The following is a 72,089-nucleotide window of genomic DNA, read 5'->3' as shown; positions in this document are numbered from 1 at the left end:
GAAGATATGCCAAAGCTCTTCGAAATATTTCTTAATCATTCATATGAATATTTATCAGAGGCTGGAAGGGTGCAACTATTATTTTTTATTCCTTTAAAGCTAACAGTGAAATAAATTTATTTATTTTTTTCAAAATTCATGTAGCAGGTAAGAATATAAATGAAATTTCTTAACTTTCCATCCTAAGTTTTGTCTGCAACAGTGCTGATAAAGCAGGTTCCTGCACCCTCCACCCTCACCCTATTCTGTTCACCTAACTCTCCATTTATCTCTCATCATGTTGTCTTCAAAGAATCGAGACTTAATGCAGAATGGCATATGAGACATCTGAAGTCAGCCGCTCTCAAAGAACCAACTGATGACCCTTGTTTACTCCTCCATGACTTTCCTTTTTTCTCTCCTCTTGATTCTTGCCTATGACCCTATAAGCAGCACTTCCCAGAGGTTAATGTACAAGGCTACTTGAAGGATTTGGTAAGGTTTGGGCAAAAAAATCAGATTCCTAGGTCTTACCCCACAAATTTCTATTTGGTAATTCTGAAGCAGGGCCTAAACATCTGAATTATTTTCCAACTTTTAGGTTCCGGGGTACATGTGCAGGACATGCAGGTTTGTTACATAGGTAAACGTGTTCCATGGTGGCTTGCCGCTCAGATCATCCAATCACCTAGGAATCAAGCTCAGCATCCATTAGCTATTCTTCCTGATGGTCTTCCTCCTCCTACCCCCAACTCCGACAGGCCCCAGTGTGTGTTTCCCCCACAATGTGTCCATTTGTTCTCATCTTTCAGCTCCCATGTTTAAGTGAGAACACGTGGTATTTGGTTTTCTGTTCCTGTGATACTTTGCTGAGGATAAAGGCTTCCAGCTTCATTTACGTCCTTGTAAAGGACATGATCTGGTCCATTTTTAGGGCTACATAGTATTCCATGGTATATATGTACCAGATTTTATTTATCCAGTCTATCATTGATGGGCATTTACATTGATTCCATGTCTTTGCAATTGTGAATAGTGCTGCAATGAACATGGTCTGCATGTATATTTACAATAGAATAATTTATATTCTGTTGGGTATATACCTGGTAATGGGATTGCTGGGTCAAATGGTATTTCTGCCTCTAGGTCTTTGAGGAATCACCACACTGTCTTCCATAATGGTTGAAGTAGTTTACACTACCATCAACAGTGTAGAAGTGTTCTTTTTTTGGGCCTCAGGCAGTGTGGCTCACACCTGTAATCCCAGCACTTTGGGAAGCCGAGGCGGGTGGATCACGAGGTCAGGAGATCGAGACCATCCTGGCAAACACGGTGAAACCCTGTCTCTACTAAGAATACAAAAAAATTAGCCGGACATGGTGGTGGGTGCCTGTAGTCCCAGCTACTCGGGAGGCTGAGGCAGAAGGATGGCATGAACTCGGCGGGGGTGGTGTTTGCAGTGAGCGGAGATCGTGCCACTGCACTCCAGCCTGGGTGAAAGAGCCAGACTCCATCTCAACAACAAAAAAAGAAGTGTTCCTTTTTCTCCACAACCTTGGAGCATCTGTTGTTTTTTGACTTTTTAATAATAGTCATTCTAACTGGTGTAAGATAGTATCTCATTGTGGTTTTCATGGCATTTCTCTAATGATCATTATGTTGAACTTTTTTTCATAAGTTTTTTGACTGCATGCATGTCTTCTTTTTTTTTTTTTCATTATAGAGTCCTTAATTTTTTTTATTATTATTATTATACTTCATGTTCTAGGGTACATGTGCACAACATGCAGGGTGTATACATGCATATGTATACATGTGCCATGTTGGTGTGCTGCACCCATAAACTCGTCATTTACATTAGGTATATATCCTAATGCTATCCCTCCCCTATCCTCCCTCCCCACAACAGGCCCCAGTGTGTGATGTTCCCCACCCTGTGCCCAAGTGTTCTCATTGTTCAATTCCCACCTATGAGTGAGAACATGCAGTGTTTGGTTTTCTGTTCTTGCGATTGTTTGGTGAGAACGATGGTTTCCAGCTGCATCCATATCCCTACAAAAGACATGAATTCATCCTTTTTTAAGGCTGCATAAGGCCGGGCGCGGTGGCTCAAGCCTGTAATCCCAGCACTTTGGGAGGCCGAGACGGGCGGATCACAGGGTCAGGAGATCGAGACCATCCTGGCGAACACAGTGAAACCCCGTCTCTGCTAAAAATACAAAAAACTAGCCGGGCGAGGTGGCGGGCGCCTGTGGTCCCAGCTACTCCGGAGGCTGAGGTAGGAGAATGGCGTGAACCCGGGAGGCGGAGCTTGCAGTGAGCTGAGATCCGGCCACTGCACTCCAGCCTGGGCTACAGAGCAAGACTCCGTCTCAAAAAAAAAAAAAAAAAAAAAAGGCTGCATAGTATTCCATGGTGTATATGTGCCACATTTTCTCAATCTAGTCTGTCATTGATGGACATTTGGGTTGGTTCCATGTCTTTGTTATTGTGAATAGTGCTGCAATAAACATATGTGTGCATATGTCTTTATAGCAGCATGATTTATAATCCTTTGGGTGTATACCCAGTAATGGGATGGCTGGGTCAAATGGTATTTCTAGTTCTAGATCCTTGAGGAATCACCACACTGTCTTCCACAATGGTTGAACTAGTTTACAGTCCCACCAACAGTGTAAAAGTGTTCCTATTTCTCCACATCCACTCCAGCACCTATTGTTTCCTGACTTTTTAATGATTGCCATTCTAACTGGTGTGAGGTGGTATCTCATTGTGGTTTTGATTTGCATTTCTCTGATGGCCAGTGATGACGAGCATTTATTCATGTGTCTGTTGGCTGCATAAATGTCTTCTTTTGAGAAGTGTCTGTTCATATCATTTGCCCACATTTTGATGGGGCTGTTTCTTTCCTGTAAATTTGTTTGAGTTCTTTGTAGGTTCTGGATATTAGCCCTTTGTCAGATGAGTAGATTGCAAATATTTTCTCCCATTCTGTAGGTTGTCTGTTCACTCTGATGGCAGTTTCTTTTGCTGTGCAGAAGCTCTTTAGTTTAATTAGATCCCATTTGTCTATTTTGGCTTTTGTTGCCATTGCTTTTGGTGTTTTAGACATGAAGTCTTTGCCCATGCCTATGTCCTGGTATTGCTTTAGGTTTTCTTCTAGGGTTTTTATGGTTTTAGGTCTAACATTTAAGTCTCTAATCCATCTTGAATTAATTTTTGTATAAGGTGTAAGGAAGGGATCCAGTCTCAGTTTTCTCCATATGGCTAGCCAGTTTTCCCAGCACCATTTATTAAATAGGGAATCCTTTCCCCATTTCTTGTATTTGTCAGGTTTGTCAAAGATCAGATGGTTGTAGATGTGTGGTATTATTTCTGAGGGCTCTGTTCTGTTCCATTGGTCTATATCTCTGTTTTGGTACTAGTACCATGCTGTTTTGGTTGCTGCAGCCTTGTAGTATAGTTTGAAGTCAGGTAGCATGATGCCTCCAGCTTTGTTCTTTTGGCTTAGGATTCGTCGTGGCAATGCGGGCTCTTTTTTGGTTCCATATGAACTTTAAAGTAGTTTTTTCCAATTCTGTGAAGAAAGTCATTGGTAGCTTGATGGGGATGGCATTGAATCTATAAATTACCTTGGGCAGTATGGCCATTTTCACGATATTGAGTCTTCCTATCCATGAGAATAGAATGTTCTTCCATTTGTTTGTGTCCTCTTTTATTTCACTGAGCAGTGGTTTGTAGTTCTCCTTGAAGATATCCTTCACTTCTCTTGTTAGCTGTATTCCTAGGTATTTTATTCTTTTTGTGGCAGTTGTGAATGAGAGTTTATTCATGGTTTGGTTCTGTGCTTGACTGTTGTTGGTGTATAGAAATGCTAGCAGTTTTCGGACATTGATTTTGTATCCTGAGACTTTTCTGAAGTTGCTTATCACCGTAAGAAGCTTTGGGGCTGAGTTATAGGGTTTTTTTTAGATATGGGATCATGTCATGTGCAAACAAAGTTTGACTTCCTCCTTCCTATTTGAATACACTTTATTTATTTCTCTTGCCTCATTGCACTGGCCATAACTTCCAATACTACGCTGCATAGGAGAGGAGAGAGAGGGTATCCTTGTCTTGTGCCTGTTTTCAAGGGGAATAATTCCAGCTTTTGCCCATTCAGTAAGAGTATCTGCATTTTTCAAAAAACACAACAGCTACTCCTTATGCTTATGATCTACAGAAAACCTGCTGAAGAAAATCAGCAGCAGTTGTGTTGTTTATTCATTTGGCCACCAGTAGGTGTCTGAAGTTTTCGCAAGCTTCAACAAATTTTGTCACTAAAGCATCCACCTATGTATAGGGACAGCTTCATTAAAAAAAAAAATCACCACTCATTAATTCAGTATTGTTTTTGATAACTTGTAAGCATTTACAATTAATGTAGATTTGTTTCAGTTTTTGTTTTAAACCACTTCATTGACGTATGATTGACATGTAAAAAGTTGTACATATTTAGCATATACAACTTGATAAGTCTGGGAATAAGTATACATCCATGACCCATCATCATCTTCAAGGTTATAAATATTCATCGCCTCCCAAAGTTTCTTCCCACTCCTATTTATTTATTTATTTATTTATTTTAATTTGTGTGTGCTTGTGTGTTAGAAAGAATTAACATAAGATCTACTATCTTAGTAAATTTAACAACAAAATAGTATTGCTACTTGTGGTCACTATGCTGTATAGATATCCAGAACTTATCTTGAATAACTGAAACAGTTAGAAACTGTTAGTTAATGTTCTGAAAGGCATAAGTTCTTTAATTATTTTATTTTATCCAGCTGTCAATACAACCAATACAGACAAAATGGATTCAACTTTTGAATTTTTATGTAATTTTTCTTATTCTACCACTTTGATTACATGTGTAAAAATGTTTCCAAAGAGTGCAAAAAATAACAATATACTTTAAGTGATTTTGGCAAGATGACTAAACATCCAATAATTTTTTTAAAGTAAATTTTAATAGTTCAAATATAAAGATGAAATTTGTATTATGTTACTTTTCAATCTGACTACCATATAGTCCTAGATTACCTCCAAGAAGCCTCTTTCCAGTTGAAAATGATGATAGAAATGTGATGTTTTGCATCAGACACCTGACTGAAGTGTCTCTACTCATCAGACTTCTCAGATTCAACCTGCAGGTGGTCCTGCATTTATTTTAGATGTCTGCTGTATTTCTCCATTTTAAATCTCTTTCAAGTAAAACAACTTAAAGGAATATCAGGAAGCAATTTATGGGAGATTATGTCTTTATTTTAATCAACATAGAGAATGAACTCAACGACTGTAATACATCATCTGGATTCAGCTACATTCTGTGTGTTCGCATTTTAGATGAAAGACTAAAATTTTCCGCGGTTCATTAAGTGTGGTATGATTTCCTTTCTTAATTAAATTTGAATCCACATAAATTATTATTTTTCACATTGAGTACTATTCTTCACTCCAGTTCAAGACATACTACTTCATGTTTCTATCTCACAATTATGTGCCATCAGAAAGTATTTTCTATGCTTCTCAAAATCTTTATAAATTTGACTACCTTTACGCTTTACAAAAATAAAATGAAACCTATATTCTTCTAACTATCTGTGTCAGGGCTGAAGCAGTATAGATGTAATTGCTGATTGTTAAGATGAGGAAACCAGTATGCTTATACTTATGTCCCCCAATTTTTAGCTGTATAATTGACATGTTTGAACAACATAACTTTTTAATATTATTTAACTTTTCTTTCAAAACTTTTAATATTAATTCCCTTGTTTTACACAAAATTATAACGATTTTTGAAATTATTTATTTAAATATTTAAATGATCACAGCCATAAATGACCCAGTTCTTATTAGTTCAAACTGATTTTTCTATTTTAATAGAAATAAAAGTCCATTGTTAAAAGAAAGTCTAGCTAAAATTGTAACAAGAAAATAAAAGTTCCTGTAACTCCTGATAAAAATATCTTTGTTTTTCTTTTCACATATTTTTATACCTATATATAAAAAGTTTTATACAGCTACCTGTAGCATTTCACTCTCCTTGCTGTTACGTAGTCTGCTTTCCACTTAACAATGAATCATGAGTATCTCTCCATATCACTATACTGTACATCTTTACATTTCAAATGTATGTGTTTATATGTATATTTGTGTCACATTTCAGGTTGAAGCATCATATGAAACTATAGAAATGTATCCTTCAATATATAACCAATTTTTATGAACATTTAGATTGGTTCACATATTATTGTTATTATTAGCAATACTGTGATTAATATCCTTATTTTTATGTAGGGGTTCAGTTAGTTCCTGTAGATCTATTTCTGTAGGAAAAAAATGCTCAATAGAAAGTATTCACTTTAAATTTTGATATATGATTCTTATTTGCAAATGGTTGAAATAAAGGTGTATGAGTTTCTTTTTCTACATTCTTGATGTTGTATGATATTATAAGTGTTTTTATTTTATTGTTGTTAACCTAAAAACAATGTTTAAAAAACATGTTTTAATTTGTCTTTCACTCAGTATGCTGGAAGGTTAACTAGGACCGCTACCTAATTTGCAGGACTGAGTGCAAAAAGAAAATCCAGGGCTCTTTGTTCAAAAATTGTTAAGGATTTCAAGACTGTGACAGCAGAATATCAAACCAAGTATGGGGCCATTATCAACTACGGTCCTGCGTGACTCCATAGGTTGGACACTCATAAAGCTAACCCTTTAGCTTTTTAAATACATATTAGCCTTCTGACTTTGATTTCTAGCTACTGTTTATGACTGGATTTCAACATTTAAAAAAATTAAGTGGGTGAAAATGGTTTTCATCCAGTTAAAATGAGTTTAGTATATCTTTGAATTGATTTATTGTGAAATTACTGTATAGTCCTACATCTGAATTATAGAAACACTTATTGAATTTTATTTATATATTAATGATTTTTTTGATTTTACATATAAATATTTAATGTATTTACATTTTTTTCTTGAGGCCAGATCTTAACTGAATTTTATTTTCCCTAAACTAGTTATCCAATAGGCCTAACATCTTTTATCTTATAATCTACAAGATCCCCTGTGATTAGAAATGCCATAGTTTTCACATGCCCATGGAAATATAAGAATCAGGCTGGGCGCGGTGGCTCAAACCTGTAATCCCAGCACTTTGGGAGGCCGAGACGGGTGGATCACGAGGTCAGGAGATCGAGACCATTCTGGTCTACACGGTGAAACGTCTCTACTAAAAAATACAAAAAAAAAAAAAAAACTAGCCGGGCGAGATGGCGGGCGCCTGTAGTCCCAGCTACTCGGGAGGCTGAGGCAGGAGAATGGCGGGAACCCGGGAGGCGGAGCTGGCAGTGAGCCGAGATCGGGCCACTGCACTCCAGCCTGGGCGACAGAGCGAGACTCCGTCTCAAAAAAAAAAAAAAAAAAAAAAAAAGAAATATAACTATCATAACTATCAATTTCTTGCTTTTCTATGCAATTTCATTGATCCAACTTACTGATCTTTCCCCCCAAACCGTCCTATTTTAATTATTGTAGCTCTGTGATTCTACTCATTCTTCTGATTTTTTTTTCTAGTATTTTCTTACTATTTAATTTTCTAACATGATTTTAAATTGTTTCAAGTTGTGAAATGGAGCTCTTGGGACTTTGATTTAAAAAACAATGACCATGTTTATCCAGGTGGATAAATGGATGTCTTTAAACTAACTTTTTATAACTAAAATCAAGGTATAAGCCTTCATTTATCTGTGTACTTTTTCAGGTACCTTGGTAGAGTATAGATTTCTTTATATAGATCCTGCACATTCTTATTTTTATTCTGTTTTTTAGATTTGACCTCTTCAAGGGAAAAAAATCTGTAAATTTTGTGTATACATTTTGTGACTGCTCACCATGCTGTTTGTTTCTCCAGCTCTACTTTGTGACTTTCCCTACCCTGCTCTGTGCCACGGGAAGAAGTCCTCTGTGAACTGAATTAATCGAGTGCCCTTGTATTCTGATTTCCAGTTGGGTTCCGTCAATAAAAAACAGCAAGACAAAATTGGAGGGTGAAAGAGAGTGAGGTTAGGTGAAAGTCTTGATTAGTCCAAAGGAAAGGATTTTTTTCTAGCATTTTTTTAGCCCAGAGAGGATACTATTTGCAATTTGCAAAGAAAATAACTTATGTGCTACGCGAATTTCATAGAATTCTTCTAAGTCTTCTATTTATTATGCTTTATTTTATCACTCACGTAGAATGAAGTTGAAGGGGATGGAAGAGTATAACGGTTTATTATCTGCTTAGTTGTTTAGCTGCCTAAGGAGAGTAAGACCTATTATTTCAGACTATCAAGCACCAGGATTTTTATTTTTTAAATTACTTCATCAGATACTATATTCACCACTTGTTGCAAGAACTTGTAATATAAATTGTTCTTCCATTTTATGGAAAATTTGCCACATTGTTGAAGAGACAAAAATAATAATAACAGCACGATGTTGGTATTCTCTTTGTTGCATGGGTACCTATTTCCTCTGTACTTGTACCTTTTTACCTGTAGGTCTTTATTCATGGATTTTGGTCTAAGCAATTTTGGTTCACCCTTTTATCCAAGTCTTACATGTCCCTTTATCTTATAAAAAACCCCTACTGTTAGACCACCACCAGACCAGAGAAGCATAACAAAATATTTTCCTATGGGTAGTTTCCTGTCTAGCCGCCACTCATACGGTCTGACATCCATAGTTGCTTGCTTTGACAGGTGGTGGGGAATGAAGTCTCACTTATAATATGCATCTGCAGCCCAAATCCCATAAAAGTTAGCAATATTAAAGAGTGTTTTGTAGAATTTGAACTCAGTATTTTGTTCATCACTTCATCTTATATCTTTTGCTGCAAGAGTCCTTGTGAATTTTTTTGACAGCATAAGACAGGCACATTTAAAAAATTTTTGTTTCTCAAGGAAGATTTTTTTGAGACCAATCTTTAGAGAGTTGTGTTCTACTACTTTAATTAGAAAAATCAATTTCTTTTTGTATTTTCATCTTTGTTTCTCCTTCTTGAATGAAGAAAGGTCATTTATGGCCTGGTATTTGTTCAAACAGCACATGGGAGAATACCTTTTTGATGTCTTCATTGTACATCTGAAATACACACACACACACACACACACACACACATGTGTATGTATATACATACAATATTCCAAATATATTTTTTGGAACATCCCTCTAATGTTTTAAACTGGAAAGGCAATTAGTGTAAGTTTTAATAATCCAGCATTCTAAAAAGAATTAAAAGGAGGGTAGGGCATGAGCAGATTTAGTGGAACAATTTAATCTGTGTATGATTTCCTCTCTGTTGTTTATAAGGTGCTGTACTAGGGACCAGTTCTCTAAATCTCCTTTTCCATTTGGTCCAGCCTTCATTCCAGGAATACCATGGTATTCAATTGCCTTTTCAAGGTTAGTGCTCAAGTTTTAGGAAGAATCAGTAGATCAGAGAAAAGTTAACACATGCTGATTTCCCTTTTGAATAGCTTACTTTCTACATCTTCTGTGCAGATAATTCCAAAAGCTGCTTATCAGAGAAAGTAAGGGTTGGGCTTGCTCTGTGCTGTGTTTGCCATTGCCTTCGTTCCTCTCTACTGAAAATTATGAAGCACCAGAATTTCCTGTATTTACTTCTGTAATGTCACACTACTCTTCGGAAGAACCAGTGCATCTTTCCTTGATTTGTTTTAAAGTCAATTACTCCAAGTTCAAAGTAGACTGATTAGCCTTGGCTCCTACACCATGTAGGCTCACTATTTTCATGTTCCTTTAGACATTTTAGCTTTTAATTACCAGGTAATTAAGAGCATTAGGTAGTCAAAGTGTTTAGGTATGTCAGTGTTTAATACATTTACTTGTCTGGAAGTCATTGTCAACAGCTTCTTCTTCTCAAACATTAATTCTTACTAATTTTTAACTGCCCAGAGTCCTTTTATTGGCCTAGAATCTTTAACGGAGTTTTCACTCACTTGATTTCAGGTGTACTGCGCTTTAGGCTAAAAATTGACATAGGTATTTCCAAATGTTTCACCATTACCTGTCTTCCCTTTTAATCCATATTTTCTATATCTTATTTCATCTAGTTTTATGACTTCAACTCTCTCTACTTTGTGGATGGCTCTCAGATCTCACTCTCTAGTTTTGTACTTCCCATAAGCTCTGGTTTATCCATGCAAATGATTTCCTGCTCTTGCTTGAATATTCTGGCAATACCTTTAGTCAAAGCCATACGCCCAATATTGAGATCATCATCTTCTACCTTCCCAAATGTCTACCTGTTCATTCAGATGTTCATTTGTTCATTTATTCATTGTTGTATTTATCAAATACCTCCTTTGTATCAGGTCCTTTTGCTGGGGGTAATCAGTGGAAGAGGTAGATAAGGTAATTCTCCCAAGGAAGTTTGCACACAATTAAGAGACACACATGCATATAAGTAAGCTGAAAAATATGATGCAATATGATAAGGCCAAGATACAATGAGTTTGGGGTAGGATGAAAGAACAAAATGGGGAACCTAGTCTTAACTTGGGTGTCAGAAAAATTTCTTAAAAGGAATAATGTCTAAGTTGAGTACTAAAGCTTAAATAGTAATTGGTCATGTAAAGGAGAGAAGCAAAGAACAGTACTATTGGTGTAAGAACAAACATGGCACACAAGCAAGTCAAGGAACAGAAAATTGTTCATGACAGCGAAAGTGAAGGGAGTATGGAGTAATGAGTTTTGTCAGTGAAAGAGTAATCATCAGCCAAATCCATAAGGGTTCCATATGTTGTGTTATAGAATTTGGACTTTATCCTGAGAGACAGAGAAAGTACTGGAAGGTTATAAGGACAGGAATCACATGATCAATCTGATTTTTAGAACGATCATTCTGACTGCAGTGTGGAGGTCATATTGAAAGGCCAAAGGCAGGTGAAAGATCAATCAGAATGAGAGATCTTAAATGAAAGCTAATAAAACATTTCATTGGAATGGTGACATTAGAAATACAGAAAAGTTGAAGTAAAATATATTTTGAAAGATTTGTATTTTCTCTGATGAGGGCCTGAGGGGAAAAAAGAGGCCAAAAATTATAGTTTGATCTATAAGATGCATAAGGATACTTTCCACTGAGATATGGACCAGAAGAGGACAAAGTGGTTATTGAAGTCATGAAAATGAAAACAGACTTTCCACAATGAGTATGTATCATATGAGAGAGCGCCCAGTCAGAAGACGGTCTATTTAAGGTCTAGACCAAGAAAGAGAAGTCTACAGAGGAATTGTGGGAGAAACAATATTAGGACTCAATGTAATATGTTTAGAACATGTGGGTGTGCACAGAGGATTGAGTGCAGTAAGCACTTTACATGGATGCCAAATGTCAAATTGGAGAATGTGAGGTCAAGGAAACTAGAGGGAGAAAATGTTCAAGATAGATGGAGCTGAGTAGAGAGCTGAATATAGCCAAGATATCAAGTATGGTATAGACTAAAAATATATTGAGTGCAAGGAAATCACTGCAGACCTTGTGAAAAGCAATTCCTGAGGAGTGTTGGGGGCAGTAACAGGTGTACAGTAGGTTTGAGAAGTCAGAGAAGGTGAGAAAATGTTTCCCATACCTTGCCAGCAACTCCATTAGTCTATGTATCTAGAATGAAAAATATAGAGTCACCTTTGTTTCTTTTCTCTCATTTGTCTTCTGCTGCTCATTCTAATTGCACAATGACTCTTGGTTCTCTCTGGCTTCTCCTCGCCATTACCTATAAAAGAGCCACTCTTGCTCAGTCCTGTGTTGATACTCTCACACTACTACTCCACTCTTGTTTATAGAAAATCATACCATAATTAGTTATTATTTAATACCCAGTATAAATGGTACCTGTGTGACTAATCGCCCCCCACAATAACTTTTCTCTGAACTCTTATTAAACTTCATTGGAACCCTTTGAAATAACACTTATGACGTTTTGCTTTCAGTGAAGCCATCTACATGCATGTCTTATCCCCCTTCATAGACTGTTAACTTCATGAGGAAAGAAGTCTTATTTATTTCTATATTGTACATATTTCCTAAAACAGAACATCTAAGTACATATTTTGGTTCTGCACAATTTTGGCCTATTGGACCTTGAGCAAGTCTTATCTAGGTCCTCTAAATATTTTTCCTTCCAAAATGTGGTAATTTTTTTTTTTTTTTTTTTGAGGCGGAGTCTCGCTCTGTCGCCCGGGCTGGAGTGCAGTGGCCTGATCTAAGCTCACTGCTAGCTCCGCCTCCCGGGTTTACGCCATTCTCCTGCCTCAGCCTCCCGAGTAGCTGGGACTACAGGCGTCCGGCACCTCGCCGGGCTAGTTTTTGTATTTTTAGTAGAGACGGGGTTTCACCGTGTTAGCCAGGATGGTGTCGATCTCTTGACCTCGTGATCCGCCCGTCTCGGCCTCCCAAAGTGCTAGGATTACAGGCTTGAGCCACCACGCCCGGCTAATGTGGTAATTTTCTATGCTGCCTACTTAATATTAAAGATTGTTTTCAGAATTTATGAAAGTAATGTAATTGAAAATGTTCTGAAAGTGATAAAATATAAAAGAAACTATTTTTATATTTTTACTATGACTGCAAGAGTTAGTAGTAGCAGTACTGTTATGATTATTATGTACTGAGAATTGCCACTCTAGACATGCAGCAATTCGGTCAATCAATACTTTAAAGGTTAATTTCTTCAATTTAGAGCATAACACCTACAGTGAAGTCTGCGATTTACTTTGATGAATAATTCATGGAACATATATTTTACTTAGAGATTGTTTCTTTCCCTAGGTGTTTATACTAGAAAATAAAAAACTGAATTTGATCAAGTGCCTGAGCCTAATTGATAAATTATTTTTTTACCTTTTAAAGTGCAACATTAATGTGTGCTTGTTGTACAAATATAAGTCATTCTTAAATGTATATGTATAAACTGAAATCCGGCTGGGTGCAGTGGCTCACGCCTGTAATCCTAGCACTTTGGGAGGCCGAGGCGGTGGATCACCAGGTCAGATCGAGACCATCCTCACTAACACGGTGAAACCCCACCTCTACTAAAAATACAAAAAAAAAAAAAAAAAAAATTACCTGGGCGTGGTTGCGGGCACCTGTAGTCCCAGCTACTCGGGAGGCTGAGGCAAGAGAATGGTGTGAACCCAGGAGTCGGAGCTTGCAGTGAGTCGAGATCAGGCCACTGCACTCCAGCCTGGACGACCGAGTGAGACTCCCTCTCAAAAAAAAAAACTGAAATCCACTTTCAATAAAAAACTTTGTTGGGAGCAACCCCGCCCCCCCAACAATCTGGCCATAAACAATCTCTGCAGCACTGTGATGTGTTCACGATGGCCCTAATGCCCAAGCTGGAAGGCTGTGGGTTTACCAGAATGAGGGCAAGGAACACCTGGCCCGCCCAGGGTGGAAAACCGCTTGAAAGTATTCTTAAGCCACAAACAACAGCGTGAGCGATTTATGCTTTAAGGGCATGTTCCTGCTGCAATTAACTAGCCCAACCTATTCATTTAATTCGGCCCATCCCTTCGTTTCCCGTAAGGAATACTTTCAGTTAATTTAATATCTATAGAAACAATGCTAATAGCTGGTTTGCTGTTAACAAATATATATATATGGGTAAATCTCTGTTCAGGGCTCTCAGTTCTGAAGGCTGTGAGACCCCTGATTTCCCACCTCACACCTCTATATTTCTGTGTGTGTGTCTTTAATTCCTCTAGTGCTGCTGGGTTAGGGCCTCCCCACCCGAGCTGGTCTTGGCAAGCGGTGTCCATTCGTGGGGCTTGAATCCGGTTGAAGTGTCGCCGGAGCGACGGTTGGAACGGAAATCTAGCTGGAGGACACCTGAGTACTGTTAAAGCAATCCCCATGGTGAGTAAGAAGGGGAGCTCGGAATCATCAGGGTAACAATGGGACAGGTTTGGGGTTTGCTTCATTTCCCCTTGGAAATTTTTCACACTGATAATGAAGAGGAACAAGAGTGTAGCAAAGTAACAGAAGAGGTTACAGAACATGTATATTTGCCAGCTAAAGCTAAAGTGGCAAAGGAAGGAAAGGTTCATCCCTACCCTTCTGCACTCCCTCATTATTATTTTGAAGAAAATGACCCCCTAGATCTTTCTTTTCTGGAGGACACTGGGTGAAAAGTAGTTGCCCCAGTGACTGTTCAAGCAGCGCCTCGAGCAACTGCTCTTAGTTCTATTCAGGCAGGAATTCAGCAAGCTAGACTAGAGGGTTATTTAGAGGCTTGGCAGTTCCCTGTTAGAATACACCCCCCAGATCAAGAGGGAAATATTACAGCTACATTTGAGTCTTTTCCTTTTAAATTACTCAAAGATTTAAAACAAGCAATAAATCAGTACAGACCAGGTTCTCCTTTTATAATGGAACTGTTAAAGAATGTTACTGTTTCTAGTCGGATGATTCCTACTGACTGGGATGCCCTTACTGGAGCTTGTCTAACTCCTGCTCAGTTCTTACAATTTAAAACTTGGTGGGCAGATGAAGCTTCCATTCAGGCTGTTCACAATACCCAGGCCCAACCTCAAATTAACATAACTGCAGACCAACTTTTGGGGGTTGGCGGCTGAGCTGGTTTAGACGCACAACTGGTCATGCAGGATGATGCCATAGAACAGCTTAGAGGAGTGTGCATTAGAGCTTGGGAAAAAAAATCACTTCAGGTGGAGAACAATACCCTTCCTTTAGTGCTATAAAACAGGACTGGACCCAGTTAGGAAAAAAGAACGTACTTGTTTAGGAAGATTGCTTTGCAGAACAGGCAGAGGTGCTGCACAACGATTCCTATGGAATCATTATTAATTGGTCCCCTAAGGGGATGTTTAGCTTAAATTGCACCTCTTAGTCTGCATGCCACCTCACAATATGTTCAAATGATCTGAACAAAATGGTCAGATGGTAGAAATAATAACAAGTACAGCAAAAGTTCCTATTATCTGGAACCATGGCGGCATAGTGGCACCTCAACCTCAAATGATATGGCCTGCTGTAGGAGCTGTCAGGCCTCTGAGCCCAAGCCAAGCCATTGCATCCCCTGTGATTTGCATGTATATACGCCCAGATGGCCTGAAGTAACTGAAGAATCACAAAAGAAATGAAAATGCCCTGCCCCGCCTCAACTGATGACACTCCACCACAAAAGAAGTGAAAATGGCCAATCCTTGCCTTAAGTACTGACATTACCTTGTGAAAGTCCTTTTCCTGGCTCATCCTGGCTCAAAAAGCTCCCCGACTGAGCACCTTGTGACCCCCACTCCTGCCCGCCAGAGAACAAACCCGCTTTGACTGTAATTTTCCTTTACCTACCCAAATCCTATAAAATGGCCCAACCCTTATCTCCCTTTGCTGACTCTCTTTTCTGACTCAGCCTGCCTGCACCCAGGTGGTTAAAAAGCTTTATTGCTCACACAAAGCCTGTTTGCTGGTCTCTTCACACGGACGTGCATGACAGGAGCTAAACATCAGGGTTTGTGGAAACTATTAAATGCTCTTAGTAAGATCAAAATTTGGGAAAGAATAAAAAAGCATATACAAGGACACTCTACAAACTTGTTTTTGGATATAGCAAAATTAAAAAAACAAGTATTTAAAGCATCCCAGGTACACCTGACCTTAATGCCAGGAACTGGAGTGCTTAAAGGAGCGGCAGATAAATTAGCATTTATTTAAATGGATAAAAACACTTGGAAGCTCTGTGATTTCAATAATGACTGTACTTTTAGTCTATGTTGTTTGTCTTTGCATAGTCTGAAGATGCAGATCCCGACTTCTGCGAGAAGTAGCTCACTGTGACAAAGCTGCCCTTGCTTTTATCTTTTTGCCAATCAGAGAAAGGAGACGTGTTGGGAGCAAGCCCCCCAAAATCTGGCCATAAACTGGCCCCAAAACTGGCCATAAACAGAATCTCTGCAGCACTGTGACATGTCCATGATGGCCCTAATGCCCAAGCTGGAAGGCTGTGGGTTTACCAGAATGAGGGCAAGGAACATCTGGCCCGCCCAGGGTGGAAAACCACTTGAAAGCATTCTTAAGCCACAAACAACAGCGTGAGCGATTTATGCCTTAAGGGCATGTTCCTGCTGCAATTAACTAGCCCAACCTATTCATTTAATTCTACCCATCCCTTCGTTTCCCATAAGGGATACTTTTAGTTAATTTAATATCTATAGACACACTGCTAATGACTGGTTTGTTGTTAATAAATATGTGGGTAAATCTCTGTTGAGGCCTCTCAGCTCTGAAGGCTGTGAGACCCCTGATTTCCCACTTCACACCTCTATATTTCTGTGTGTGTGTCTTTAATTCCTCTAGCGCCCTGAGTTAGGGTCTCCCCAAATGAGCTGGTCTCGGCAACTGTTCAGTGTTTGGTATGTTTATTTTTAAAAATTTAGACACATACACGTTTGTTTTTTGTTGTTGATATTCCTCTCTCTCTCTTTCCTCATCCCTGTATGTATATATATTTGTATATGCCTATATATTTATATAATATAATTTATATTAAATGTAAATGTGATATGAGAAGAACTGGATCTGACATTGCTGTCTTTGACAATGGAGGCAGAGAGCTATGAGCCAGGTAACATAGAGGCCTCTAGGAACTGGAATCTGCCTTTAATATATAACCAGCAAGAAAACATGGATCTCAGTTATACAATTGAATTCTGCCAAAAAAATTGAACAAGCAAGGAAACAATCTCTCCAAGAACCTCCAGTAAGCAACGCAGCCCTGATGACACCTTGATTTTAGCATAGAGAGACCCATGTCTGACTTCTGACCTACAGAACTATGAGATAATAAATTTGCGTTGCTTAAGCCACTTAACTTGTGGTAATTTTTTGCAAATTCATTCCTCTCAAAAATTATACATGGACATCTTTTCATGTCATTTACAAAGAGAGCTCACTGTGTGCACAGTTTCTTCTCATGGGTACAGTTTTGTAGGAAAAAAACCTAAATATAGAATAGCTCACTCAAAGAGTAGTGCAGCCAAATTTCCCTTCAGGAAGGTTCTACCAATTAATATTCCTACCAATAAAATGTGAGAATACACATATTCCACATCCTGGCTACAACTGGATATTATCAGTCATCTTAATGCCATGGCCTTTGCCCTTTCCAGGACTCAAAATTACTTTTATAGCTATTGAGTACCGTTATTTCTTCTTTTTATGACCCTCACATGTATTCTAATGGGACACATTAGAGATCCACACAGGATTTTATAAGAATGTCCTCTTGCCCTAGTAGATTTTCTTACTGTCTAAGATAAATTGGCAATATGAAAGTTATTAATTCAGAAAACATTTAAGGACAATTTTTAATAAAAACATCCATACTCCTAGGTCTCAAAGATTTGTGTTTAAACTCAACTGACTAGGCAGCTAACTCTACATGTTCAACTCGACACTTCCTGTACCACAATAGATCAAGTTACCTACACTTGTCACAAGTGCAAATTCACTCCTCAGTCTGTTGCTACCATGATCACCCTTTCCACTCCATGTTCTGAGAGTACTAGTTTCTAAGCGACCTAAATGAAAACAGAGAGATGTCTTGGGATAATTTATGAATACCTAATAGCTACTATGCACTGAGTTAAGGTAAGTCTCCAATCAAGTCTGACTTAGAAAAGTCTTTCATGGAGAATATACTTAAAATTATTCTTATCAAGTGTTCCTAAATTCCTCCTAGATCTTACTTTTGTTTTTAAATTACAGAATATTTTTAATTTGCTAAAAGTATAAAATGCATGTGCCCACCACTCAGGTAAAATTTAGCCCTACTTGCCTGAGATAAAAGGTTATTCTGTTTGTTTCCCTGAATGTTTATTAGTTATCTCTTGTAAAACTTCATATGCCTAATGGGTTCTTGCTATCATTTACATTATTGCCACTGCAGTTGATGCTATTATTATAACTATTTTGGTTAATGTGAGTATATGTTTGATTAATGACCCATTCTTAAATTTTTATTGGTCTGTTCGGGTTTCCTTTTCTTTTCTCTTTTTTTTTTCTTTTTTTGAGACGAGCCTCGCCTCGCACTGTCGCCCAGGCTGTAGTGCAGTGGTGCGAGCTTGGCTCACTGCAACCTCCTGTCTCCCAGGTTCAAGCAATTCTCCTGCCTTAACCTCCCAAATAGCTGGGATTACAGGTACCCACCACCATGCCCAGTTAATTTTTTGTATTTTTAGTAGAGATTGGGATTCACCATGTTGGCCAAGCTGGTCTCAAACTCCTGACCTCGTGATTCACTTGCCTCGGCCTCTCAAAGTGCTAGGATTAGAGGTGTGAGCCACCGCGCCCACCCAGGTTTCCTATTCTTGAGTGTGCTTTGGCCATTTATACATTTTAAAGATATTAACATCTAAGTTTTCAAATGTTCTGGCATTAAGTTATTCTTAGCATTCTCTGATGACTTTTTAAAAGCTCATGGTACTTTTATTACTCCTTTTCAATTCCTGGTATTATATGTTCCTTTTCTTGCCCTCCCTAATTTCTGTTGGATGTCTATTTATTTTTAATACTTTATATTTTTAAAGACTCTTGTATCTTTATTTTCTATTTTATTACTTTCTTCTGTTACCACTATTTCTCCCTTTCTTTGACTTTTTGGGTTTACATTAATGTTCATATTTTAACATAAAGCCCTTTTAAAATAATTTTATTCTAAATATAATCTCTACTTTTAGTTCTTTTTTAATCCATGAATCATTGGTTTGTGTCATTTAATTCCCATAACTGATGAGTGGCTACTGTTTTGTTACTGTTTATTAATTTCAATGAATATTTGTCAAATAATACAGTTTATATGTTATTATTTGATATTTCCTGAAACAACCTTTTATGGCCTAGAATGTGCTAAGGTTTTCTACATACTAATGTTATCTAAAATAAAGTGAATTATTTTTTCAGGTACAGGATGCTATGCATGTACAATAAATAAATTCCCTTAAGTGCTTAGTTGAAATAATCTATATCCTATGATTTTTATACTTTACCTATTATTTCTGGTAGAAGCATGTTACCAATCTTAATGTAATTAACTTTGTAAGTTCTCTTTGCAATTCTGTCAAATTAAAAAAAAAAAATTCTTTTTTTTTTTTTTTTTTTTTTTGAGACGGAGTCTCGCTCTGTCGCCCGGGCTGGAGTGCAGTGGCCGGATCTAAGCTCACTGCAAGCTCCGCCTCCCGGGTTTATGCCATTCTCCTGCCTCAGCCTCCCGAGTAGCTGGGACTACAGGCGCCCGCCACCTGGTCCGGCTAGTTTTTTGTATTTTTTTTAGTAGAGACGGGGTTTCACCATGTTAGCCAGGATGGTCTCGATCTCCTGACCTCGTGATCCGCCCGTCTCAGCCTCCCAAAGTGCTGGGATTACAGGCTTGAGCCACCGCGCCCGGCCTAAAAAAAAAATTCTTATGATGCAAGAATAAGTTGTCGCATTTCCTTGGCTGAATGCTACAGCTTCAGAAGTTAGGAAAGAGTCTTTCATCCATGTCTAATCTTCTCCACCAAGTCACTGGCTTCAAATTCTCTACTTGTTCCTGACACTTAGAATTTTTTTCTCTCTCCCCTTCTCAGGCTACATATTAAAACCAAGTATTTTAAAATTACACCTGATTTAGCATTTCTTTGTGTGGGAGAGAGGTTGTGTAGCCACATTAGTTAGTTCACCCAGAATTGGGTTCACCAGAAGTTTTCCCCTTAAAATTTAGAGTAGGGTTGATATGAAGAATCAGTGCCTTTCTTTCCTCCTGACTGGGCATATCAGGTTGCACTGACAATATTTTCTAAAATAGACTGTATTCTGTTCTGGCAATTCATTTCTTTATTCTATTCTGGCTGTCACACTTAAAGATATTATCAAGATGTTTTGCAAAAGTGGCAGAGAATTTTTAAAGGGGTCAAAATGTTTTGAAAGATAATTAGAAACATATTCATTTATGTATTTTCGTTTAGAAGAGGTATTACAGTATTTTGTAAAGCTTCATAAAGTGAGCTAGGAAACCTGTATGGAAGAAATTAGGAAACTCATTTAGAATTATTTTGATAAAAATATTGCAGCAATTTGTCCCGACTTTGTGAGAATCAGTCACCTATTCTTGGTTGTTCAATGTATAGCTACCACCTGTTCGGAATGTTGTAGAAGAGATTATTCTACTAAGTAAAATAAACACTGTCCTGCTCAAACTTAATGTCTCCTAATAGTCTAGAATTCTATGAGTTGCCATAAATCCAACAAAGTTCCAGCAGGTGTAAGACTGTGGAAGTTAGACAGGAAGTTAATAAGTAGCCTAAGCCAGGTACTGCCGGGCAGTAAGAGCTTTTGGAGCTACAGATTAGTATAGGGAATACCACTGAGCTGCCCACAGTAGGAGCTTGAGGGAAAATAAATCTCAGGTCTGGAGGCAAAAATGCCACAGCGACCACTAGGAAGATGAGAGTTATCTGGGGAGCTTGAACATATGCAGAAAGAAATCACAATTGAAGGATAAAAAATTAAGAGAAGCCAAAATATTTTGTTCCTTGGTAAATAAACCCAGAATAAAATTTCCTTATCTTGAGTTTTTAATGAAATAATATCACTGATTGTCACTTGAAAAATATTTTATAGTCACTATTTTCACATTGTTTTGATCTTTATTTCTATACTTTTCCTGATCAAGTTATATAAATCGTAAAAAAAGTCAATGTTGTGGAATAAAGACATGTTGTATCTCGTAACAAATTCTATACCCACAAAAGCAGTACAAATGTATGTACAAAATTTGTATTATGTATTTTTAGCACATATTTTTGGGAGCACATTATCTTTTTCTATGAATCAGAAAATATTAGAGATAGCACATATATAGAATACATATAAAAGTATATATAAATACATATAGATTATATGAATACATATGTACAAATAATTTATATAAAATATAAGCATATTTATATATAAAAATTTTTGCTGTAAAATTATAAATGGTAAATCGATAAGCTTTGCTTTTATTGTTGCATATCCTTATTTTAAAAGACATCATACTCAGGGAATTTATTTTGAAAACCAAGAACAGCAAAATGTTACCACCAAATTATCATACATATGTATAAACACACACACACACAAATACACAATGCCCCCCACACACTCTTACACTGTGTTTCCTTAATTCCTTATTCAGTCAATAAAGCATGAATTTCTGGCCACTAGATACATTCAATTAAGTATTTCTGAAGTCTAGCTATGTGGAAAGCATTGTGCTAGATGCTGTAAATAGATGAATGCAGAAAAGACTGCCTTGCAGGGGCACAAACACTTTTGAGATACAGACATATACACAAAAATAATTAAAGTAACCCAAACAGTGGTAAGTAGATAATATAAACCACACACTGTGTATCTCTGTGTTTCTTGGTAGATGGCAAACTCCTAGGAGGTAGAGATTTGTCATGAATATATGTATTCTGAAAGGAGGCACCCCTCAACATTGTGAATAAATGCATAACAAAATAAAAAAATTATTATGAAGCTAACATATTTGCCCATCTCAACAAACCAAAACCAACAAAAACAACCAGAATAAAAATTGGTAAATAAGAACTGTTTATATAATGCATTCAGCTTTCACTCTGCAGATACACTTAAAGAATGATGTCTCTCTCACATTCAAAGAACCAATCTAGGCATCTTATAATTAATGTAATATTTACTGAATCCCTACTGTTCATTGATTTATTTATTCAACACATATTTGTTGAAAACTGTATTAGTTTCCTCTGGCTGCTAGAACAAATTAGCAGAAACTTCGTAGCTCAAAAAGCATACATTTATTCTCCAGCAGTTCAGGAGGTCAGAAGTCTGAAGTCAGTTTCACTGGGCTGAAATTGAGGTATTATCATGGTCACTCTCCCTTCTGAAGGTTTTTCTTGCCTTTTCCAGCTTTTAGAGCTTGAATTAAATACTTGCTTTCCTTTACTTTTGGTCCCTAGTCTGATCTTCAAAGCCAGCAGCCTAGCATTTTTCAGTAGTCCCACTGCCTTCTTCTTTGTCAAATCTCCCTTTGCCTCCCTGTTATAAAGACATATGTGATTATATTTAGGACCCATCCAGACAACTCTCATCTCAAGATCCTTCCTCACACCTGCAAAGTCCCTTTGGCCATTTGAATTATTATTCACTGGTTCAGAGGATTAGGACCTCTATATCTTTGTGAATTTTTATCATCCTACTATAAGCCTATAAGCATCTACTATGTGTTGGGGGTTGGAGCCCCAGCTCTGAATTAGACAATCTCTGGAACTGCTTTCATGGAACCTGACATTACAGGGTGTATAAAAGATGTATACAACACAGGCCTGCTATTTAATTGGGTTCTCTAACAGAAAATGTTTATCAGTGAGTAAATGTATATTTTTTTCTTTTTCTAACAAGAGAAATTGCCAGCTACTTCTTAGAATAAGCAGGCACAGAAAATCACCTTGTAGCTGATACTGTTGAGAAGAATTACTGTGGTCTCTCTTACATAAATAGAAGACAAGTGAGCTCATCTATTTTGAGAAATAACAAGGCATTTTTTTTTCTTTTACTGACTTTTGCAAACTGCTTCTTTTTGCATGGCAGAAGAGGGTGGTATCATGGCAAGAGAAAGATTAGCTTGGTTTGTTTAAATAACCCATGGCATCCTACGAAGGAAGAAACCCAAACCTAATACCTTAGGAAATTCTCCGTAAAACCTGGAGTTTGAGTGATGCAACATTTGGGGAGTGGCTGATTGTGGTATGACACTAATGCTCAATCATAAAACATGGGACTTCCTTCCATCAACACACTGAGAGGCCCTATATCAACTGGTGGAGTCATTTCCAAACTCAGGAAGTGCTACATCTTCCTGCTGGCTCTGGTTTCCACTAAAGACATGCATCTGCCTTAGCTGCCACCATGTCTGTTTGCAGAATAGGGCTTCCTATCCTTCCTTCAGGATAGGGTTTCCTTAAGGAGAAATATTCCACATCTAGTAAATCAATGCATTGGCATCTAACAGCATCATTCAGTCAGAGGTGAACTTTCTGCCTTCTTTATTCGGGAAGGCAGAACCCTCTCCCGTATCCATCACTCAAGAGGGCCATGACCTGGGCAAGTACTTGGATCAGAGAATGAGAAAAACTTTCACCAAAGGGGCTTGGCCTGTTTAGTTAGAAGTTACCTACACTGAGTTTAATTCTGGGTTACGTACATCAATTCTTAGAAGAGCCTTATCTAATGCATCAAGAAGTCACCCTAAACTGTGACCACTACGAGGCCAGTGAATTTTAATCATGGCCTACCAAGGCAAGTTTTTTCCTTGGTCTGATCATAGTTCGTGAATTTATGTGAGACAGAGTTAGAATGGATTCCTTGCTGTCAGGATGCTGGTAGGTGTAGTGAAAGGATCAGAGCATTAGGGGGAACAATGAAAGTTTAGCTTTCTTAATTATCTGCTGCTATAAACTGGTGGAAACTTTAGTGTTTTACTCATGGCACTTCTTGGAGTTACATTCTTTGCATCCGAAATTGTGTCAAGGAATATCCCAGTTACACCTTCATAAACACAAGATATGACCAAAAGAACAGAACAATTTAGTTAATTAAGAAATTATTGCTGTTTTGGCCGGGCGCGGTGGCTCAAGCCTGTAATCCCAGCACTTTGGGAGGCCGAGACGGGCGGATCACGAGGTCAGGAGATCGAGACCATCCTGGCTAACATGGTGAAACCCCGTCTCTACTAAAAAAATACAAAAAACTAGCCAGACGAGGTGGCGGGCGCCTGTAGTCCCAGCTACTCGGGAGGCTGAGGCAGGAGAATGGCGTGAACCCGGGAGGCGCAGCTTGCAGTGAGCCAAGATCCGGCCACTGCACTCCAGCCCAGGCGACAGAGCGAGACTCCGCCTCAAAAAAAAAAAAAAAGAAATTATTGCTGTTTCATATTACTCCCTATAAATGTATAGGGATTAAAAGAACAAAATAATCAGTAAGTATAAAATAGACTTTATATGGACAGTGAAGCATACTGTGATGGATAATTGGACTATTTGGGGATTTATTTTATTTTGTTACTACTTAGAATCTAAAGATCCTTCAAGTTTTTGGAAGAATAATGTATTGTGTGTTTTGTGCCCAATTTCCCATTAAATAAGCCAAAAGTTCTGGGCTCTACTTCAAGGAGGCTATGGAGGAAAAGACATACAGCCGAGAGTAAGCTAATCAAATGATCTCAATCCAAAATTTGAATCTTGAAGCAACAAGGTAGATAACACAGGCAGAGTTGAGAAGTCACTCATAGTGGTGTCAGCAGCATTGAGTTCAGGGCAGCCCTGAAAGCAGCAGTGCCCTAATCTATACTGTTATATGAGGCTGTGTTCCCAATTTCCTAGCCCCTCTTGTTTCCTACCCATTGCCATTACCTAATGTACTAGCCTTCAACTTCATGCTAAATTCTGTAACTTTTTGCATAGTCTATTTGTTTTTAGGTTTTTCAGATTCGATTTCTATTGCTTACAAAATATATCTCTGATTAATGTAAGTGGAGAGGATATGGACAGAAATTGATTTCTCATCTTCAGTGAGAGGAATAATGAGCAAAGATATAAATGGCATATGGCTAGGAAATACTAATGAAACTTCTAGGACAGGGGAAAAATAGACATGAAATAATCAGGAGACAAACAATAGGGCCCATTGAAATAGAGGCAAGAAAAAGATGGTTGAAGGTGTAACTGTTTGCTTAGGTCTGGGAAATACAAAGAAGACTCTTCAATGCTGATGTCAAAAGATAAGATAAATGGCTGCTGCTTTTCTAGTAGCAAGATAGGATTAACCTCAAGGATCTTGTGGGGTGGGGACTATGATTTTAATAAATGCCTTTAGAATAAACCAAAGGCTACTATTAGTTTATTGTGTTAGAATCCTTCCATACAAGAATTTGACAAAAAAGAAAAAAATGGGGGATTTTTTTTTTTAATTCTTCCTTCTTTGGATCATTTTTGTCTTTGGACTCTCAGTGACTGATTACTCCTGATGCAACACACTTAAAATGTCTGTTTATGTCAGCTGTGGCAGTCTCCCTTCCTAGCCATGGAAGAGCATATTCTTATTTATTGGCAAAGCTGTCACCATTTAATTGGTATCAGATTCTGACTTGCACAAGTAACATTATTCACTGTTAAAAATCTGGAGGGTGCCAGATTATTGGGCAAACTTTTCTAAACCATTGTTCAAATGTTTCTAGGAAGCTGATGAACACATTACGATGGAAGATGGAAACATAAGACTATCAAGAAATCCAAAGTGGTAATGGGCGAGGTCTATTCAGCATCTGGCAATGGATTTATCTTAGTTGGGGAAACAGGTGTTCCAAATAATGTTCTGGAAGTTTTCAGGATACCTATTTTCAATATAGGACTGAATTTTTTAAAGTAATATTTAAGGTGGTCCTTGATAATTAAATAAAATGCTTAATTCATGTGGCTAAAAAATAAAAAAAGTCTATTTACGATACAAATGAATTTATATGCAGCTCTTTTTCCTTCCAAGAAACCATCTATTAGATGAATGGCATATTCTTCTGGTGCTGTATTTTTAATTTAAAAAATACATAAATATGGTCTCATATTAAAAAAAAAAAACAGCACTACAGAGAGTAAAAAAGAAAATTCTTCATTCCCCTGCCCTTACATCACTATGGGTAACAATGCATACATCCTTCCAGATATTTTTATATATCATACATGCACATATATATTTAAAATTTATATTAATATAACACGAACTTCTCTTGTAAGTAATAACATACCAATCACTTGCTCATTTATCTTGCAGACCTTTCCCATCAGTGCTTATTAACTTACTAAATTCTATATTGTTTATATTCAGAAAATTATTGAACTAATTAAAAATAAATGTATACATGAGAGAGAAAAAAATTGGATGTGGCAGCTATTATGGCCATCCCATATTTGAAAATAAAATCAAGATTCAGAATGCAAAAACATTATAATGTGATAATTATAACAAAACATGTTTGCTTACTTTCCAGTGATGTCAAGTAAAAAAAAAAAAAAAAAAAAAATCTACATAAAAACACTTTGTGAAAAAAGTGATGTGAAAGAAAAAAAGAATATTAACAACATTATTTCTATCATTGCCACCTCAACATTCCCTGACAATAGCAGGGGATAGGTAGAGCAGTCAGAGTTACAAGATGGGGCATTAGCAGCAATTCTAATCCAGTTTATAAACACCATTGTGCAATGAATCTGACAGATACAGAGGGTGATGCAATGAGAATCTACTTGCCCTAATTTATTTACACTGGCAGTCATAAAGTGCCTGGTTTTTAAGCAAGTGAGCATGCATTAACATATTTATAAAATAAAATCCTCTCCCTCTCATTTGACATCAGAAAATGTATTAATCATTCCCATAAATATATTAGAATAGGAAAAAATGATTATCTCAATGGATGCATGAAAAGCATTTAATCAATTAAGCTGTCACTCAGGGTTAAAAACAAAAGCAAACAATAAAACATTATGAACTGCAAACTGAACACTTAATAATCCTGATAAAGTATTTACCAAAAACCCACAGCAAACATTGTTATCATTATAAAATGTTAGCAGTATCGCAGTAAAGAGAGGAATGGGGCCGGGCGCGGTGGCTCAAGCCTGTAATCCCAGCACTTTGGGAGGCCGAGACGGGCGGATCACGAGGTCAGGAGATCGAGACCATCCTGGCTAACACGGTGAAACCCCGTCTCTACTAAAGAAATACAAAAACTTAGCCGGGCGATGTGGCGGGCGCCTGTAGTCCCAGCTACTTGGGAGGCTGAGGCGAGAGAATGGCGTAAACCCGGGAGGAGGAGCTTGCAGTGAGCTGAGATCCGGCCACTGCACTCCAGCCTGGGAGACAGAGCAAGACTCCGTCTCAAAAAAAAAAAAAAAAAACAAAAAACAAAGAGAGGAATGGGACAAGAATGCCATTACTACTTCCATTAAACATTGCACTGGATGCTCTGTTAATAAATAAAAGAAAAAACTGAATAAGTGGTTTAAAAAGAGAAAGAAGGAAACCATTATTCTTACTTACAAATGATATGATTACCTATATAGGTCATCCAAAGATGTAACAAGGAAATAAAGCAAGCAATCAAAAAAATTCAGCAAAGCTTCTGGAGATGGTACCAATATATTGAAACTGATGCTCTTTTAATACAATGTGACTGAACAATTAGCAAGCAAATAGAGTTTAAAGACAGAGATCTCTAATTTTAGTAATAAAACTAGGAGGCAATATAATGAAAGATATTCAATAAATTACAAAGCATAGTAGCACATAAAGTACTTGAATAAAATAAATATACCATGTTCATAGATAAGACATGTCACTAAAATAATCTTTAAATTCAATTCTTAAGTTGAATAAAATGCCCAATTAAAATCCAGTTTTTAAAAATGGATCTTGGCTGGCTCATCCTGAAATTTAAATGAAAGAGTAAAGAGTCAAGTATAGTTAAAGCAATTTTAGAGAAGAATCATTAGGAGGAGGGGCTTGCAAAATGTTTTAATACATAGAGTTGAGTGCATGGGTGTTCATTATGTTATTATTTGTCCTTTTCTGTGTCTAAAATTGTTACAATTAAACTTTTAAACTTGTAGAAGAAAGAATAGTTTCTGATCTTATATTGGGAAGAATCTTGTAAGCAAGAAAGCAAAACGCACAAAATTAAAATGTAAAATATTATTAAATTCAAAAAGCTGTATACTGAAGTATACAGCTTTTGACAATCAAGAAACATCATAAGAACTGGACAGTCCATAAACTAAGAGAAGACATTTGAAACACATGTAACTTACAAGAGAGAATTAAACTAGAAAAACTAAATATTATCTACAAAATAATTTTCAAAAGCAAGCAATTTAATAAAAAATGAGACAAAATTAAGAACAGGCTTTTAAAAAAGGGCAAATGCAAATTAAAAGAGCAATCAGATGCTCTTGCCAGCAAAAACTTAAAAGTCTAACAATAGCAGAAGGACAACGATGTGCCAGTCTAGTTAATGGGAAACGGACTTGTATATAGACGAATCTCAAAGCCTCTCAAAATCTAAATGGGTAGTGAAAAAAGGGGAAAAATGAAGAATGATTCACATATAAAATATAAAACTAGGAAAAAAGTATTTTTAGGGAATCGTACATATGTAACTATTTTCAGAAATGCAACGGAATAAGCAATATAAAAATCATCATAACGGTGAATGGAAGGAAGGAGATGCTTTTAGAGAGGACTTTCTAGAAGGCTTCAAAAATATTGGTTTTTTTTTCTTAAGCTCTGTAGTGAGTACCTGGGCATTTTTCATTCTTCTTCTTTAAGATATGCATATGAGATATACTCATATGTATATTTCCGAATTAAAATGGGCGTTAAAAGTATTTTTAAGGAGAGCTCTTATAAAACGGTTCACATCAGCAAGTTCTAGCTTGAATAAGGATTTCCTGTTACTATGCAAGCAAATAAAAGCATTTTCTTGTTTTCTGAAGCGAATGTAAGACGGAAACCTTCAGTTGTAATCCTATTTCAAAAGTTCTTGTTCTTTACATTTGACTTATCAATTATTTCTAGTATTTCAGTACAGATGTGACTTTATAGAATACATTCGCAAATTAAAAACGCCATCTGCATCTGCCTACCTTGGGTTTCCAAGTAAAGTTCTGTTTTTCAAAAAATCAAAACAGTTCCTCAACTTAGAAAGTTTGAAAACCAGTATACTCGGGTTACAAGCAACTTGTGAATGTTTCACATAAAAACAAACAAAAATGTGTCCTCTGTAATACAGTTACAGCCGCCCAACTGAGCCTCAGAAGACCGTTTTTAAGGGCAGTGAGTTCTACTTGCAGAAATAGGACGGGAGTGCATCTACACGTCTTTCCCCTCTTACAGAAAGCCCCGAAAGGCAGTCTTCTCTTCCGCGCCGCTCCCGCCCTAGGCCTCTTAGACCGGCTACTGGAGGCTCCGGGAGACCCCCCCCCCAGCCCCGCCCGCTGCGTGACCCCGCCCCTGCCCGTCCCGCCCCTGAAAGCTCCCGGAACGCTCTGCGCGCGCCTTCGGGGAGGAAGGGCTGCCTGGGCTCGCGGCGCGGCGCGGCTGCAGTCTGCTCTCTGTTCGGGGTCTCAACCTCTCCTCTGGCCGAGTCCCCGCAGGAAGCGGATTACCGGACGCTGGTGAGTAGCTGCAGGATTCGGACCCCGTGGAGGCGGCGGCGGTGGCGGCAGGGGCACGAGGTCCACCGCGGACGCCTGCGCTCTCGCCCGCCAACCAATCTGGTGGCGGCTTTCCTCCTGGCGTCCTTTGACCCGGCGCGCCTCTGGCAGGCAGCTGGTGGCGCCGAGCGGCGAGTCTGTAGCCCCCAGGCCCCCCATTAACCTACGCTGTCACTCTTACGCCTGTATTAGTCTGCGTTAGTTCTACTGCCTTTTACACTGCTTTATCCCCACCCCACCGGCCTCGTCGCCGCCTCCTCTTTGAAACGGAACCTCCTGTCGCCTCGGTTTTTCCTCGTCTCCCTAGACAAGTTGGAAATTTCGGGACGGATGAAAGCCTTTTTCAGCACCTTCTCTTGTTCCCCAAGACTGCCTCTGAGCCTTGAGCCGACCAGGAGGGTGGAAGGACCGAGGCCTGCTGGGCTCAGGGTGCAGCGGAAAGGTTGCTGTCGCCTGTTTCAGCGCCTCTGGACATCGGGAGGAGACCGCCGGATGGCCAGGCCGCTGGAGATGGTTTTTCAGTTCACCTGTTAACGTGTTTGGCACTGTCATCTTAGACTCTTACCCTTTGCTGAGTCTGGGGATACAACAATGCTGGATTAGTGTTTTTGGTGTTCCTTTTTCCAAAGAAGCAACTTGAAGTACAGGCAGTTGTAACTGTTTGGTTTTGTTGTTGCAAGACCCTACGGATAAGTGTTAAACATGAAAATGTGGAAGTGCTATAAAACAACAAGGGGGGGGATAATGTTGATTATGAACTTGAAAATAAGAAAAATGGGACTGAAATAGGCTCTTCACGTTAAAGTATTGGGGCAGTAGTTTGAAAAAATATATAAAGTAAAACCTAGATATTGGTGATACTGTGTCACGTTGTTTGCAAATCACTTTCATGACAATACATCTATTTCAGGTGTATCACACCTGAAAAAAGCAAGAGTGCTGTGAATTTGTGGATTTCCAGGCTCAATGCAAAAAAACACCCCCCAAAACAAAAAATCACAACAATGGAAACACCATTTCCAGAGCTGTTGCTGTTATTTGTGTGATGAATAGTGAATGTATGATCAGAAAATAGAATAAGCTGTCTTTAGTTTTAAGTTTGGGCTACAGTTTATGGAGTAAGTAACAGTTAATCATTGTTTATTAAGTACATAATCCTTAATTGAAAACATAACCATATAGCAGCAGCTTTCATCTTATGTCACAAAAATAACTGTGGTGTATCCTCTAAATTTGATTTATCTAATACCTTGAAGGAAGGCAGAATAGCATAGACAAGAACTTGAGTTCTTGAGCCAGACTTGATCTGCTCCTTGCTAGGTGATTAACCTTAGATTGGTTGCTTGGCCATTTGCTGACCGAAAGATTTTTGAAAAAGTTACCAGCTGCTCAGTTTCATCATCTGTAAAATGAAGTTAAAAGAAATTCTACTTCATAGGTTGTTGTGAAGATTAGAAAGGAAGAATGAATCTAAACCTAACTGAATTTCTGTTAACCAGAGGGTACAAGTGTTTACAATAAAACTGACCTGGGCAAGGATTGATTTGGAAACTGATTTTGAAAGTTCCAGATGTGTCTTCTACTATTGAGTTATATTTATCTCCGGTGGCTTCATACAAAATAAAATTAGAAGAAAACAATATATATTTTTTAAAAAGCACCAAAAATCTGTGTGATTTAATTTAGTTAATAATAATTAAAAGGGGCAGTCTTTTTGGATTTTCTGAGTTGCATGATAAAAGCAAATAATTTTTGAAGTAGTAATTCATACCACCCTGCTTCTCAATCTCTTGGGGTCTCTTAGCTAGCTGGATATGTCCAATAATTTTTTATTAGACATCACTAAGCTTCAAGTCAGCATTTTAAAGAATTAAAAGCACAAAACTCAAAAAATAGAAGCTATAGGTTCAAAAGAACCTATTGTGTATGAGTAATGTAAACAGCCTTTTGAGGAGAAAACAAATTTTCAGTAGCCAATACTTTGAGTAGGTCCCTGATTTGGAAACATATATCTGCAATTAACTTGTAATTTTTTTTCCTATGGTGACTTATAAAACTTTTCTTTTATTGAAGCTAAATTAGTTCCTCCACCCCTTTCGTGCAAGATCAGATATTTTAGGCATCTCAAGGGTCGTTGTGGTTTTGCCGTGTTGAAGATGATTTTTTTTCATTAAATTGGATTTTTAAAATTATTGGATCTTTTATGATTCTTTATAATATGTTCAGTATACACTGTAAACTTATCAGGTGTGTATATGGTCAGTAGTCTATATATACACACAGCCTATATATACATATATACACACACATATATACACACACATATATATACTGCCAAAATACCAATGAAACACTAAAGAGCCAGAAATTAACTTTTTTTAAGCTGAACACTTAACACTATGTGAAAGATATGTTATACTCTACTAGAATGTGAAGATAAAGACTCTTTCTGAAACTTAAAGAGCAATCTAGTAGGGAGTATAAATATAAATGCACAGCATGATATAATACATAAGAAATGACGATTTAAAAAGTAAATACTGTTAACAGTGAAATATATGGGGAGTTGAGGAGTAAGTACTTTCCACTGTGGAATCAGGAGAGGTGTCAAGAAGAGGCAGCATTTCAACGTTGACTTGAAGGTGACTGGTATTTCAGTAGTTGGTCATACAGAGAATAGGCACTTAGAATAAAATGTGTTCTATTTTAATTGCTTCCCAGACACCCATCTTTAATCATCATCATAAACAATTGCTCATATTTATTTAGTCTTATACTAAGCCACATGATTCTGAGAGTTTTACAATTTTTTTTTTTTTTTTTTTTTTTTTTTTTTTTTTTTTTTTTTGAGACGGAGTCTCGCTCTGTCACCCAGGCTGGAGTGCTGTGGCCAGATCTCAGCTCACTGCAAGCTCCGCCTCCCGGGTTCACGCCATTCTCCTGCCTCAGCCTCCCGGGTAGCTGGGACTACAGGCGCCGCCACGTCGCCCGGCTAGTTTTTTGTAGTTTTTAGTAGAGACGGGGTTTCACTGTGTTAGCCAGGATGGTCTCGATCTCCTGACCTCGTGATCCGCCCGTCTCGGCCTCCCAAAGTGCTGGGATTACAGGCTTGAGCCACCGCGCCCGGCCTGAGTTTTACAATATTAACTAATTTCATCCTCACAAAAATCCTATGAGTGAAGTAATAGCTCATTTTATAGGTGAGGAAAGGAACTCAGAAAGATCAGGTCAGTTTTGTAGGTCAGATCACTAAAAAATGGCATAGCTGGAATTTGAACTCAGGCATTTGAACTACAGAGCTCACATTTTAAATCTCAGTGCCCATCTGTGTTTATTTAGGTTGAGATGACTTAATTGAGATTTGAAGGTTGAGCCAGAGCCAGTAGGTATCTCTTAAAATTGAACTTGTGTGTCATCTATAATGATGTGATAAACACACATTTTAATTGAATGAATGAAGTAATGTAAAATGAGAAGACAGGGATCAGCTTAAGAAATTACGTTTATAGGCGAGAGAGGGAGAGAGAGAAAAAAAAAAACAGCTTCCATAAATGGACATTTTATGCTTTGTATTCATGTGTAGATCTAGAAAATGAACCTAAGAAATTTTTTTAAATTTCCTTTTTTTCCTGTATTTCTTCACTTTTCATTTATTTATAAATTCATTAGTGTTTACTGTTTGATAAAATATTACTGTTTCAAATTGTCTTGCATGATTCACAGGACAGTTTTATCAGTAGGCAAAACAGATACCTTCTTTTTTTTTTTTTTTTTTTTGAGACGGAGTCTCGCTCTGTGGCCCAGGCTGGAGTGCAGTGGCGGGATCTCAGCTCACTGCAAGCTCCGCCTCCCGGGTTTATGCCATTCTCCTGCCTCAGCCTCCCGAGTAGCTGGGACTACAATCGCCCGCCACCTCGCCCGGCTAGTTTTTTATATTTTTTAGTAGAGACGGGGTTTCACCGGGTTAGCCAGGATGGTCTCGATCTCCTGACCTTGTGATCCGCCTGTCTCGGCCTCCCAAAGTGCTGGGATTACAGGCTTGAGCCACCGCGCCCGGCCAGATACCTTCTTTTTAAAGAAAAAGCTAAATGACTTACCCAGGATCACACAACTAAGCGTGACTGATTTGAATTTACATCTTCAGTTTTATTGTATGTCTTGATCTTTCATGCATCTCGCCATTCAGCTGAAGTCAACATTTCAAAAATCAATGCCTCACTAATTTCTAAATCTGTTAGTTATTTCTCCTGTCTCTGTAACTCTTCCAACATTCATTACCATTGTTTTTTTCCTTATAGAATACCTATCCAGACTGTTTCCTTAGGAAGTGTTATGTTCTACTTATAGAAAATAGTAAGAAAATCACTGTTGTATCACCCAGACATAAGTATTTTACATGTTTAAGTATATTTCCTTCTGTGTGTATCTTCAATACAGTTGATATAATATTATATCATAATAGTTGATATGATATTACATCCAAAATATTATTTTTGCTTCATGTCTCATCAAAATTCTCCCTTTCTTTAATCAAAGGGAAATATTTGTTGTGATGTCAATAATTTGAAAATTTCAGACAACAAATTACAGTGGCATGCCAAAATGGTTGTATCATCCTTTTATACCTATTAGTGCAACAGGACTGCCACAACTCACATGTAGAAATTTCACTTCCTAGAGTCATGGAGTTGAGGGTTTAAAAGACCTTATGACTTAGCCCTTTCCAGAAATAAGCAGGTATGTTAACAGCTCACATCCTTCAGTTTACTGCTGGGATAAATAGCACAAACTATTTCTGTATACTTTTCCTGCACATTCACCAAATGGTAATATTTTACCACATTTGCTTAACATTATACACACTCTCACACACACACACGCACACACGCCCTTACTTACTATATGTTGCATTGTATGTAAGCATACATTATATATAGTGTATGTATGTGGTGTGCATATATGTATGAATATATGTGTATTTATGTGTATGTGTATGTGTGTATCCTCTCTTTAATATATTGTCTGATGTTTCCTTGTGATTAGATCTGGCTTATTTTTTTTTTTTTTTTTTTTTTTTTTTTTTTTTTTTTTTGAGATGAAGTCTCGCTCTGTTGCCCAGGCTGGAATGCAGTGGCGCGATCTCTGCTCACTGCCAACTCTGCCTGGCCCGGCCCAGTGACTCATGCCTGTAATCCCAGTTCTTTGGGAGGCGGAGGCGGGCGGATCATGAGGTCAGGAGATTGAGACCATCCTGGCTAACACTGTGAAACCCCGTCTCTACTAAAAAACATACAAAAAAATTAGCCGGGCATGGTGGCTGATGCCTGTAGTTCTAGCTACTCGGGAGGCTGAGGCAGGATCTGGATTAATTTTTAACAGGAATGTCACAGCAGTGATTCTGTGTTTTTCTCAGTACAGCTTCTCTGGAGACTAATGGTCATACTTATTTATTCAAAATTAAATGATAATGTCAATTTTGATCACTAGTTTAAATTGGTGTTTTGGTAGGTTTTCCACTGTTATTATGTCCCCATTTGTAATTAATTAGATACCTTCTGGAGGAACGTTTTACCAGTATGTATATAGTTATTAAAACAAAATCTCCAGACTTGTCTACCTATTCCTTTACTGAAAGTTCATTTACATAGCTTTTTATTAGAGAGGGAGGGAACTGATGTGATGGAATGCAGGGATGTGGAAGAGTTAGGATACCAGGTAAAGTGTCAGAAAAGATGTAGTAATTAATATTGTTTCCCAAGAGTTTTATGAATTTAAATACATTTAATTACATATATAATCATACATATTTATATTATATGTAAATATATGACGTGTCCACATATAACAAAATGCATAATATGTAAATACACGTATATATACATGCATGTGTACACATACACATACGCATGTTTATGTAGCTGCATGCCTTGATATATATGCATGGTATAGGTATCATATACAGTATACATATATACACATATATAATGTATATATGTACACACACCATATTTGCTTAAAGTTTGAAACTGACAAAATACAATTAACTTTAGGCAGATATGCTTGTGTGGTGGGAAAACTATAAAGAAAGAAGAGGTGTAATAGAAAACACAAAAGTCAAGCAGTTGCCCTTAGGCAGGGAGAAGGGCAGGACTGGTGATTCACAGGAAGCACAAGAAGTAGAAAAGAGCTTTTAAGCTGGCAGATTTCTTTTTGAATGTTTGCTTTATATGTTTTAAACTAGACATATGTCTTAAACTAGACATATGTCCTAAGCTAGACATATGTCTTTTATACTATTCTTTTATATTGTTCTTTATATTATTCACTATTCACAATTAAACAGGATTGACCTTAAGATTTTAGCTGTTAAATAAATACACTTGGTTACTTTGTTTCTTAAATACACGTAGAATAGAAGCAGCAGTTTGTAGGAAGTTTCACTTGTCTGTCTTTTCTATTGGAGTTAGTCTATTCTAACTTAATTCTCTAGAATAACAGCACCATGATGTATCATAGAACTCATATTTTGTAAAGCAATCAGTGTCAGCATTGTGCCAAATAACTTTCTAATAAGAAATTTGTATATAAAAAGACTTGAATACTTCATTCGTATGATGTATATGTACCTATATACATATACTCATACATATATATACACACACAACAATAGTGTCTTTTCTTAATTAGCCAAGAAGCACTGCATTAATATATGTCCATAAACATACTTACTAAAACAAAAACACATATACCATTTACTAAAACAAAAGCACATATACCATTTCAGAAGTTATAAATTACTTTTTATAACCTCTGTTCAGTAAGATTTGCAGAGTCATAAATTAATTTTATTTTTGGAGACGATTTCTTGCTCTGTCACCCATGCTGGAGTGTGGTGGCACAGTCATGGCTCACTGCAGCCTTGACTTCCTGGGCTCAAGCAATCCACCCCTCTCAGGCTCATGAGTAGCTGGGGAAATATAGGCACACACCGCCATGCCCAGCCAATTTTTAAAAAAAACTTTGTGGGGATCAAGTCTCCCTGTGGTTGTCCAGGCTGGTCTCCAACTCCTGAACTCAAGTGATTCTCCTGCCTCAGCCTCCCAAAGTGCTGGGATTACAGGCATGAGCCACCATGCCCAGCCTACTGAATTTTTTTTTTAAATTGGGAATATCTTGTGATTATTCTTTTTTTCTCTACTGTCATTTAAAAATTTTTGTCCGATTCTATTTCACTTCAAAATGTTATTCCAAATTTGTAATTTTTGCCTTTTATGAAATTGTTATCTTAGTTAAAAAAGTTTTGGAAAATCTGTTTAATGACTGGGATTTTTATATACTCATAAGTATTTCCTTTTTATTAACTATGATTTGTAAATGTTACACCTAGATTTAGAAAATTTTGGTTCAGGCGAGGGGTGTGGTGATGCATACCTGTAATCCCAGTAATGTGGGAGGCTCAGACAGGAGGATTGCTTGAACCCAAGAGTTCAAGACCAGCCTGGTCAACATAGACCTGGTCTCTACAATAAATAAATAAATGATTTTTAAAAATAAAATTTTAGTTCATATACATAGAATGTTCCCTTCCTACATTCAGTATACATATAATCTGTTCAAGTAATGAAAAGCATACTTTAATTTCATAAATACAATTTCCTAAAGGTTCGTCTGACTAAATGTAACTGGCATGTACATGGTGATATAGCCAAATGAATATTGCCATTCTAGCCATAGACCCTTACTGTAGACATTTATACATGATGATATAATTAATATCTTCACTTTCTTAATTTCACCAATATATGATGAAATCAGTATTAATCAATGTAATGAAATTTATGGATTTTAGTTTTCATGTTGAATACATTGGAAAATAATGTTGATAACACTAATTATCTTTTTTTAATAAATTGCAGCAAAACACTTACGATTTTGGAGTTTAAAGTATGTCATCATGGCAAAGTTTCGGAGAAGGACTTGCATCATTTTGGCACTTTTTATTCTGTTTATTTTCTCTCTGATGATGGGTTTAAAAATGCTGAGACCAAATACAGCTACTTTTGGAGCTCCTTTTGGACTTGACCTTCTTCCAGAAGTTCATCAACGAACTATTCATTTGGGGAAAAGTTTTGATTTCCGAAAGAGTGACAGAATCAACAGTGAAACAAATACCAAGAATTTAAAAAGTGTTGAAATCACTATGAAACCTTCCAAAGCCCCTGAACTTAACTTGGAAGAACTACCACCTCTGAATAATTATCTACATGTATTTTATTACAGTTGGTATGGAAATCCACAATTCGATGGTAAATATATACATTGGAATCATCCAGTGTTGGAGCACTGGGACCCTAGAATAGCCAAGAATTATCCACAAGGGAGACACAACCCTCCAGATGACATTGGCTCCAGCTTTTATCCTGAATTGGGAAGTTACAGTTCTCGGGATCCTTCTGTTATAGAAACTCACATGAGACAAATGCGCTCAGCTTCAATTGGTAATTATTCTGTATATATATATGTGTGTGTTTGTGTCTGCATATAGGCATATAAATAATTTTTTGTGTAACTTTAAATTACTAGTCAATTTTCACATTATTATTATATTGTTAAGCTCATACCTCCAAATTAAACTGTATGTATGATTTTAAACATCCAGGAAACCACCTTTTAACACTGCCCTTGGTGTATATTGTTTAATTTTTAAATTTTGGAGCATTTCTAGATATATTGTTGATTTCTAATTTAATTCACTTTCTCAATTGTATTAAATTATGATTTTCATAAAATACAATGAATTTCCCACTTTAAGTTTACAGCTTATTGATATTACTCAAAAGTATATACCTGTTTGAATACCACCCCAATCAAGAAGTAAAATATTTCTATAGCCCAAAACGTTTCATCATAATTCCTTTATGCAGGCCCACCTTCTCCCCTACCACTGAAAACTGTATACTTATCAGCTGGATCTAATTTCTATGAGATCTGATTTCTATCAGACCTGATTTCTATCACTGGAAAATAGTTGTGAGTGTTCTCTTACTTTGTGAAAATAGAATCATTCAGCATTTATATGTATGTCTTTTGCTCAGCACAGTATTTTGAAATGTACTTAACTATATCAATAGCTTCATCTTTTTTTTTTTTTTTTTTTTGAGACGGAGACTCGCTCTGTCGCCCAAGCTGGAGTGCAGTGGCGCAATCTCGGCTCACTGCAAGCTCCGCTTCCCGGATTCACGCCATTCTCCTGCCTCAGCCTCCTGAGTAGCTGGGACTACAGGCACCCGCCACAGCGCCCGGCTAATTTTTTGTTTTTTTGTTTTTTGTTTTTTGCTTTTTTTGAGACGGAGTCTCGCTCTGTCGCCCAGGCTGGAGTGCAGTGGCCGGATCTCAGCTCACTGCAAGCTCCGCCTCCCGGGTTCACGCCATTCTCCCGCCTCAGCCTCCCGAGTAGCTGGGACTACAGGCGCCCGCCACCTCGCCCTAGGGCTAGTTTTTTGTATTTTTAATAGAGACGGGGTTTCACCGTGGTCTCGATCTCTTGACCTTGTGATCCGCCCTCCTCAGCCTCCCAAAGTGCTGGGATTACAGGCGTGAGCCAACATGCCCTGCCAGCTTCATCATTTTTATTGATGAGAAATATTCTATTATTTGATTTTGGCAAATTTGCTTTTATATTCACCTGTTGATAGGTGTTTGGGCTGTTTCAAATTTTAGGCATGTAGCACGTAATTCGGTCTTGCTTTTCTGTTTCTTAAAGTTATTCTGACAGTCTTTTCTTTCTTAATGTCTATTTATGTTTAATGTAATAATAAAACATGATTTTAAATCTGCCATTTTTCTGTTTATTTTCCATTTGTTCCACATGTCTGTGTTTCTTTTTTCCCTCTTTTTCTTCTCTTACATATGCGTATTATTCTATTTTATGTTTTCTTCTGGCTTATTTTATTCATTTGTTTTATTTATTTTATAACTGTACCTTTTTACAACACGCCCCTTTAACTTAACTGATTCTTATTGTTGTTCCCAGCTCTTTTCACCTTTCTCTTCCATTTCCTTCTGGCACTCCAATTACATATATTTAGATAGAGTCATATTGTCTCACAGGTGAATTATAGAAAAAATATAACTTGGTGCCTGAAAATTCTTCAGTTTGTTAATATGGTCTTTGTAAAACCTTCCAGTTTCAGTTTCATTTATCTTTTTAGTGCCCCTACCAGTAGAGCTAGAAGAGGAAATTGGGTATTCTTACATTTTTCTAGCTCTACATAAAGGCATGAATTCACCATGGAGCTGATATGTATTTAGAGAAACACAAGAATCTTTAATGAACAAAACACTGTAGAATTCTATGAATCTATATCAGATATGTGCAAGATGAGTTGTTTTCCTTATATGGACTTTTTTCAAGTATTTATAAAATTTAACTTTATAGTATACTTAGAGCTTTAGTTTCTATGTTCTATATGTATTACAACATAAAATAGGCTAGGTCAGTTAAGACAGCATTGACCTGTGTGTGGTCAATATGTATATGTGTGTGTCTGTCTCTGTTTACTAATTTGCTTTTGGGAGGAGAATCTTTTCAAATGATTTTTTTTCTATTTTTTACAAAAAAGTTGTATCACATTTAAGTCTTTATTATTGTTTGAAGACTGTCTTGATATGGCTAAAAACTAGGCTAGATTGACAGAGACAATGGTTGTTCTTTAAAGTTTTAATTTTCCTTTGCAATTTGAATAGTATACAATGAGGGTTTTTTCCCCTCCATTATAAATATAACTATTATGTTAATACATATTTATAATACATAAACATATATAAATATTATTTATAGTAAATATAAATTTTAGATGTAAATAATATATGTGTTACACTATGTTTGGTATAGTTTGTGATCAGGAAGAAAAGTTTCAATTAACATTTTTGTGCCTATCATATTTATAAAGACCTTTTTCCCTGTATAGTATTTTACTATTGTATCATGTATATGAACATTAATTATTTCTAAACATTGACAGTCACACAGTCATTTCGATTTTAAATGTTGACAGCTTCACTACTGATGTAAATATTTTACTTTTTGATGGATTTTCTCCTAGACAAAATAAAAAAAAACTTGATAATAAAAGTGACATAATCAATTCGTAAATAAATAAATAAATAATTTCTTAATGAGTTAAATATTGAATCATACTCATTGTTACCAGGCAGAAAAATTTGACTGTTGGAATACTGACTCAAAACCCTACTTTAATCCATGGAGCTGGCATGCTGACTCTGGCATTCTTGGAATTGAATAAGATAGTAAATGAAGGCGATTTAAATTGTTGTATGGTTGACTGTGCTTTGACTACATATTTAACATTCATATTTTTCCTTTGATATAAATGGCCTTCTTTTTATCTTAAATTGAATTGCTGTGTGAAGTAATTATATTGTTATATCGCAGAGTACAAGTTGGTTGATTTTCTGCTTTTACAATTAGAAGTGTAGTGTGTATAAATCTTAATGGCTCAACCCTTCATTGAAAAGAATGATAAAATTAAAATGAACTATTAATGTTATGTTTAAAATCCAATTATTCTATATAATGTTTTAGATATATTATAATAGCCTATGATAGATTTGTATCCTTTTCAAGTCTTTTAAGTAAAATATTACGTATCATGGATACTATCCTCTTGTATTGCTGTATTACAACTCTAAAAGTACCAGATGAATGCCTTCTTATTTTTATACAGTTTACTAAAACCTTAGTAGATGAGTCAGAAAATGGTCCCCAAGATGTCCACATCCTAATTCCCACAATCTGTGAATATATTATTTTATGTGGCAGAAGGGAATTAGGGTTGCAGGTGCAAAAGGTTGCTAATCATCTGAACTTGAGATGGCATTATCCTTCATTATTTGGGTACAGCTAATCTAGTCACATAAGTCCTTATAAATAGAAGAAGAAGAGGGAAAAGAGAGTCAGAGCGATGCACTGAGAGACTTGATCCCCTGTTGCTCTCTTTGAAGACAGAACAAGAAGTTCATGAGCCAAGGAATGTGGTAGCCTCTACAAGCTTGAATGGCAAGGAAAGGGATTCTTTCCTAGAGCCTCCAGAAAGGAACGTCATCCAGTCTAATACCTGGCCTCATCTTGGCATATTACGACCCATGTCAACACTCCTGACATGCAGAGCTGTAAGATAATAAATTTACGTTGTTTTAAGCAACTAGATTTGTGAGAATTTGTTATGGCAAAATAGAGAACTACATTTAGCAAAACATAATATACTCTATGACTTTAAAATTATCTTCCCATTGTTTCAGTTTAGCACTAAATATTTATTGACTTTCCATGATGTTCCAAGCTTGTGCTAGATTCTAGGGACATAAAGATGAGCAAGTCACATTCCCCAGGTGTTCCTTTGTTTTCATCATTGTTGCTTTAAAAACACTAGATGGATTTCAACATTAGAATATTTCCTGAAAGTATGACATACTTGTTTTAGTAAAGTTACAATTCTTATTTCTGCATCTCCTGCCTTAAAAATTTTGTACATAAAAGTAGAAGTCACAATGAGATGAGTTAGATGCATAAAGTTTAAATGTACATAATAACGTCTAATATTATGTCATAAATTTTCCTTTTATACCTATTTACATTAAAGTTTATATTTATAACTGTAGAGTGGTGATGTTCCACAAAGCTTTCATATTGCTATAAATGCCCAACCTTTGGTTTCATTGATTTTCTCTGGAAAAGCATGTGTATTCTGCTGTTGTTGAATGAAGCATAAGTGTGAGATGGTTCAAGTTCTTCCTAGTATTACTCAGGTCTTCTCTATCCTTGAAGATTTTCTTTCTACTTGTTCTATTAATTACTGGTAAATGGATATTGAAGAGTGCAAACAAATTTGTGAATATATCTATTTCTGTCTTCAGATCTGTCAGTTTTTTCTTCATATGTTGTGGAGATCTTTTGTTAGGTGCATTAAACATTTAGGATTGTTATGATTTTTGGATAATTGAGTACTTTCTTACTATGTAATATTCCCATTTATTTCTGGTAATATTATTTGTTCTGAAGGCTACTTTAACATTAATATAACTGTTTAGTTTTCCTTGATCAGTGTTTGCTGGGTATATCTTTTTCCATTCTTTTATTTTAACTTGTCTATGTTTTTATACTTAAAGTGGTTTTCTTGTACATCACATATGGTTGAGTCCTCATTTTTTTTAATACAACATGAAAATTATATTTTTAAATGGGTGTCATTAGACTATTTGTACTTAATATGATTATTAATATGATTGGATTGATTAAATCTACCATCTTGTTAACAGCTTCATGTTTCATTCTTTGTTTCCTTTTGTTCTTTTTGATTTTCTTTTCCATTAATTGAACAGTTTTTGTGATTATATTTAGTCTATAGTATGTACTTATGTATAACTTTTTCTTTTTTGTCATTAACTCAGAATTTTCCGAATATATCTTTGTATAATCACAGTCTACTTGCAAATGATATATACTTCATGTGTAATGTAAGGTCTTCACTACTGATATTCCCTGTTTCCCTCCCATACTTTGCTATTGTCATAATTCTATCACATAAGAAATGATATTTTACTATCGTTGCTGTAGACCAGAAGTTGGCAAGCATTTTCTGTAACGGACTACCTAATATATTTTTTTGATTTTGTGAGTCCCTCACTCTCTCTCTTTGCAACCACTCAGCTCTATCCTTATAGTGTGAAAATGGTTATAAGCAATAGATAGACAAATATATAGATGAATTGGCCTGTAAAAGGCAAGATTTGGCTCATGGGTCATAGTTTGCTGATCACTCTTTTCAATAATCAGTTGTTTTTCATAGTTATTAAAAGTAAGAATGGTTTTTACATTTATTCCATTTCCAGTGTTCCCCATCCATATTTTAATGTAGATCCAAGTGTATGTCTAGTATCATATTGTTTCTCTCTTAAAAATTTATTTTATCTTGTTTTACTGGTCTCCTTGCAATGAATACTTTCAAATTTTGTTTGTAGCCTTTATTTTGAAAGATGTTTCATCAGCTGTGCAATTCTCAATGGGCAGGTTTTTGAGGATTGTTTTCTTTTGGAATTTTGAAAATTTACTCCATTTCTTTTTTTCTTTCTTTTTCTTCTGTCTTTCATGGTTTCTGATGGGTAGCCTGCCGTAATTTAAAAAAATCTTTTTATATCCTCATGGATGGATATGTTTTGTTGTTGTTGTTTTCTGGCTGCATTTAATTTTTTTCTTTTTTTTCTTTTTTATATTTTGGTTTTTAGCAGTCTAAACATGATATGGTTAGTTTTTACTCATGTTGTTTTTTGGTATTTATCCTTCTTGGTGTTCTCTGAATTTTTTAATCTGTTGCTTTATGTCTTTTATTAATTTTGCTAAATTCTTAGTGATTATTCTTATTATTTTTTGAGACGCATTCCCACCCTGTCGCCCAGGCTGGAGTGCAGTGGCGCTCAGCTCACTGTCACTGCAACCTCCGCCTCCTGAGTTCAAGCAATTCTCCTGCCTCACCCTCCCAAGAAGCTGGGACTACAGACACGCTGCACCACGTGTAGCTAATTTTTGTACTTTTAGTAGAGACAAGGTTTCACCATGTTGGCCAGGATGGTGTCAATTTCCTGACCTCGTGATCCACCTGCCACTGCCTCCCAAAGTGCTGGAATTATAGGCGTGAGCCACCATGTCCAGCCTGGTTATTTTTTCAAATAAACTTCCTACTTCTGGGTTTCCAATGACATGTATACTAGAACTTTGATGTTTATCTCACAACTGTAAAATGCATTGTTCTATTCTTTTCCCCAGTCTTTTTTCTCATTATGGTAATTTGGCTAAGGTAATTTCTTTTGACTTGCCTTGAAGTTTCCTGATTGTCTTCTCACCTCTGTTAATTCATCTTTTAAATAGTTTTTCATTCCTGGCATTTCTGTTTTATTTGTTCTTACAGTTCCCACGTCTCTGCTGAAATTTCTTGCCAGATCTTGTGTGTTAGCTACTTTTCCCATTAGATCTTTTAAGATAGTCATTACAGTAATTTTAAATTCTCTCTATGATGATTCCAACATGATATGTGAGACTGGTTCTATTGATTGCTTTGTCTGTTGGCAGTGAATTGTTTTTCTTGTTTTTTTTCTGTTCCTTGTAATATTTTGTTAAAAGTGTGTCACCCTGAGTAAGACAGTGAAAATTGTGTTATGTCTAGAAATGAGCTTGCGTTTTTTTCTCTTAAAGCTTTAGTTTGAAAGAATGTTTGAGATGTTCAAAAGAGGCTCTAAGTTTCCTATGAACACATAACAAGTTTTCTGGGGCTCAAGGTATCCAAATTTATCTATCATTATACTGTCTTCTTGTTATTAAATGTTATTTATAATCACTTTTTAGGTGTTTTACTGTGCGTGATGCATTCTCTCATTTGTGCTTTTTAAAACAGACCTTATCCTCCGTTTTACAGATGTGGAAACTTAAGTAAAATAACTTGCCTAAAGATACACATCTATCAAATAACAGAATAAGGACTCAATTCTCTAGGCCTGTCTGATTTTTATACCGTGTATTCTTAACTGTTATCTGATTTCAGTGCATCACTTTACTAACAACAACAACAAAATTAACTATCAGTAATATTGAAGGTCCTGTAATAAGTGACATGGAAGGGTGACATAAGCAATATGACATGAGTTTTTGCATTTAGTTTGCTCGTATTTCAAGAATGGACTTCAAAGAGCATCCTAGAGTTTGCTAAGCAATTAGGATGACAGAAATACCGAGTAGTAGATTTTACTTTTAAGTGATACTCAGTTGGCTTATTTTATAGACACTTCTCTGGTTACTATCAAGGATTCACTGCCATTGTAAATTCCCAACACTCCTCAGAAGTAAGACAATCACTGGCGTGGTTCCCAGGCTAGTATTTATTCAGTGTCACAATCCAAAAGACACTGTATAATGATTAATTGAACTGTGGATAGAGTTAGATATCTGGAAGTCATAATTGATGGAATAAAGAAGCTGAAACATAACAACATCGTAAGAAGAAAGAGCATTCCTCCAAAGCCATAGAGTATACTTACAAAGAGGATAAAAGAGGAAGAGAAATTACTAGACCAAGAATGGAGTGGTTAATTAGGAGAATCAGAATAATATGGCAGTGCTATCCAGTAGAATTTTCTGTGATGATGAAAATGTTCTCTATCTGTGCTGCCTAAAATAGTAGATATATACTCTCATATGTGGCTACTGAACACTTGAAATGTAGCTAGTTGAGTGTGCAAGAAAACTTAATTCTTTTAAATTTTAATTTATATGGTAGATATGGGTATTATTTTGGACAGCATAGGACTAGAATGTAATCAAGCTTGAGGAAGAGAGTAAAGAAGTGGTGGAATGGAGATGATAGTCTTAAAATGGATAAGATTGGCTGGGCGCAGTGGCTCACGCCTGTAATCCCAACACTTTGGGAGGCTGAGGCGGGAGGATCACGAGATCAGGAGATCGAGACCATCCTGGCCAACATGGTGAAACCCCATCTCTACTGAAAATACAAAAATTAGCCTTGTGTGGCAGTGGGCGCCTGTAATCCCAGAGGAGGGATTCTATCTGTAATCCATAGAATGAGGCAGGAGAATCACTTGAACCTGGGAGGCGGAGGTTGCAGTGAGCTGAGATTGCGCCACTGCACTCCATCCTGGCAACAGAGCAAGATTCCGTCTCAAAAAAAAAAAAGTTGCTAAAGCTCATGTGTGTGTACATATGTATGTGTGTGCTAGGAAAGGGGTATAGTTGAAGAGGGAGGGAAAAAATGTGAGAAAAAAACAGAGAACATTGTAGTTTAAGGAACCAATATTTATCGAATACTGTAGTCTAGTTAATGGAATTCTATGTGTGTACTTAAAATATATCCTGAAAGGTAAGAATTATCTGTGTTTTGATGGTGAGGCCACAGAAGCAAGAACTTAACTTGCCCTTAGTTCTTGTAGCTGATAAGTGGTGAGATACTTGAATACATGTTCAAAGCCCATGCATATTCTGCTATACTGCCCTGCCTCTCACAAAAAGAAATCAAAGAGTAGTAGATGAATTAGGAAAAGGACAAAAGTCACAATTTTTCAAGGTAAGTGCTTTTTATCTTTTCTCTCTTAAACTATGAAGGTAATTTTTAGAAGTGTGTGTAATGGCAATATTTGAAGTTGTTGCATGTTGTTGCTGTTGTCTTGTTTCTGCTGATTCTTGTGCATGATGTTTTATTCTTTGTGTTCTTAATTATCTTTGATTGTATACTATTTATTGTTCTTTAAAAAATACTTTTTGTAAATAATTTGAGGCCTAGGAAGAAGATGCCTTCCTCCAGAAAGGATTGTCTTTTGCTTCTGCCTGGTGTGACTGTTTAGAATACCATTTCTGGGTTACCTTAAATTAGGTCTAAAGCTAGAGGACTGTACAAGCACTGTGAACCTGCAGTTTAATTCACTGTTTTTGAGAGTTGGTTTACTTCTACGAATTTTGCTTGGGGCAAACAGACCTCGTTGCTCACTTATCTTTCTGGTTTCACATTTTACCTTCAATTTGGCTAGGAAATTTCTTACTCTCTTCAGCTCTTTGACTCTAAGACATTTTCTCCCCATGTTTTATGTAATAATGGTTATTTTCATGGAGAGTGCTTGGTCTACTATTAGACCAACTGTTATTTTAAACTAGTCCACTCAGGAATCTTGTTTTGTTTTTACTTTTATGGAATAATGCTTTGCTTATAATTTTCAGATTCATGGCATAATCTTTCTGTTGTTTAATGTTTATTTTTTTCTCATTTTGTTTCTTTTATTTTTTGCACAATTTTTTGGTAGGTCCCATGTTTAGAAAACTTTTGTTGTCATTCTTATTTTCATTGATGATACTCTTCTTACAAGCTGAGCTAGTAATCTTACAAGATTATAAGTGATTGCTTATAAAATGTTGTATTAATTGTCTCCAGACACTTTTCTCACCAGCATTCCTCTCTAGGATATGCCTTCCTCTGGCTAGCCAGTTTCCCTCAAGCCTCATATGTTACAGGTTATTTTTCTATCTTTTGCTCTAGTTGCCATTCTTATTTTCAGAGTGGATAGGGGACATAAGGATTATTTTTCCATTAACTTTGATTTTGTTGTCCTAATGGGACTTACTTATTTGTACATGGCATGGCTAGCACAAAACTTAGGTCTTAAAATTTGTTTCTCTGGCAGTTTCTTACCTTCAATTTCTTAATTTCCTCATGCTTCTCTTTTGGTACTATTGTTATTTATTTCCCTACCTTAAAGAGTCTGTTGATTTATCTAGAAATTTGTGCCATCTTTCTGATGACTGTCCATTTCTTTGTATATATAATGAGGCTTTGAATTAATTGATCTTAAATATTCTGTCTCCGGTTAGTGATTTCCATGTAATTTATGCTTCCAACACATAATTTATAAGTTCAAAAATAGGCAGGCACTACATAGAGGAAGAGTAATTATTTTACTATGTTAGAATCTTCTGTTAAAAGGTATTGAACTACACAAAAACAGCGTATAAATGTTTATGGCAGTTTTATTCACAAGTGCCAAAAATTGGAAACAACCAAGATGTCCTTCATTAGGTGAATGTATAAACATACATACAATGACTTATTATGCAGCAGTAAAAAGAAATGAGCTATGAAGTTATGAAAAGATATGAAGGAACCTAAAAATTCAAGTTGCTAAATGAATGAAACCAGTTCTAAAAAGCTACATACTTTATGATTCCAACTGTATGACCTTCTGGAAAAGGCAAATTATAGGCAGCAAAAAGCTTAGTTATTGCCAGGGGTGAGGGGGAGAGGGAACAGGGATGAATCAGTATAGCGCAGGAGGTTTATGGAGCTGGTAAAACTAGTTTGTCAGCTACTGTAATGGAGGACATATGGTATAATAGATTTGTCAAAACCTGTTGAACTGTGCAACACAAAATGTGAACACTGATGTAAACTATGGACTTCAGTTAATGAAAATCTTTCAATATTGGGTCATCAATTGTAGCAAATGTACCACACCAATGAAAGATGTTAATAATAGGAAAAACCGTGTGGAGGGTAGGGGCAGGTAGGAGGAAGAGTATATGAGAACTCTATACTTTCTTTGCTATTTTTATGTAAACCTAAAACTCGAAAATGTAAAGTCTGTTCACTTTTACAAAAGCATATTAATGCCTGATCAAGAGGTCATCAATATTGACAAAGTGATCAAATAACCATATGTATTCTGAAGGAACTTAACAAAACCACCTCGTGTAAATATGTTCTTTTATTGTCAACTATTTGGTACTTACTCTGCCTTTTTAAGAATATCTGCATTCATGTTCTTGTCTTTTCCCTTTCTTTTCGGTCTTTTCTATTAGGTGTACTAGCCCTCTCTTGGTACCCACCTGATGTAAATGATGAAAATGGAGAACCTACTGATAACTTGGTACCCACTATTTTGGATAAAGCTCATAAATATAACCTGAAGGTATTTTATTTTCAAGCTACACATAAGTTAATTCTTTTGGACAAGAGGATAGTAATAATAATTTTTGAAATAGTAATTTTAATTAAAAATGATAATGACTTAGAATCTCTTAAATACTATATTTCATAAATAAACTTTATATAATAATAGGAATTTCAATCTTATCTAAATTATATTTTAGAGATTCTTTACTGTTTCTAATCATGTTTTATATTTATTTATAGTATATATATATTTATATTTATATATTTATAACAGGCCTACATTCAATCCTGGCTCAGCCACTCTGTAGCTTTATGTCTCAGTTTCTTCATCTCTAAAATGGAAATAGCAACAAAACCTTCCTTACACACAGAATGGTTATAAAGATTATATGAGATGATTCATGTAAAACATAGATTCCTGTCTGGCACAGAGTAAGCATTAAGTAAAAAAACTTAGTGCTTATTTAAATTATTTAAAGAAGGTAAAATATGGTTATCTTAACAGATACTGAAAATTTTAGGAAAGAAAAATTCATGTTAATAAAGTCCTTAGTAACCAAAGTTCTTTAGCTTGATAATGGGTATCTCTTAGTAGCTTATTTTAAACACTGTATCTGATGGAGAAAAAGTAGTGTCATGCTCAACCAAGATCAGTACAAGATTACAATATTATTTAGTGCTGTTACGGAGACTCTAAACAAGCAGTTCGACTAAAAAATGCAAAAAGAATAAATAGTTCTAAATAAAATATGGTTTTTTTCTTTCAAATGACAAATACTTACAAAACCCCTGAAAACTCTAAAAACTATGAAAAATAATTCGGTAAGGTGCGTGGAATGAAAGCATGTACATTTTAGTAAGATTCCTCTATTACAGAACAAAATGGGAAAGTGTGTATTGAAAATAGCATCAAATATATATGCAAATAAATCTTCAGCATTTTATCAAAAGATATGGAAGACCTGCATAAATGACTTCCCATGACTTTGATGAGAAGATTCAAATTGCAGAAATAACCATTCTCACATTTTTCTTTCTTTTAATAACTTTTGTAAACTTAATGTAATCCCAATTAGAAATTCTGATGAGATTTTAAACACAGAATTTAACAAACTAATTTCAGAGTTTATAAATATGTTGGAATCAAGTAAGTCTTAAAGTTTTTAATGAGGGGAAAAATTTATCTTCTCGGATAACAATATATACTATAAATTGATAGAAATTAAAGAATATAACATTAGCCTCAGTTTGGAGAAAGAGATGGATACAGAGTCTTGGCACTTAATATAGGAATCTAGTATGTAATTCAAAAAATCATTAAAAATCAGTTATAAAAAGAATATTTATTCATGATCTTGCCCTCAGGAAACTGCTTTATTTTATTTTATTTTATTTTTTTATTTTTGGTATTATCTTCTCTGTTCTGTGTCCTTGGACATTTTTGTTTCATATCAGGTAACTCTTATTCTCTGCTTGCTCATGTTTCTTAGAGTTTTTCCTTCTTGTTCAATGTGTTGTGTTTGCAAATCTTAATGAAAATGTCAGGTTGAGCACAGTGGCTCACGCCTGTAATCACAGCACTTTGGGATGCCAAGGTGGGCGGATCTCTTGATGCCAGGAGTTCAAGACCAGCCTGGCCAACATGTTGAAACTCCATCTCTACTAAAATACAAAAAGTAGCTGGGCATGGTGGTGCACACCTGTAGTCCCAGCTACTACTCAGGAGGCTGAGGCACGAGAATTGCTTGAACCTGGGAGGCAGAGATTGCAGTGAGCTGAGATTGGTGCCGCTGCACTCCAGCCTGCACGGCAGAGTGAGAGTCTATCTCAAAAAAAGGATTTAGGGTCTTTTAACTAGAGACCCATTACCGTTACCCTGAGTTCTCAGATTGCAACCACTCTTAAAATTTGCTGAATAGTTTTATTTGCTCTGTAACTTCTTGCAGTTATATTCTAATGGAAGACAATCTGGTTTGTCCATTAGTGGTAATTGATCCCTGTAAGATATGTTATGGACCACTGTTGAAATATTTCATTTCAAATAAAAATATGAAACATTAATTTTGTCTTAATTTTCTTTTCGCAGCCTAGAGATTGAGTAGTTATTGGAGAATAGAAGTGGAACTCTAGGGAGTGAGAAAGAGCTAAATAGGCAAGCATTTTTTTGTTCCTGTCCATAAAGCTGCTGCTTCTTTCTAATTTACTATCCTGAAACTGTTAAGACAGCATCTCTCAAATTAGCTGTCTAGCAAGACCTGTCACCTGCCGTGTCCCTTGGTGCCTTTCAGTGAGTTCTTACTGGCATTTGAAATCTGCAAATAGGCAAGCCTCCAGGTTCTGGCACCCAGGCGGAGGTTGGGTAAGTGATTGATTTATCTTCCACAAAACAAGTCCAAGAGCTGCTCCTCTGGCCCGGCCCTGCCAAAATCCTGGAAGATGGGAGCTCAAGAAACTGGCTATTTTAGTACTTTCAGGAAGTTTTTAAAGAGAAAATGAAATTGTTACGACATATGAAGATTGGTTAGCTTTTTCTCCTGTTTAAAGCGTCTGTGTAGAGAAGGAGAGTGTGGCAAAGAGCTCGACCACTGATTGCCTATTTAATGTTGCCAACGTACTTGATCTCTCTGTGCTACAGATTTTATATCTAATGATCAGAAAAACTTGGAACGTGATAGAATGATGTTTTCCAAAATTTTCAGAACAGTTTCTTGGCCTCGTGTCTGGTGAGGAACTATGTATAGACAAAGAATAGACCTGGAATCATGAGGCTGGAGCTTGTTCCAACTGAGTACCTCTGGAATCTTATTAGTTCCTTGATCTTCTTGGCTTATCCCCTTCATTTGTACAATGACAATGAAACCATAAGAAAGTTTTATTTATTAGATTTGTTTATGATTTCTGTTGTTGTGGAACGGACATTTTTCCCAATTCAACAAGATGCAGTAAATCCTGTTTTTTTTTTTTTTTTTTTTTTTTTTTGAGATGGAGTCTCGCTCTGTTGCCCGGGCTGGAGTGCAGTGGCCCGATCTCAGCTCACTGCAAGCTCCGCCTCCCAGGTTTACGCCATTCTCCTGCCTCAGCCTCCCAAGTAGCTGGGACTACAGACGCCCGCCACCTCGCCCTGCTAGCTTTTTTGTATTTTTTAGTAGAGACGGGGTTTCACCGTGTTAGCCAGGATGGTCTCGATCTCCTGACCTCGTGATCCGCCCGTCTCGGCCTCCCAAAGTGCTGGGATTACAGGCTTGAGCCACCACGCCCGGCCCCTGTTTTTTTAAAGAATGGAAAACTTTCCCTTTTCTTGCTAATATAAGGAAATTTTAATGTTTAATGAATGACAATACCTTACTAGAATTATTTAATGTGCTAAGGCAATCCGATAGGAAAAGATTAATGATGTTGTAGATTGTGTGCTGACAAATTGTAGCCTCCAGTGCACGTAACTGACCACGTCTAAAACTTTAAGTGTAAAATGCGTTCATTAGTAACATCTCTTTTTTCTTGCTAATCTTCAAAGCATGGCAATACTGTGCCCTTTTTCCACCATTTTGATTAATATTAATTAGCTTACCCCCCACCCCCAAAAAACCCTTCCATGTATAAATTTTATTTTTAAAATATTCTAATGGTTTTAATGTTTTAATTCTCCTTTTTTGTTGATGTCTCTCTAGTTTTTTTTTTTTTGTTTTTGTTTCTTTTTCTACTTTTTGAGGTAAAAATAATTTTTATTTTTATTCTTTTTTATTTAGGGATGGAGAATTCTTTTTTTTTTTTTTTTTTTTTTTTTTTTTTTTTTTTTTTTTTTTGAGACGGAGTCTTGCTCTGCCGCCCAGGCTGGAGTGCAGTGGCCGGCTCTCAGCTCACTGCAAGCTCCGCCTCCCGGGTTCACGCCATTCTCCTGTCGCAGCCTCCCGAGTAGCTGGGACTACAGGCGCCCGCCTCGTCGCCCGGCTAGTTTTTTGTATTTTTTAGTAGAGACAGGGTTTCACCGTATTAGCCAGGATGGTCTTGATCTCCTGACCTCATGATCCGCCCGTCTCGGCCTCCCAAAGTGCTGGGATTACAGGCTTGAGCCACCGCGCCCGGCCGGGATGGAGAATTTTTAGGGAATGAATTCATCTCACAGTTAAGCTTTTGTTCATTCATCTTGATTATATAATGTTTTTACTAATATTAGTCATTAAATATTTTGTAATTGTAATTTTGATTTGTTAACTTCAACCAAGAGTTATTTTAAGTAAGTGCCTTTTAAATTATAAACAAACATGCAAGAAAAGGACATGATTGGCGCTTTATTTAGTTTTCATTATCTTTAGCAAATGTGACTAGGTTTTTTTTTTTGGAAGTGTAAATGAGTGAAAGTAAAATTTAAATCTTGATTTTTCAAAGCGATTTAGTTTCTGTACTTTTAAAGTATACTTGTCTGCATGTTTGCTAGAGCAAAGGCTGTTGCACTTATAACCATCATTGGTAGGCTGGTTTTGCAGAGAGTATAAAAATCAGGGCTGGATTCCTTCCTCTATGTGCTCTCTATCCTGCACCATTAAGAACAATGGAACAGTTTTTTGAGTGAGACATGATAGAGATGTTTGTTAGATACTGTCATTGTTTAGCAAATATTCTGGTTTTCCTTCCCCTCCATGCAGAATAAGTATACTTCCTGCCCTGTTGTTGGGTTTGGTCTTATGGCTTGCTTTGGCTGATGAGATGTGAGAAAAGATAATGTATGGTATGCGCTTACATGATTATACTCCTATTCTCTTTTATGAGAAAAGCATGCCCCCTTCTGTCTAGGGCTCAGAATGACAGACACATGAGCTGATTTGAACCAGCCTGGAGCAGAGCCATCATAAGCCAATTCATAGATTTTATGTTCAAAAAGCAAATGTTTGTCTTTTAGAGCCACTGAGATTGTGGGGTTGTTACGTGGCATTATTTAATCAAAACTTGAGTGAATTAAATCATTCATCTAAGTAAAGAAAAATTGGGCAGATTCAGTGATTTTTTTGCTCAGGATTATAGGGGAAAGAACCAACTCAGCCCAGGTGATCTTCTTGCATTTTAATAAATTTAGTATGTTATTTTAAAGTAGCGTATTTTCTTTCTACTTTATGCAGAAATCACATTTCTTATACTAGGTTTATCAATATCCATTATTTCTTTGCATATGGCTCTAGAGTCATTTTATCTGCTTTTCAGGCTTATGCCGATTTCGACCATGTGATACATGCATATAAGTATGTCTGTGATTCTTTTTTAAATGATTTTCACCTACATTTGAAACGTGTTATATTAGTCATGGCCTCTCGTTTTTCGTTTTCCTTGTTAAATGAATATTGTGAATTCGTGGCAAAAACTTTGGGAATCTTACCTAAATTCAGTATAAATGGTAGACTTAAGAGTTTAACTGTTGTTCGTTTTTGCATGCAAATCATTAGTCCATTTATTTATGCATGCATTCATTCATTTAGTGCCTGCTACGTGTCAATGCAGTCCCAGATGCTGACAATATTACGAAGAAGGATAAAGTATTATCTCTGTCCCTAAAATGCCTTGTAATCTACTGGAGGTCAGACACAAAGACAAGTAAATTTCAGGAAGAGGAAAGTATGAGCTATTATGGCACCACCTAGGAGTAGGAAGACCTACCTCATTTTTGTTGTGGCAGGGGATAGGGGAGTGTGCAGGGGTGAAGGTAGGGAATGGAGTTGGAGGAGAAAAATATCAGATTTTCATTTAAGAAAGTTCATTTTGTTTATTAAAATTTATTAAAGTTATTAAAATGCAGGGTAGGGAAGAGACAGAAAAGGTCAAAATTAAAAACATGAAATGAGGGAATGTTTATATTCTTATTCTCTAAAGATAGACATTTCATTTTATATATAGAATTCTATTATTTTAAAATTGAACTAATCGATTTTTCTAAATGGAATAGAGAGATGGAGACTAGATCACATCATTAATTAAAATTGCAAAGTAATTTTATTATAATTAAGAAATTAGAAATACATGAGGGAAAATTTTAAATGTTTTGTATTTATCAATAATAGCTTTTTGCATTTACTGCAAATATATTGATCTGTGCTTTTCAAAAATAGCATGCATTTGTTGTTTGCAACTGTAAAAGCAAATTCATTTTGATATGGGATATTTCAAGTTAGATATTGCTTAAATACGGTGTCCTTTATGTATAACATGGAAATTTAAAAACACAGTGATGTATCTGAAGGAAGAATTACCCAAGGAAACATTATATAATAGTAATACCTATACACTTGGTAATTTGCTTTCAACTGAATTTAAAAAGCAAATACCAAAGTTATTGAGAAATCTAACTGCCCTAGCAGTTACTACCCTGGCAATACTAACAAGGTGCAAAAATGAATTTGACTAAATTTTTTATGACAAAAACTTATTTTTGTAATATTACTGTAATTCATTTAAAGTAGAAAATTGCGGCCGGGCGCGGTGGCTCAAGCCTGTAATCCCAGCACTTTGGGAGGCCAAGACGGGCGGATCACAAGGTCAGGAGATCGAGACCATCCTGGCTAACACGGTGAAACCCCGTCTCTACTAAAAAATACAAAAAAAAAAAAAAAAAACTAGCCGGGCGAGGTGGCGGGCGCCTGTAGTCCCAGCTAATGTAGTCCCAGCTACTCGGGAGGCTGAGGCAGGAGAATGGCGTAAACCCGGGAGGCGGAGCTTGCAGTGAGCTGAGAACCGGCCACTGCACTCCAGCCTGGGCGACAGAGCGAGACTCCGTCTCAAAAAAAAAAAAAAAGAAATAGAAAATTATATTTTTATTAAATATTATTTAACTTTAAAATTGATTATGTGAAAACAAGTAGCATTGATTAATGTAAAATATATTTTGCTTTAATTGGGTAATTGAAAACAGAGGAGTTTCATATTGCAATAGAAGTCTCTAGTTCCATAAATACCTCGTAGAGCCTGAAACCTGAAATTAAAACAGTATCACTAAATTTATTAGACTACCATAAAGATTTTTAATTGATGTTAGTAAGTCAGTAAAACTAGGAATAAAAGTGAAAATCCTCATTCTTTGTTTTATGAATCTGAAATAGATTGTCGTCTAAGAGAAGTATCTTCTGTATTTTTTACCTTACTAGTTAGAAGTGGTATACAGAATGGTTTTACTAGCCATAATTTGTTTGTCTTGATTTATGTATAGCCAACCTTAAGTTAAAAAATTTTAGTCTGTGCACAGTATTTTAAAAATACTTGGCCGGGGGCAGTGGCTCATGCCTGTATTCCCAGCACTTTGGGAGGCCAAGGAGGGTGGTCACAAGGTCAGGAGATCGAGACCATCCTGGCTAACACAGTGAAACCCGTCTCTACTAAAAATACAAAAAATTAGCCAGACGTGGTGGCGGGCGCCTGTAGTCCCAGCTACTGGGGAGGCTGAGGCAGAGGCAGGAGAATGGCGTGAACCTGGGAGGCGGAGCTTGCAGTGAGCCGAGATCGTGCCCCTGCACTCCAGCCTGGGCGACAGAGTGAGACTCCATCTCAAAAAAAAAAAAAAAAAAAAAATAGTGGCCGGGCGCGGTGGCTCAAGCCTGTAATCCCAGCACTTTGGGAGGCCAAGACGGGCGGATCACAAGGTCAGGAGATCGAGACCATCCTGGCTAACACGGTGAAACCCCGTCTCTACTAAAAAATACAAAAAAAGAGCCGGGCGAGGTGGAGGGCGCCTGTAGTCCCAGCTACTCGGGAGGCTGAGGCAGGAGAATGGCGTGAACCCGGGAGGCGGAGCTTGCAGTGAGCTGAGATCCGGCCACTGCACTCCAGCCTAGGTGACAGAGCGAGACTCCGTCTCAAAAAAATAAAATAAAATAAAATAAATTGTAATTACTGCTCTCTATATGTTTACATATATATAATGTGTGTGTGTGTGTATGAAGGGGTGGCCTGCCCCTCCATACCTGGGGGCGTTTCTCGTTAAGTGGAACGAGAGACTTGAGAAAAGAAATGAGGCACAGAGACAAAGTATAGAGAAAGAAAAAGTGGGCCCAGGGGACCGGCGCTCAGCATACCAAGGACCCACGCCTGCACCGGTGTCTGAGTTCCCTTAGTATTTATTGATAATTATCTTTACCATCTTAGAAAAAAGGGAAGTGGCAGGATAATAGGATCATCCTAGGGAGAAGGTCAGCAGTAAGACATGAATAAAGATCTCTGTGACATGAATAAGTTTAAGGAAAAGTGCTGTGCCTTGATAGGCATATGCAAACATCTTCATAAACCTTTTTAGTGCATAAAGAGCAGCACTGTGCTAGCAAGTCCCACCTTTCGCCCAAAGGCGGTTTTCTCCTTTCTCAGTAAACAGAACATACAATCGGGTTTTACACGGAGATGTTCTATTGCCCAGGGACGGGCAGGAGACAGATGCTTTTCTCTATCTTAACCGCCAACAACCGCCAAGAGGCCTTCTTTCCTCTTGTATTGGTCTTCCTCAGCACAGACCCTTCACGGGTGTCAGACTGGGGGACAATCAGGTCTTTCCCATCCCACGAGGCCATATTTCAGACTATCACATGGGGAGAAACCTTGGACAATACCTAGCTTTCCTAGGCAGAGGTCCCTGCGACCTTTGGCAGTGTACGTGTCCCTGGGTACTTGAGATTAAGAGAATGGTGATGACTTTTAACCAGCATACTGCCTTCAGGCACTTGTTTAACAAAGCACACCCTGCACAGCCCAAAATCCTTTAAACCTTGAGTCACCAGGCACATGTCTCTTGCAAGGACAAGGTTGGGGGTAGGGTCACAGATTAACAGCATCTCAAATATACAAGAAAATGGAGTCTCTTATGTCTACTTCTTTCTATATAGACACAGTAACAGTCTGATCTTTATTTCTTTTCCCCACATGTGTATATATGTATGTATGTGTGTGTTTGTGTGTGTGTGTATGGAATATCTAAACCATAAATATTTAGGCATTATGAAAATTATTGTCCTTTATTACACTAGTGGATATTATTTTTAAGTGATTTCATTATAAATTCTTTAATAAAGTAAATGTATATTATTTCGTAAAATGCTGTTTTAATGATATGGAAGAATTTATATGTATTTTGCTAATGACTTCCATTTAAATTTAAACTTAATGGTCACATGCCTGTAAAGAATCCAGATTTTTCTGGACCATATTATTTTGGTCGTTTTCCTAAAAGAAACATATATCTGAATATAGAGTATTTCCTATATATCTTATATGGGAAAAATATGTAAGAAACATATTTTTATAAGGAGTAAACATAAAAAGAAGCATTGCATAGTGGTTAAGCATTCGAACTCGGAATTCAGATCATCAGTATTACCTCCAACAAATTGGGTGACTTGGAAAAACTTACTGAACATTTCTTAAGGTTCTGTCTATCTTTGATTACCTTACTAAGAAAACAAATACCTTAGGGAGTTGTGAAGATTAACCAAGGTAATAAGTATAAAATGTTTAGCATGTTATTTAGCAGTAAACTTTATTGCTAAAAATTCTCTGGTAGTTTCTGTGTTCGATAAATATTCATCTTAAGGTGATTTAATCAGTTACTTTATTAAATATATGAAATATACTTCAGTTTTACATTATAGATAATTTATCCCATAACTGATTTTTTTGTTTGTTTTAGGTTACTTTTCACATAGAACCATATAGCAATCGAGATGATCAAAACATGTACCAAAATGTCAAGTATATTATAGACAAGTGAGTTTCTTCAGTATTTATAAATATTGTTATATTATCCAGTGATAATTATTGTTTTAAGAATAGTACATTAAATTGTATTTGAGATTTGAATGATTTATGATTATTCCATTTTTTAATAAAATAAAATAAAATTAAATTGTTATTTAATCTTATTAAAGGAACATTGCTGAAGTTCCTTACAATTCACTTTCTTTTTGGCAGATTGCTGTTTTTACTGTGTTACAGGTTTATAGGCTATTTATGATTTCTGTAATTTTGATATTTTAAATTGACATTGTTTTCTAAACTTTCGGAATATAGCTTTATCTTTTTAAAAAGAAGGTTCAGATTATTAAAAGTGAAGTGTTTCTTTTAACACAGTAGACCCAGAGCTGATATTGTCATTTATATCTAGCCTGATCAAAAAGAATTTATTAATGCAGTTTTCATTTTTTCAAAGAATTTTAGTGATAATAGTCTGACAGGTGCCATAGTCTTACAAAGAAACTTGTCAGCAACAGTAGAACATATATTACTGATAGATAAAAAAGCAGTTTATGTATTAATGTAGAGAATCATAGGCTTTTTATGGCATTAGTCATCATTTGTCAACCTCAGTATGAGATAGTTAATCACTTGTTTGGTAATGTATCCAGTATCTCATTTTCTAATGTGTAAAATTAAAAATGCATTTTAATTACTACATTTACACAACTGATTCCCCTAAGAAATTTAAGTTGTTACAATTATATTATTCTTATCTTTAAATCAGAGACCAAATATTTTTTAGGAAAGAAAAATGTTATTACTGTCATTAGATTGTCTTTTAATATTTTAAGTTACTTTGACCAAAAGTAATGTGTTCAACCTGCACTGATTCCTTCATTTTCAGTACATAAACAGTTTTTATCTGTAGCAAATTAGTTGTGAATATTCATTTCGCTTTTATATATGCTTATTTTCTAGATATGGAAATCACCCAGCCTTTTACAGGTACAAGACGAAGACCGGCAATGCTCTTCCTATGTTTTATGTCTATGATTCCTATATTACCAAACCTGAAAAGTGGGCCAATCTGTTAACCACCTCAGGGTCTCGGAGTATTCGCAATTCTCCTTATGATGGATTGTTTATTGCCCTTCTAGTTGAAGAAAAACATAAGTATGATATTCTTCAAAGTGGTTTTGATGGAATTTACACATATTTTGCCACAAATGGCTTTACTTATGGCTCATCACATCAGAATTGGGCTAGCCTAAAATTATTTTGTGATAAATACAACTTAATATTTATCCCAAGTGTGGGCCCAGGATACATAGATACCAGCATCCGTCCATGGAACACGCAAAACACTCGGAACCGGATCAATGGGAAGTATTATGAAATTGCTCTGAGTGCCGCACTTCAGACACACCCCAGCTTAATTTCTATCACCTCTTTTAATGAGTGGCATGAAGGAACTCAGATTGAAAAAGCTGTTCCCAAAAGAACCAGTAATACAGTGTACCTAGATTACCGTCCTCATAAACCAGGTCTTTACCTAGAACTGACTCGCAAGTGGTCTGAAAAATACAGAAAGGAAAGAACAACTTATACATTAGATCACCAGCTGCCTGTTTCTTAATGCATTAATTAAAGTTTAATAGTTATAAAAATCACCTAATTTTTAAAAATAGCTTTTGTTTTGCGTTATGGAAAGAAAACTGTCAAAACCAGTATATACTAGTAGTTATATTTAAAAATACATTTTAAAAATTCTTACAGATAATATTATAATTGTTACCCTTCACAATACTACATGAGAAAATATCTGAGACAAAATGTATACAAATATATTCCTTATGGCATAATTTACTGCATTTCTGACTGAAATCAAAATTCTGATTTGATAGCAATTGAATTTTCATTTTACGTAGATAAATGCTCGTGTTACCTAAAGCACTTAGCACACAGTTAAATTATACTGACATCCTAGACCCAAAGAAATAGGGTTGTGTGTATATTTGGGATATCTATCAAAGAAAAAAAACCCTGAAAGATAATGTACATGTTTTATGTCATATTTTAAAAATAATTTAATCAACTTTATTGTTTTAGTATTTAGACTCTGGATAACTCTTCAATAATGAGGAAATTCTTAAGATTAACAAAATCACTGTACCTTCCTCTCAATTTTGCTATGAACGTGAACCCAAAATGGCTTTAAATTAATAGTCTTTTTTTTAAATTTAATTACATAAATTAAACCTTACCATGACCAAATTGTGTTAGGAAGGCCTGCTATCTCCGGCACAGTGTGTCATTTGCAGATTTGTGGTTACCTATACCATGCTAGGTGTTTTGGCATGTTTAGTGTTTCTGCTTTACAGTGCTGAATTCCGTATTTTAGAAGCTATGGAAAGTCCTTTTATGAAAAAGTTAATGATTGCTTCTCAGTTATTAGGAAAACAGTTGTTTCACAATTATTATGTAGATATGATGCTCAAATATTTTTAGTATATCTGGTCAATCTTTAAGTCGTTACTATTATATTATCCTTATCTTTAAATCAGAGACCAAATATTTTTTAGTAAAGAAAAATGTTATTACTGTCATTAGATTGTCTTTTAATTTAAGTTATTTTGACCAAAAGTAATAGAGTAAATTTACTTACCATTTTAGATTCTAGAGACATGGAAATGAAAATTATTTTATGTTTAGGGTAAGTCCAGAAGTTTAGCTTTACATTAAGTTTAACACTGTATAATAATGAAGAAACTAATATTTTACTTAAAAACTAATACTTTCAATTTTTTATATAGTAATATCACCATTTTATAAATGTTAGACTTTTATTATACCTATAGGTTAAAATACTTGTCATCAATAACTTGTCATATTGTGACAAATTGATCACTTGTATACTAAAATTAAATCTACTTAAAAACTAAATAAAATGCACTCTATTCTTATAGTTAATGTTTATAACTATAACTATAGTGAAAAATATATATATCCTGTTACATAAATGTTATTTCTTAGGTGTTCCATTAAGAAAAGCAATAGAATAATACTAAAAAATAATGCCTATAAATCTTCAGAGTATAAAGACATCCATTCAGAAACATAAATTAGCACTAAATTTTTTATAAAATAGCTCACCAGATGACAAAATTTATTTTATATTTAAATGATGGTTTTGGCACAAATTATGTTATTGAAAAGAGGCAGTAAGTACTGTTTAATTTATTTATAGTTTTGGAATTTGTCATTTCTCAGAGAATGATCAGGCCTTAGGAAATGAATACAGTAGTAGTAATCATTTTCTAGGGGAAAATAAAAGAATAAATCACTATACTGATATTTTGATATAACCAAGCACTTACATAGTAATACTGTATAGATACAACCTGTGGATTTTCTTCTTATATCCATTTAACTTGAATATATTATTTTAGGTATACTTTATAAATGTCATACCTAATACTCTTCTATAATGTACCATATTTCATTAAAGTTTTGTTAGAGAAGTATCTACCACAGCGGAGTTTTTGTTATTGTGTACATTGTGTATTTGAGCCCACCATGACAGAAACTAAGTTTTAGGGCCGGGCGCAGTTGCTCAAGCCTGTAATCCCAGCACTTTGGGAGGCCGAGACGGGTGGATCACGAGGTCAGGAGATCGAGCCCATCCTGGCGAATACGGTGAAACCCCGTCTCTACTAAAAAATACAAAAAACTAGCTGGGAGTAGTGGTGGGCGCCTGTAGTCCCAGCTACTCAGGAGTCTGAGGCAGGAAAATGGTGTAAACCCGGGAGGCGGAGCTTGCAGTGAGCTGAGATCCGGCCACTGCACTCCAGCCTGGGTGACAGAGCGAGTCCTCCGTCTCAAAAAAAAAAAAAAAAAAAAAAAAAAAAAAAAAAAAAAAAAAAAAAAAAGTAAGTTTCAGGAAATAGTTGTGAGATTAAGGGAAAGTCTATAAAAACAAGGTCAGCATATTCTCAACACAGATACCACCACTTTCTATCTTTTTCCCATTGTAGACATGGCGAATCCACACAGCATTCTTCACCTCTGAGCTTTGTTGTGATTCCTCAACACATTACCCTAACCAACCAGCAGTAACAGATTTCAGAGTAGGATAAAGCAGATTCTGTCTTCATTGCACAAAGTTATTCTCAGTGGAAGAATGGCATCCAATCTCATAATTACTAGTTTATAATTATATTAATATCTGTTTTTTTCTCCCTTTTTAATAAAATATTTACAGTCATCCCTCAGTGTCTGTGGGGGATTGGTTCCAGTTACCCCTATGGAAACCAAAATCTGCAGATGCTCAAGTCCCTGATATAAACTGGCATATTAGTTGCATATAACCTATGCACATCCTCCTGTACACCTTAAATCATCTCTAGATTACTTATAACACTTAATACAATGTAAATGCTATGTAAATAGTTGTTATACTATACCGGTTAGTGAATAATGACATGAAAAGGAAGTCTGCATCTTCAGAGTTTTCAGTCGACAATTTCTTGGCCATGGATGTAGAACCCACAAATAAGGTGAGCCAACTACATTAGGAAATAGCTCTAATAATTCTGTTAATTCTTAGAGAGGAAAGCTTTCAAAATCTTCCTCAGGTATTCATTACAGCTGCCTTTACCATTTTATTTGTAACACAGTTTAAATTGTTATGAACACAAGTAAATAGGAGCAAAGAATTTCTTGATTCAAAAAAACTATGTTTGAATTCAGTATAGTATAATAACTTAAAGTGGTATACATACAATGCATGAATCATAATGGATTCTTTCATAAGTTATTAATTTTTATGGTTTAATCAGTCTAATTGTTTTGACTGTATAGAAACCAAATATTTTACTGTTTCTTTTAAGGACTAATATTGTCAACAACTGCTGTTATTAATGTTTACTTGAGTTAACTTTTTTCTGTTTTAAGACTGTAATTAAAAATTACTATTTTGTTATATGGAATGGTTAATTTTTACTTCATAAAAACATAGATGTAATACATTGTATTTTAGATATTAAAGTCTATCATTTCTTTTTATGAAATGTCTTATTTGATTTCCAATTAACAAATGAAAAGGAGTATCCAGTCATCATTCTTTATTATGTTTTCTTTTTTGAGATATGCAGCACTTACAAAGTGGATATCTTTAACTGCATATACTTTTTAAATCGATAAGCTTGTGTTAAATATACACACATACATGCACACATAATTGGTGTTTTTTTTTTAATTTGGGAGCTGTTTTTCTATTTTTTTCTTCTTCTTTGAGTATAATCATATATTAGCTCTGACATCCGTTATGAAATTAATCTTCTAAAACAGCAAAGTAACAAACCAGTAGAGAACCTACCAAGTTCCTGCACGTTTTCAAACTGACCACAGTTAGCCAGTTTAAACATGACTGCTCCTAAGCTCTACAGTGCTTACAGAAACAGTCTTTAAAAATCTATATTTAAATTTTGAATTACACTCACATCCCGTAGTGAAGAAAAGCAATAATTTACAACCAGCAAAATTTCAGTTATTTTTGCAAATATTTATAATTTCTAAATGAAAACTTGATGTAACCACAAGCAAAAAGGCTTTATGGCTCAAAGCATTACTTTTTCCGTATTAAAATAATACAATTTAAAAATTATATTAACATTTCTAGTCTTTAAAAAAATGTACTCCAAATTAAGTTTTATACTATGTTGTCGTATATCCACATAAAGGCTAAATGTTATTGTGGGCTTGTTGCCAGATTATTATCCTTGAGAATTTAGGTACTATTTTGGCTTAATTACTTTATAGAGACTCATTCATCCTTAGTCAAATCGAAGAACTGAGTAGTAGCGCTATTATGTTCCAACTATCAATGAAGGGAGGAACATTTTTCAAAGTGATTAGCTTTTTTAGTTGTTATATCATTACTACTTACGGCATCAAAAGACAAAGGGCTAATGAGCAAAAATAGTCATACATCTAAAATTTATTGAAATCAAAACATAATGGCACTTTTATATTGGATATTCTATATTGAAAGATACTGAATTTCAGGTTTCTCAGATTACATTAAATTACCCATAAATTTTACCATAAATTTGGAAGCTAAACCCCATATAAATATTTTATGATAGAAGAGAATAATGCCCTGTAGTAAGATAAAACTGCTTACAATTATGGTATATGATTGTATTAAGCTTTTGTGTTTTCATTTTTGAAAAGAATAGGTTAAAAATCTGAGCAAAGATCACTATAAGCAACACAATGAGAATTATGAGCTACTCAATTATATTTAAAATACATGATTACAATTATGTTATTGTATAAAAGTGCTTTTGAGTTTTACCAAAAGTCATTATCAAAACACTCTAGTTGTGTTAATTTGATATTAGAGTCTAATGTAATACAAATTTTGCCCTGAAATTGCCTTGAAAATATCAAATGCAAAAAAAAAAAAAAAAAAAAAAATCTATTTGGAAGAAATTCAGCTGAAATGCATGTATTAAACTTTAGAAATTTTTATGTTTGAACACAGTCACCTAAACGAGTAGCATGCCACAACTTTTTAAAGAGGATATTGCATAGGATATTTAGTTTTTCCGCTCTGTTAAAACACTATGCATCTCTTTGGGGTTAGAAAACAAATTAATAGAAACCCTTAATCTTGTAAAACTGAAACATTAAGAAAAACCAATTATAGATAGATAGATAGATAGATAGATAGATAGATAGATAGATAGATAGATAGACAGACAGACAGATAGATATGCATCTCTTTGGGGTTAGAAAACAAATTAATAGAAACCCTTAATCTTGTAAAACTGAAACATTAAGAAAATACCAATTATAGATAGATAGATAGATAGATAGAGAGATAGAATTGTGTTAACTACTCAAGCCTACTTTTGGCAAGTAAAAACATCCTTTCATTAAATATTGTTTGTGGTTACATAAAAAAGTGTTTCCAAAGAAAAACCTATTGAAATATTATTCTTTTTCTTGAAAAATTAATTGTTTTTTAAGGTCAGAAGCCAAATGGGAACAAGAAGTGGCAGGATGGTGCATTTATTTTTATATACATGAAAACAATATAAAAGATAAATGCTATTTCAGTTATTTCTATCTTGAGAGATACAGAAAATAAGAAAAATTTCATTAACCAGAGAAAAGAACCATTAAATGCTAAAATAGAAACTAAACCAATAATGTATCATTAAAAAGTAGTTACTCTAATATTAAGAATGCATCTGCCATAATCGAAAAATATAAGGGAACATTCCTCATGAGGCTGGTATAGCATAAAGCCAAAATCATAGGACCATGTCATTTATTCACATAGATAGCGAAATTCTAATATGAGCAAATCAAATACCACAGTGTATAGAAAGGCTGCCATGATCAAGTTGAAGTTAGTCTAGATTGAAAGAAGTATTTTAGGGGCCGGGCGCGGTGGCTCAAGCCTTTAATCCCAGCACTTGGGAGGCCGAGACGGGCGGATCACGAGGTCAGGAGATCGAGACCATCCTGGCTAATACGGTGAAACCCTGTCTCTACTAAAAAATACAAAAAACTAGCCGGGCGACGAGGCGGGCGCCTGTAGTCCCAGCTACTCGGGAGGCTGAGGCAGGAGAATGGCGTAAACCCGGGAGGCGGAGCTTGCAGTGAGCTGAGATCCGGCCACTGCACTCCAGCCACCCAGGCAGAGCAAGACTCCGTCTCAAAAAAAAAAAAAAAAAAAAAAAAAAAAAAAAAAAAAAAAAAAAAAAAGAGAAGTATTTTAACAAGAGAAAAGCAATGAATTACATTACATTGACAACCTACTAAAGGTAAAGTATTGCGGCGAAGAATTGATACGATTCAATATTTGTACATGTTTACTCTTGGCAAATTAGAAACAGGAACATTTTTAATCTGAAAAAGGATATCTACCAAAAACCCTACAGCAAGTATCATAATTAGTGGTAAAACTTAAAACTTGCTATTTTTCTCCTTGAGATAGGGAACCAAGCAAGGCTGCCTGTTTTCATGAATGCTACCCAACATTGTATTGGAGATTCTAGTCACTGCAGTAAAGCAGGAATGATTTAGTGAATGGAGTACTTTTTACATATAAAATTCTCAATAATCTACAAATAAATTAGAGTATTTAGCAAGTGTTACGTACAGTCCTATTAAAATCAGTTATAAAACCTCACAAAGTTCCCTTATGAAATTTAAAATCTAAAGGAAGTTTAGATCAAAGCTATTTTTTGCATATACTAAATTTATATTTATTGAATGCTGCTTTTCTATATATCATTTTTAATTACCCAGTCTTAAATATTAGCCACATGGCAGAATATTCAGTCATTAATATTAAAATGAAACAGCCTAATCTCTGATTTTATGTAAAAAATTAACTGCAATTATGATTGTTTGCTAAATTCTTACTTGAAAATTTGCTTTACTGTAATATTTAGGTAAAGCACATTATTGAAAATTGCTCTTATTAGGTATATTAAAAATATCTTAAAAATATTTAGTGGCAATCATTATATGAACAGTAACTGAGCTCAAATTCTCCTATTTTTCCACCTATTAGTATTATGTGTTTGTAGCTACAGACTTAATCCCCAGATGAAATTATTCTGGTAATGCAACACTATTTTCTCATTTTCTTCCTTAATTCATTCTTAATTAGCGTTTATATAAAAGTTCCTGTTATTAGAATACAGGCACTGTCTTTGCAAAAAGGATTTGAAGTATTTTTCTACAAAAGGTAAATATTACAAAATTAATGTATAAATAATGATGGATGGAATTGTTTAAAAGAATGTCTATATATAGTGCTGGTGGTATGTGTGGTTGAGTACACGTTTGTAATTGAGCTTCCTGATAGTCAGTCCAAGAGGCTATATGGCTCTTTCTGCCAGAAAAGCAGCACCTCCTTTCCCATTGGGGGCAAACTTTACCTTGTCAATTACATTTTAACATAAATTTCTCAAGTAGAAATTACACCTAGGGTCAAAAATGAAAATGGTTACGGGAACCTGTTAGGGAATGTAAATGAATTCGTCAGGTTTAAAACCTTAGAGAGTCCCAGAGACTGTGGACAATTCTCACCTAAAAGGAGTGCTCGGCCGGGTGCCGTGGCTCACGCCTGTAATCCCAGCATTTTGGGCCTAGGCGGGCGGATCACGAGGTCAGGAGATCAAGACCAGGCTGGTTAAGATGGTGAAACCCCATCTGATTTGTATTTGTAAAAATACAAAAATTAGCTGAGCATGGTGGCGCATGCCTGTTACCCAGCTACTCGGGAGCCTGAGGCAAGATAATTGCTTGAGCCGGGACCTGGGAGGCGGAGGTTGCAGTGAGCCGAGATGGTGCCACTGCACTCCAGCGTCGTCTACGGAGCGAGACTCCGTCTCAAAAAAAAAAAAAAAAACGGAGTTCTCAACAGCTCCTGTCAACATTGCCCCTTTGTTGTTATGGGTCTGTAAAATGAGGAGGTATATCTTGCTGTGTGTGTCTGTTAATTTTTCTGATTATAATATGATCAAATATTATAAAATATTTTAAAAATTTTAAAATATTCCCTGGTTGAATCTGGCTAATGGATCACTAATGAGTCACTAATTTGTGACCTGTGATACAAAGAATATAAAACTATGTAATTTATGAAAAATGGCCTCAACATTTTGTAACATTGAGAAGGGAATTTCATATGACGAGTCATTGTATGGTGACTTGAATAAATTGTAAGCATATAACAATAAAAAATCAGTGACAGTGAATCCATGGGGGCTCTGTTTTTGGGATAGTTTCCTTCAGCTGTTATCTGATGCAAAATCACAGATTAAAGCATCTAAAGAAGTGAGCTAGATGAATATCTCTTCGCTAATCTCTATTATTCCTTCTAATTTGGCTTTTGCCTGCCTGCCCACCACTCCACCTTTCTTTCTCATTCCCACCTTACCTGCCTTTCTTTCTTATTTGCTTTGTTTCAGAAAGGATGTGATTTATTAGACTGAATAGCATATGACAATACAGTTTCAGTCAAAAGTAGAGCAAGAATAGGAACATACCTATTAAGTCCACATTGAGTCCAGTATTAAATGAAAACAAAATTATAACATACATTGCTATACTGGTGGTCACAAATTTAAGACTTTGAATAGCCAATATGAAAAAGGGTATCCAGTCATCTACACAGTATACAATATTCATAGTATAAGAAACAAATAAATTTCTCAAGAAAAGTATAACTGCCTTAGTATTAAAGGAGAATTCTTCTGAGGTTTCTCATAAAGAAGATACTGTAATATAATGTACATTATCTTGATCAGCACATTCCCTAAAATAGGACAAAGACAAACTTCATAACAGTCTATCCTATAAATATCTATATAGTATGTGATTATGATATCACACCAAAGCACAGTTCATTAAAAGTAATATTTTGGAAAAGGAGTGTGTGTGTGTGTATGTGTGTGTGTGTGTATGTGTAAGATGTCCACGTACCTTCAAGCATTTTTTTTTTAGTATTCACTAATGAAATATTTCTTGGATTTCTGCCAAAGAATGTAGTAGTTAAGGGAGTTATACGCATGAATAAGACACTAGTTTCCTGCTTTCATGGTGCTGACAGTTTTTAACTGTTAAAGCACTTCATTTTTGGTCATGTAGATTTATATTTATTGATTCCTTAAGTTTAATTAGTTATGCCTTTCTCATAAATCAAAAAATAAGCAAAAATATTTACTAATGACTGATCTGCCCTGTTTCCATATCTTTAAAATGAAGTCATTGGACTGGATGCCTGCTGAGATTGCATTTAATATTAACATTTTTGTGTTAATCATATCAATGTCATGAAAACTGGAAAAACAAAGAGTTTGCATTTCTCTAAAACAGCTATAAAACTGGGGGGAAAAGTAAATTCTATAAAATTATAAACCTTAAATTCACATTTGTTATCCACTCTGTATTTTGTTACTTTATTTGCCTTTCAAGTAACATTTCATCACTTTGAAAAACTACTTGGTGGTTTCTTTTAAAATGAAGCATATCTTTACCATGACCAACAATTTTACTCCCACTAGAGTATAATTTCTTTTCTTCCCTCCTTCTCTTTTCCCTATATCAATTGATGACATTCTTATTCATGTCACATAACCAGAAACCTGGGGTGATTCTTTGCCTTATCGTACTTTGTCATTCCCTAAATTCTATATGGCACTAAATATGACTTCCTTTTTCCTCAAAAATATTTCTTAAGTGTTTACCCTACTCTCCATCTGCACTATCTCTGACGAAGTCCAGGATATGATTGTCGTCCACCTGGGCTATTATATCGTAACAAATTTGTTTATATCTATGGCATTGCTTAATTTAAGTTAATATCCAGAATAAGAGTCTATGTAATTATCTTGCTTCACATCTTTCAGTGATTTCACATTGCCTGCAGAATGAAGCACAAACGTCTTCAAGAGGTATATAAAATGTCCCATTACTATTCTATGCCCACAACTGCAGTCTCGTCTCCTGGTTTCTGTTACATTCCTATTTTGCTTTGACTCAATAAACAACACAACTTGTTATTTTATAACCTCATGAAGATCACTTTTGTGTGTGTTATGTCTTTTCCATTGTTCCTCACTAGTTTACTTCTACTGGAAAAAGAACAAGAGTGTTAGAGGAGGAAAAAAAAAAACATTTCTAATAAGTACCTAATGTATGTCAAACACTGTATTAGGTGTTGTAATATTTATTTATGTGGGGAAAAGAACGAGAGATCAGCTTGTTACCATGTCTATATAGAAGGAAGTAGACATAAAAGACTCCATTTAGTTCTGTATTTAAGATGCTGTTAATCTGTGACCTTACCTTCAACTTTGTCCTTGCAAGAGACATGTGCGAAGGTGATTTAAGGTTAAAAGGATTTTGGGCTGTGCAGAATGTGCTTTGTTAAACAAGTGCCTAAAGGCTGCTTGTGGTTAAAAGTCATCACCATTCTCTTAAATCTCAAGAAAGAGAAAAACATTTGTCTCCTGCCCCTCCCTGGGATTTGGAACATCTCTGGGTAATACCCATTGTGTGCCTTGTTTACTGAGTGAGGAGAAACCACCTTTAGGAATAAGGTGGGACTTGCTGGAGCAATACTGCTAAAAGGTTTATGGAGATGTTGCATATATATCTCAAGGCACAGCATTTTCTGTTAAACTTATTCATATTACAAGGATTTTTTCATATGTCTTACTGCTGATTTCCTCCCTACAATAATCCTATTGTCCATCCACTCCCTTATCCTTTTAATGACTGAGATAATTCTCAATAAATACCAAGGGAACTCAGAGGCCGGTGCCGGCGTGGGTCCTCTGTAAGCTGAGCGCCGGTCCCCTGGGCTCCGCTTTTCTTTCTCTACACTTTGTCTCTGTGTTTTATTCCTTTTCTCAAGTCTTTCGTTTCCACCTAACGAGAAACACCCACAAGTGTGGAGGGGCAGGCCACCCCTTCATATTTAATGTAATTAAACATAATATTATTGTTATTTAACATAATATTCATTCAACATTCTAAGTTTTGTTTATTTTATGGTTAAGGAAACTATATGTTGTAACTTGCCAATGTCTCACATCTGAAAAGAGATGAATCTGAACAAACTATCCTTCTACTATAAGGTCAACTCATCCAGAAATATTTCCCTACACCCAACCCTCCTCCTACTCTCACAGACATTAGGCACTTAGAGTACAACTCTATTCCAGCATTTACTATATTCTGTTGAGATAAACTTCATACCAGAGTATCTTTGTCTCTACTCAAGCACCCTGAGGGTCAGGCATATCTTTGGTTTCATTTAAGAACATAAAATATTTTAGAGAGAAAAGAGAAAATAGTGCCGTGGTTTGAATATATGTCCCAATGCTCATGTGTTGGAAACTTAATCCCTAATACAAAAGTGTTGAGAGGTGAAAGCTTTAAGAGGTGAATAGGTCAGGAGGGCTCTGCTTTCACGAATAGATTAAAGCCATTATTATGGGAATGGGTTTGTTACTGTTATGCCCAGACCGTTTGTTCCCCGAAGAAGACCACCAGAGTCCAGAGTCAAAGCCAAGCGGCAAGGATCTTTAATGCAAGTTCGAACTTGGTCCCTCCGTTCTACAACATACAAGAGGGCCTCGAATGATGCATGTGCCCGCTTTTTATAGCCCGATGCATACAGGATATGTAAGGTTACAGAGGTACAAAGGAATTCTTTTGGTTGCAGCATTACAACTGGTAATTGGTTAATACAATTAACAGTTTTCTATTTGTTCCCACACATTTAGTAAAACTACAAACGGTTGTGACCTTATCAGGGGCTCTCTAGGTGGTGTTTCTGAGATGTGTGAGGTGGGGGATGTGTTTGTGTTGGGCTCAGGAATTTGGGACAAAATAGAGGATTGTGTTTGTACTGGGCCCAGAACTAAGATATGTGGCAGACACCGGTAATTAGAGCAG

At 35.9% G+C, this 72,089-nt stretch overlaps 1 protein-coding gene and 1 non-coding gene across 4 annotated transcripts; both read left to right on the top strand.

The window, feature by feature from the left end:
* Positions 1 to 25,148: 25,148 nt before the first annotated feature.
* Positions 25,149 to 25,276, top strand: LOC115897178. The gene has a single exon (XR_004057107.1). It is a non-coding gene; the product is annotated as a small nucleolar RNA SNORA24 (small nucleolar RNA).
* Positions 25,277 to 29,196: 3,920 nt separating this feature from the next.
* Positions 29,197 to 62,043, top strand: MANEA (mannosidase endo-alpha). 3 transcript variants are annotated; one of them, XM_010370929.2, is made up of 5 exons: positions 29,197 to 29,340; positions 37,296 to 37,877; positions 48,806 to 48,915; positions 58,549 to 58,625; positions 59,574 to 62,043. In XM_010370929.2, the coding sequence occupies exons 2-5, from the start codon at positions 37,334 to 37,336 to the stop codon at positions 60,229 to 60,231; spliced, it is 1,389 nt and encodes a 462-aa protein (XP_010369231.1). In that variant the 5' UTR covers positions 29,197 to 29,340; positions 37,296 to 37,333; the 3' UTR covers positions 60,232 to 62,043. The 3 variants fall into 3 exon arrangements, with proteins under 3 accessions (XP_010369231.1, XP_030785292.1, XP_030785293.1); XM_030929432.1 differs by having other exon boundaries at positions 29,231 to 29,340; positions 37,660 to 37,877; XM_030929433.1 differs by lacking the exons at positions 29,197 to 29,340; positions 37,296 to 37,877 and adding an exon at positions 41,454 to 41,571.
* The last annotated feature ends 10,046 nt before the right edge of the window (positions 62,044 to 72,089 follow it).

This window comes from Rhinopithecus roxellana, chromosome 4 (genome assembly GCF_007565055.1).
Source record: "Rhinopithecus roxellana isolate Shanxi Qingling chromosome 4, ASM756505v1, whole genome shotgun sequence".
Taxonomy (NCBI): domain Eukaryota; kingdom Metazoa; phylum Chordata; class Mammalia; order Primates; family Cercopithecidae; genus Rhinopithecus; species Rhinopithecus roxellana.
Note: the sequence above shows the minus strand (reverse complement) of the source record. Positions and strands in the feature narration are given on the sequence as shown.

Coding starts and splice junctions, on each gene's coding strand:
- MANEA (XM_010370929.2), top strand. CDS start 37,334: ATGGCAAAGTTTCGGAGAAGGACTTGCATCATTTTGGCACTTTTTATT. Junction 37,878..48,805: donor AATGCGCTCAGCTTCAATTG/GTAATTATTCTG, acceptor CTTTTCTATTAG/GTGTACTAGCCCTCTCTTGG. Junction 48,916..58,548: donor CTCATAAATATAACCTGAAG/GTATTTTATTTT, acceptor TGTTTGTTTTAG/GTTACTTTTCACATAGAACC.